General features: G+C 36.4%; 1 protein-coding gene across 1 annotated transcript; it reads right to left on the bottom strand.

The window, feature by feature from the left end:
* Nucleotides 1–52,709: 52,709 nt before the first annotated feature.
* LOC121485039 (60S ribosomal protein L31-like) lies at nucleotides 52,710–53,081 on the bottom strand. Its single transcript, XM_041745047.1, has one exon. It carries the CDS (start codon nucleotides 53,079–53,081, stop codon nucleotides 52,710–52,712), a length of 372 nt encoding a protein of 123 aa, XP_041600981.1.
* Nucleotides 53,082–72,089: the final 19,008 nt, after the last annotated feature.

Here is a 72,089-nt window from a genome sequence, read left to right as displayed (position 1 = left end):
CTGACTTTGCTGGAGATTCTCCTTCTTCCTCTCACTCTTTTTCTCACCTCCCTTCCTCAAATAAATAAGATAAATAGAATCTTTTAAAGAAATTATCAATAGAGTTGACAATATTTCTTTTAAGTAATCACTTATCCAGCAGATATTTAAAATTTCCCTGTTACTTCTCACTTTAAAATAACTTTTTGAGTAAATGAAGTTGATATATCTTAGTTGATCTGCTTAAGTCTCTTTTTATTTTTTAAATTATTATTTTTTTAAAAGATTTTCTTTAGGGGTCCCTGGGTGGCTCAGTGGTTTGGCGCCTGCCTTCGGCCTGGAGCGTGATCCTGAAGACCCAGGATTGAGTCCCATGTCGGGCTCCCTGCATGGAGCCTACTTCTCCCTCTGCCTGGGTCTCTGCCTCTCTCTCTCTCTCTCTTTCTCTCTCTCTCTGTGTCTCTCATGAATAAATAAATAAAATCTTTAAAAAAAAGTTTATAAAAAAATAAAAATAAAAGATTTTCTTTATTTAAGCAATCTCTACACCCAACCTGGGGCTCAAACTCAACCTAGAGATCAAGAGTCACATGCTGCATTGACTGAGCCAGCCAGGTGCCTCTTAAGTCTCTTAATCAATAATTTCCTGCCCTTTATCTTCCTTTTATTTCTTTTTCTTCATTTCTCTACTTCCTTGCAAATTATTTGTGGCAGCGGCTGGCTGTTTGTCCTGTAAGAGATTCCTACAAACAGGATTTTGCTGGTTGTATCACGCATTTGACATGTCCATTCATACCGTATATTTTCTCTGTACTGATTACTAGAACTATATCCAATGTATTTATTCATTTATTTGCAAGATAAGACTATAGGAGGTGTTACTTAACTGAGATCTTCTGGGAACCTATCAACATGGTCAAAAAATTTTTGTGTAATTTATCTTGCCACCAGCAGGAAATATTTTTAAGGAAAAACATACTGTATGGAAGTATGTTTAAAAAAATCATTCTAAATAAATAAAAAAAAATTAAAAAAAAATATTTAAAAAAAAAGGGATCCCTGGGTGGCGCAGCAGTTTGGCACCTGCCTTTGGCCCAGGGCGCGATCCTGGAGACCCGGGATCGAATCCCACGTCAGGCTCCCGGTGCATGGAGCCTGCTTCTCCCTCTGCCTATGTCTCTGCCTCTCTCTCTCTCTGTGTGACTATCATAAATAAATTAAAAAAAAAATTAAAAAAATATTTAAAAAAAAATCATTCAACTTGCAAGATAAATACATTGATCTCAAAGTGGATAACAGCCTGGGGGTCCCTGACTGGCTCAGTTAGTAGAACATGTGGGTCTTGATCCTGGAGTAGTGAGTTTGAGTGTAGAGATTACTTAAAAATAAAATCTTTTAAAAAAAAGTAGATAACAGCTTGCTCAGGTGGATCTTGAAATTTTTCTTTGTGTTTAATTATTTTGTTTCTATTCTAGAGCTTTGCTCTTGATATTATCCTCTTCTAAAAAAACTATGTAATAAACATAAAAGAAAATACATATAGTATATAATAAACCCTAGAGAAGGATAATAAAGCAAGCACCCATCTGCTTATCTTCCAGGTAGAAAACAAGAGTATTGCCTGGTCTTGTGTTTCCCTCCCTAGACTCATCCCTTTTTTTCTCTTAGAGGTGTCCGTTATTCCCTTGTTTTTCTTCATCATTTTACCATCTCGATATGAGTTTCTAAATAATAGATTTCAAATTCTGCCTATTTACTGAGGTTCTATGTAAATGATATTATAAATATGATATGAAAGCTTCTGTGACTTGCTGGACTTTTTTGCTCAGGGTGTCTTTGTTGTTCATCTAGGTCTGAGTTTCTCAGCGCTGTTGACATTTTGGGTTGGATAATTATGTGTTATGAGGGGCTGCCCTGCGTTTCCTAAGGTATTTAGCATCATCCCGGGTCCCTACCCATGCCTCCCAGTCAGGATATTAACTAATGTCTCCAGACATTGCCAGATGCTCCCTGGTGGACAAAATTGCCTCCAGTTGAGAACTATTTGTCTATGTTATGTGCAAAGCTGACGTGTATTCATTTTCACTGATATAGGTGATTTCATTGCCTGAATATGCTACTATTGATTTATCCATTCTTCTGTTGATGAAATTTGCATTTTCCCAAGTTTTTGCTATTACAGACCATGCTACTATGAATATATTTGTGTATGGCCCCTGGTATATATGTGCCATAATTATTCTAGGAGTAGATATATAAGAGTTGAAACACTGGCTCATGAGGTTTGCACATCTTCAATTTCAAAATCAAGGCCAAAATATTTTCCATCTTTCTCCTTTTTCTTTTTACAGACATGTACACACACCAACATCCCTAACATCTCATTTCTTAAGTATTATAATACAGGACAGTAGCATGGATGTAGCTAGTGGAAAAAACATAATGATAAAGTCAATGTTTCTTTTCTCAGGTGCAAGAAAGTAACTAGTTGTGTGTAATGTTTTTATTTTTTTATTTTTATTTTTAACTTTTTTTTTTTTAAAGATTTTATTTATTTATTCATGAGAGACAGGGAGGCAGAGACCCAAGCAGAGGGAGAAGCAGGCTCCATGCAGGGAGCCTGACGTGGGACTCGATCCCGGGTCTCCAGGATCACACCCTGGGCTGAAGGCAGCGCTAAACCACCGAGCCACCCAGGCTGCCTGTGTGTAATGTTTTTAGAATTGAAAGTCATTCCTCCATTTTCCCACAAACCCTGTGTCTTGAGAAAGAATCTCAAGGATGGAGAAAAACAAAATTGTAAGCCTCTGAAATTTTCCCTTTTATCCAGTACATATTTGTTGAGACTATACTATATTTGTGGCACCCTTAGTCATCAAGATGAATAAAACACCATCCCTTCCCCCAAGAACCTTATGTTAGCCAGGTAGAAATTCAACAATTAACTTCAAAATGCTATAATATGATAGATGCCAAAGTAAAGATAAATAAAAAGTGCTGGAAAAGCAAAAAGGAAGAAATGTCTAACCCAGCTAAAAGTGTAAGGAAAAACTTCACAGAAGAATGACATTAAAAAAAAAAAGTTTATTTATTTAAGTGATCTCTATACCCAGTATGGGACACAAAATCACCACCCAGAGATCAAGAGTCACATGCTCTTCTCACTGAGCCAGCCATGTGCCCCAAGAATGACATTTTTTAATCCATTAATTCAAACTGACTATGTTCTTATTATGCTCCTGGCACTGTTTTGGGACTGAGACTGTACCACCAGGCAACAAACCAGTCATACTCTCCTAGCTGACATTCTAGTGGAGGGTGAGAGACACAAACAAAAACAGACTATATTGATTGGTTGCAATAAGGCAGGATAGGAGGATATAGAGGTTCATGGAGAAATAGGTAGGGGCAGGGGAAGGACTTTTTGATGAGATATTTTGAAGAGATCCATGAATAAGGTGAGGGTCATGTGGATGTCTAGAGGCAAAGTATATTAGTCACAGAACAGGATGTGCAGAAGCCTGAGGTAGGAGCCACTTGCATGTTTGGGGAACAGCAAGAGTGATGGACCAGTTGGGCTTTGAAGGGTCTGTAATAATTTTTGAGGTTGTAGGGAATATTGGCAGCACGAGTATCTTGTGGAAGCACAAGGTTTTAAAGAGCAGAAAAATAGTGAATTGTCCTATGTGTAGCATCTAGGGTATATAGAAAGGGACAAATTGCAAGGTGGGTTTTCTGGGAGAAAGAATGGGATTGGGAGACTAGATTGAGTACAGATTGATTTTTATTATAATAACATTCAGAAAGACAACAAAATGAGAGGGAATACTATAGTGAACCCCTATATATTTTCATCACCTAGATTTTACAGTTGTCTAGAATTGGCCACACATTCTTTTTTCTATTCCCCTTCCTTCTCCTTCTTCCTTTTTTTTCTAAAGTATTTTTTTTCTAAAGTATTTTAAAGCAAATCTCGGACATCATATCATTTCTTCTATATAATTCAGAATATATTTTAAAATACATAAATTTTTGAAAATATTAAACTACAATGTCATTATCACATTAAAAAAATTTAAAAAAAAAAAAAAAAAAAAAAAAATTTAATAACATTTTCTTGGCACTGTCCAATGGTCAACCCATATTCAAATTTCAGATTGTCTACATTTTTAACTAATTGATTTATTAAAATGAACATGCAAATGAGGTCTACCTATCACATTTGGCTGTTATGCCTATAATCTTTTTAAAATTTATTTTGCCACTGAACTGAAGAAAGTGGATCTATTGTCCTGTGAATATCCCATATTTTAAGTTTATCTTATTTGTCATTCAAATTACTACTCTAACCCTGGCATTTACTGTAAACTGGAAGTTAGCACTCAAGTCTTGATTAAGTTTAGGTTGTTGGAGGGAAAACTTTACAAGTGGTAGTGGATGCTTTGTAAGTTTCATATCAGGAAGCATATATTTTCTGGTTGTCCAGCTCTAGTGATTTGTCACTGAATGGTCTGGATTTAGGGATGATTACCTACAAGTTAGGATGCTGCTTTCATAAATGCTAATACGGTATTGAAGAAATTGGTCATCTGTCTCTCCCTCTCCTTTCCTCCTCCCTCCATGCTCTCTCAAATAAATCTTCTTAAAAAATAAAATAAAATATTGAAATAATTTCAGACTTTATAATAGGACAAAGAATACCCATGTACCTTTCACTCAAATTTCCCAAATATTTGCATCTAAACATACTTGCTTTAGTGTATTCTGTGTGTGTACATGATTTTTTTCTTAAACTCTTGACAGTAAATTGTGTCCCATATATCCCTATGCTGTTAAATAATTCAGTATTTCCTAAAAACAAGGATATTCTCTTTTTTAAAAATTTAAATTCAATTAATTAACATATAGTGTGTAATTAGTTTCAGAGGTAGAGTTCAGTGCTTCATCAGTCTTATATAACCCAGTGCTTACTATTTCATGTACCTTCTTTAACATCCATCACCCAGTTACCCCATCCCCTCCTCACCCCCTCCATCTAGCAAGTCTCAGTTTGTTTTCTATGATTAAGAATCTAGGGCACCTGGGTGGCTCTGGGTGGCTCAGTCAGTTAAGCATCTGCCTTCAGCTCAGGTCATGATCTCAGGGTCCTGGGATGGAGCCCGACATCAGGCTCCTTGCTCGTTGGGAGTCTGCTTCTCCCTCTTTTCCCTGCTTGTGCTCTCTCTCACTCAAATAAATAAATAAAATCTTTAAAAAAATGTCTATTATGATTTCTCTCCCTCTCTGATTGTGTCATGTTTTATTTTTCCCTCCCTTTCCCCATGATCCTGTTTTGTTTCTTAAATTCCATATACGAGTGAGTGAGAGCGTATGCTAATTATCTTTAATTATCTTTCTGTGATTGACTTATTTCATTTAGCATAATACCCTCTAGTTCCATCCACATCATTGCAAATGGCAAGATTTTCTTTCCTTTCCTTTCCTTTCCTTTCCTTTCCTTTCCTTTCCTTTCCTTTCCTTTCCTTTTTCCTTTCCTTTTTCCTTTCCTTTCCTTTCCTTTCCTTTCTTTTCTTTTCTTTTCTTTTTCTTTCTTTCTTTTTTCTTCCTTCCTTCCTTCCTTCCTTCCTTCCTTCCTTCCTTCCTTCCTTCCTTCCTTTCTTCCTTCCTTCTTTTTCTGTAAAGATTTTATTTATTTATTCATGAGAGACCCAGAGAGAGGCAGAGATGTAGGCAGAGGGAAAAGCAGACTCCCCACTGAGAAGGGAATCCAATGCAGCACTCAATCCCAGGACCCTGGGATCAAGATCTGAGCTAAAGGCAGACACTCAACCACTGAGCACCCAGGTGCCCCAAGATTTCTTTTCTTTTCTTTTTTTTTTTTTTTTTTTTGGTGGTTGAGTTGTATTCCATTGTATATCCATCTTTATCCACATCTTCTTTATCCACTTATCTGTTGTGGGCATCTAGACTCTTTCTATAGTTTGGCTATTTGTGGACATTGCTGCTATAAACATTGGGGTGCAGGTGTCCCTTCACATTGCTACATTTGTATCTTTGAGGTAAATACCCAGAAGTGCAATTGCAGGGTCATAGGGTAGATCTATTTTCAACTTTTTGAAGAACCTCCATACTCTTTTCCAGAGTGGCTGTACCAGTTCACATTTTCACCAACAGTGCAAGAGGGTTCCCCTTTTACCACATCCTCTCCAACATTTGTTGTTTCCTGACTTGTTAATTTTAGCCATTCTGACTGGTGTGAGGTGGTATCTCATTGTGGTTTTGATTTTTATTTCCCTGATGCCAAGTGATGTTGAGCATTTTTTCTTGTGTCTGTTGGCCATTTGTATGTCTTCTGCCCATTTTTTGATTGTATTATTTGTTTTTTGGGTGTCGAGTTTGATAAGTTCTTTATAGATTTTGGATATCAGCCCTTTATCTGATAAGACGTTTGCAAATATCTTCTCCCATTCTGTTGGTATTTCCTTTGGTTTTGTTGACTATTTCCTTTGCTGTGCAAAAGCTTTCTATCTTGATGAAGTCCCAGTAGTTTATTTTTGCCTTTGTTTCCCTTGCTTCTGGAGACATGTCTAGCGAGAAGTTGCCGCAGCTGAGGTCACAGAGGTTGCTGCCTTTAATCCTTTAGGATTTTGATGGATCTAAAAACAAGGACATCCTTTCATAAAACTATATTACAGTACTCCCCCTTATCCACAGGGAGTATGATCCAAGACTCTCAGTGGAAGCCTAAAACTGTAGATGGTACTGTACCCTTTATATACTATGTTTCTTTTTCCATTGCAATAAAGGAATAAAATTATTCCTTTAAAATTTAAAATTAAATAAAGTTTAATTTATAAATTAATTTGTAATAATAAAGTTTATTTATAAATTAAATAATTTGTAAATATTTATAAAATTTTATTTAAAAATTAAATACTTTATAAATATTTATAATGCTTAATTTATAAATTAAACCATAATAAAGTTTAATAATAAACTTTTAAACTTTATTATTACACTTTATTACTGTTTAATTTATAAATTAAACTTAGTAAGGGATTAACAACATCGATAAAATGTTTATAGCAGCAATGTCCACAAATAGCTAAACTATAGAAAGAGTCTAGATGCCCACAACAGATAAGTGGATAAAGAAGATGTGGATAAAGATGGATATACAATGGAATACAATTCAATTACAGTAATCTGCTGTAGTAAAAGTTATGTGGATGTAATTTGTCTCTCAAAATATCTTACTGTATTCACCTTTTTTTTAAACTGCATTTATTATTTTTATTGAAAGTATAGTTGACACACAATGTTATGTTAGCTTCTGGTGTACAACACAGTGATTTGACAAATCTATTTCACCCTTCTTCTTGTGATGATGCCAGATGATAAAAAGCTTATGTGAGGGATGCCTGGGTGGCTCAGTATTGCGTTCAGCTCAGGGGTGATCCCGGGTCTGGGGATCGAGTCCCCCATCTGGCTCCCTGTGAGGAGCCTGCTTCTCTCTCTGCTGATGTCTCTGCCTCTCTCTCTGTGTATCTCTCATGAATGAATAAATAAAATCTTTAAAAAATAAATAAAATGCCTGTGTGATGAGATGAAGTGAGATGAATGATGTAGGCATTGTGTTGTAGCTTCCGGCTACTCTTGACCTTCTGACAATATATCAGAAGGAGGATCATCTGTTTCCAGACCTTGTCTGACCCCGGGGAACTGAAACTGCAAAAAGTGAAGCCAGAGATAAAAGGAGTCTACTGTATTTCGATTATTTCAAAATAGGGTTGTTAATGCTGATGAAATAGTATCCTTTTGTATCCTTTAACTTGGAATAGTTCTACAGTCATTCTTTGTCTTTCATGGTCTTAAATTTTATTTTATTTTTTTATTATTTTTTTTTCATGGTCTTAAATTTTAAAGGATCATAAGCTAGCTGTTTTGTAAAACATCTCTCAATTTGGGTTTGTTTGATATTTTCTTGCATTAGATTCAGGCTATGGGTTTTTGACAGGAATACATCAGATGTTCTCAGTGCACCATGTCAGGAGGCACGTGTTGTTGACTTGTTCCATTATTGGCAATATTAGGGGTTAAAGTTAAGGTTAATATAGAATTAAGGTTAGGGTTAGGGTTAGTAAGGTGGTTTTCTTTACTCTGAAGTTACTGTTGTTGCTTTGTGATTAATAAATATGTTATTGAGAGATATTGTGAGATCGAGTTAATATCCTATTTCCTATATTCATGATTTTTAGCATCCCTAAATGATTCTTTCCTGAAAATTGTTACTGCAGTGGTTGCCAAATGGAATTTTTTTTCTATTATGATCATCCCTTTACATTTATTAGTTGCAATTCTGCGTAAAGAGGAGTTTGTCCTTTCTTATTTATTTATACCAATGTCAAGTCATAGATTCTTATTTTATTCTGTGGGTTATAATCTGAGATTTTCATTTATTCATGGCTTGTGTTAGCTCAGATTCAGTCAGAGGGAGCCTTTTAAACTGGCTCATTGGTTTTTTTTTGACATATCCCCATTTTATTTTTTATTTTTTACTTTTTTGGGAGCCATGACTCCTTTTTTCTTTCTTTAGCCATAACTCTTGATACCAGAGTTGGATTAAAGTTTCTTTAAATTGTTAAAGTTGGCTGAAGGAATTATGAACTTGTGCAAATTGGAACAAACATTCTTGTTACTGATTTTCACCTTGTATTTAAGGCAGACATTGGGAGAAAGTTTCTTTTGGCCAAGGGCAGCTGCTTTTCATTCTGCAACTTCAAACTCAATATGCTTCCTCTTAATTTTTAAGTCTTATGCTCTGAGTCATTCAATCTCTTCCTGTCTGAAAGGATGAAAGATCCAGTGTCTCTGCTTCCTCTCATCCTCTACATCCAGTCTTTCAGAAATTCCTATAAGTTTTGCCACCAAAATATCTATTGAATTTATCTACTTCTCCCATTTCCTCTGGCACCATCTACATCCAATTGAATGTGCTCTCTTATCAGAACTTCTGGAATAATCTCCCAACAGGCCTCTCTGCTTCCATTATGGTTCATTTCCAGTCCATTTCCAAAAAACATAGTGATCAAAATTTTCATGTGCGTGTATTTATATATTTATGTATGTGAATATGGTTATGTCATTTTTCAACTTAAAACTTTTTCAATAGGTTTACTTTGTACTTGGAAAAACATTCTAAATTCCTTATAACCAACTACAAACTCACTACTTCTTCAATCTCTATCTCCTCTTTATTTGACACTTTATGTCCCATCAGCTTGGAAATTTTAATGTTTCAGACATGTTATATTCTACATTAGGGGCATCCATTTGTACAGTCTCTTCTGTTTTTCTGAAGCTCTTTTACATTCATTTTCTTTTTTAAAAAATAGATATTTATTTGTTTACTTATTTATTGAGCATGTGCACAAGTGAGGGGAGGGGCAGAGGGAGAAGGAAAGAGAGAATTTTAAATAGACTCTGCTAGAGCACAGAGTCCAGCATTGGGCTTAATCTTACTACCCTGAAATCACCACCTGAGCAGAAATCAAGAGTTGACACTTAACTGACTGAGCCACCCAGGCACCCCACATCCATTATCAATGTTAACTCCTTCTCATCCTTCCAGTTTCAATTCAGGTTATACCTTATTATCATGGTCTTCCAATACTCTCATCTGTAGAAAGTCTCATTTTTCTGTCACTGCACCCTGTGATTTTTTCCCATGGAGACTTTTACAACTTGAAATTTTATATTTATTAGTTTTCATGATTATTCTTTGTCTTTCTCACTGGTTTGTAAACTTTCAAAAGAGGGTACCATGTTTATTTTATTCACAGGATAATCAATATTTGGCACAGTGCTTTGCATGCAATAATTATTCAAGAGGGGCCCCTGGATAACTTAGTTGGTTCAGTGTCTGACTCTTGGTTTCAGCTTGGGTCGTGATCTCAGGGTCCTGGGATCGAGTCTCACACCCGGCTCTAGGCTCAGCAAGAAGTCTGCTTGAGGATTTCCCCTCTCCTCCTGCCCCCACCCTTGCTTGCATACATGTGCGTGCACTCTGTCTCTCTTCAAGAAATAAATAAATAAATCTTTAAAAATTATTATTCAAGAAATATTTGTTGAAAAAATTAAATATAGAATATATATTTGGATAACTGGTAAAACATTTTTTAGGACTTAATTTTTGTGTGGGTTGAGAACTGCAATGTTCAAGTAGGGTGTGTTGCTATCTGGAAGAGTGAGAAACTAATTTAAAGGCATACCATGTAGTTCAAGGTGCTTTTTAATTAAATATTAGATGCTACAACTAGTTTCACTTTGGTAGAAAACAAAATAAGGAGTAAGAGTTTGTTTTCAATTCAAATATCACAAGTGGCATTTTGATTAAAATTTGAGAAAGTTAGGGATGCCTGGGTGGCTCAATGGCTGAGCCTCTGCCATCAGCTCAGAGTGTGATCCCGGGGTCTTGGGATAGAGTCCCACATCAGGCTCCCTACATGGAGCCTGCTTCTCCTTCTGCTTGTGTCTCTGCCTCTGTCTGTGTCTCTCATGAATAAATAAATAAAATCTTTAAAAATTTTTTTGAGAAAGCATTTAATGTTAAACCAAAACTAATGATATTCAAGATGCTTATAAGAAAATCAAAGCAAATAAGTAACGTAAACAGACAAGAAACAAAAGCAAACCCCCAAACTCTCTATTAACCAAAGAATATAGTGGTAGCGGGGGTTGAGGGGAAGAATTCTATTCCTCTAAAAGCATGTTTGCTAAAGATTTTTTATTACTTATGTTAAGGATTTGATAATATTGAGAAAGAATGGCAAATGTGTTTATTTTGTTTTGGTCTCCTGATCATTTTAGTAGGGGGGACCTACTCAGAGAGGCAGAGTCCTGGGTGCCACTGGTTTTCAATAGAAACAGATTGTGTATGGAGGGAAAAACTTTACTATGGCTTAAGTCAAACTACAGTAAGAAAATCCCAGTTTATAAAGCTAAAAATAAGGACAGTGGCGCAATAAGAGTTGAATTTCTGATAAAAAGAAAGCTATTTCAGGAGTGAAATATAGAGAAAGTTGAATTTATTCTTTAATGAATGTGAAATATAATGCATATTAAAATTGTTAAATATAATGCTAAATTTTAAAGTTCAAAGACTGTATAATATTTTTGTGTGTTTCTTCATTCAGTGGTATAATTATTTACTAAACATACTGAAATTCTTATGGAAGTATTTATTTCTAATTAATAATGCATTAGTCCATTCATTTTATCACATGAGTTCTTACAGTTTTAATTAAACTATTTTTGATATATTTGAATTAACAATAGCACAGTGAATGTCAAGGAAATGAATAACTTTCAATCACTAAATAGAGAAAGAGGCAACAAATTCAGTATTCCAATCCTTTGACATGGTGATTTTTTTCAGTATTTTCTAAAGATGGTAGTGTTAAGGGGCCATATGCTAATTGTTGGAAAGTACCCTTCAGCCAAGGACTGCTCAACCACAAAGGGCAAAGACCTAAGTTTAGTAGGCTTGGGGTCATTATACTGCCAGGGGACTGGGATTGGAGGGGGAAGGTGTTAAGACAATAATGACTTCAAATAAATGCTTAGACCAGAGTAGAGGGACCCATGTCTAACTAAGGTCAGGCCAAGAGGCTGAATTAATAGAGAGATCAGCTATTTGAATGAAGAAGAGGTAATAAATACAGTAAGAATTTAAATGAGGGCTTAAGGGAATATTCTTTCAAATGGGTGCTCTGATTTCCAAGGAAGTTTTAAAATCTGACAAAGACTGATTTTATTTTCTGTATGTATTTGTACAGCTTAAACTTGCTGTAAGTCTGAATAAGTGAAATTAAACTAGGCACTGAACCTTGTAGTTTTGACATGGAATGAAGAATTCTCATTCATTGCATTTGACTGAGTTCAATCTATTTTACCAGTACATGTGAAACTCATAATGAATTTAAGTCCCACTTTTTTTTTCACTAGCTGAGGAATCTTGGATCTCTCTTGGCTGTTTCCCTATATGCAAGATGGAGTACTGGAGGAGAAGAGAGAGGAAATTTGGATCTAAAGAATAAATTAATCATTTTAGAGCTCTAAAACCTTGTGACTGTATAAATAGAAAACAGATTTGCTCCTTGCATCAATTCTTACTTAGTTTGAGTGGTTATTGGGCAAACCAACATTTCCCATTTGTTAATTGGAACAGTATCTATTTGCGCTATACATGTTGGCATCTATGTAATGTACATCAAGGTCTTAATTCTGCACCTAGCAAATAGTATGTACTAAAAATTATGGCTATGATTATTCACATTTTATTATCATTACCAATGTGGGGAACCTTGGATCTTCAGAGGACTATAAAAATATTTGCATTTGGCAAATTATGTAGCAGTAATGAAAGCAGTTGTCTTTTGAGAAAACCATCTCCATGGCATATAAAATAATCAGACACGTGTCTCCGAGATTCATTTGGGTGAATATTCACAAGGCCCTTTCACACAAACATATAGATATTTAACAATCCCATAAAAGTATACTAAATCAAAATTTAGAAAAATCATATCTAAGCTATATGTATGTGCACACACACCACATACACAGTATATTCAGCATTTACACTGCATATTGTCTGTCCTGGAGTTTGCAAAGTACTATTCAAATCTGACCTCTACTTCTTTTTTGTAAATAAAATTTTGCTGGAGCACAACCAGGATTTTTTGTGTATGTTTTATTGGTGGTTGCTTTTGCACTACAATAGCAGAATTGAGTACATGGAGTAGAGACTGGTTGGCTCTCAAATTCTAAACTATTTACCATGTAGCCCTTTACAGAAAAGTTTGCAGACCATTGATATACTATAGTTATATGTTATATGTGTGTGTGTATATATATATATATATATGTATATGACTTTATTTTTCATGTCTATAGGTGTATAAAAGTATATAGATACATATTTTATTTCATTTATTTTTGGGAGACAGAGAGCACACACAGGGGTGGGATGGGCAGAGGGAGAAGGAGAGAGTGTCTTAAGCAGACTGTGCTGAGCCCAGAGCCCGATGGGATTTTGTATGTGTGAAGACTGCATCTAGTCAAAAGCAAAATTGCCTGTGAAGCTCATGTTGGGAATCATAAGTGCCATATTTATTGCTTTCCAAGGCCTAACATTTATATGTAGATACACTACCTGTCACAAAACCATATTTGATATTCAAATGTTCACTTTATATCCTCCACTCACCCCTAGGACTATTCCTAATATCATGACAGCCTTTCTATGTAGTTTATGTTTTTGTTTTTAATGCCACTAGTCTCAAATATACTTTAACAGTGGTAAATAATCATTGCTGGGGGTAGTTCTTAATGGTCTTAGAAAGATCATAATTTAAAAAATATTTTCGAAGGGTTATATCCAGATTTTAGTATGTTTCAAACTTCAATTTCAGAAAGGATAAAGGAAGATCAAACAGAAGAAAGAAAAGGCAGCTCAGTAATGGTGAGCTGTTGAACATTTGGGTGATATAAATTTATGTGAATCTTAAACGGATGAGAAAAAACAACCCCGCTCTCCATGGTTGAATAAATAAGATCAGAACTGCCTCTTCCCAAACTGTATTTTAATCTTTTTCAATTTTTCTGCTGTCTCTTCATATAATTAGTGGTCGATAGTTATTAATTTATTTGGCATTTATCATGCCAGTGCTAATTCATGCATATCTAATATACCTTAATTAGAATTGGGAGAAAATTTCCTGATATGATGGGCTAATTCTAATGTAATATTTATTGAGAGAAAATAAATATTATCACATGAATCCCACTGCAGTTTACTAATTAATATACTCTTACTCCAGGATATACAGAGTTACATTGGAGTTTATACTAAGTGAAATAACAGCAGTTTGAAAATTGGTCAATATTTATGTTGATACTTAATGCATCCCTCTTAGAAGCTATATACAAGAACAAATTACCCAGCGACCAGGCTGTCTTATGAGCTGCATTTCTATTTTGTACTTTGTGTATTGGAAACCTTACCAATCCAGCTAGACTTCTGTTGGTGGGGAGATGATGGCTGAAATGAACATAATTTCTCATGGTCATTGTTTCCAGAACTCTCTACTCTTTTTTTTTTTTTTTTTAGATTTTATTTATTTGACAGAGACAGTGAGTGAGCAACAGAGCACAAGCACGGGGGAGCAGCAGAAGGGGAGGGAGAAGCAGGCTCCCCGCTGAACAAGGAGCCTGATGTGGGGCTCCATCCTAGGACCCTGGGATCATGACCTGAGCTGAAGGCAGGTGCTTACCTGACTGAGCCACCCAGGCACCACTGTGCTCCTCTTTGAGTCCATCTTCCTTCAGCTTCTCCCTGCCTCTTGCTTCTCTTTCCTGTTTGAATCTGTGTTTGGCCTCTTCTCTGTTTACAATTTACAGGAGGGTCTAGAGTTGGGTTTTGGAGAGTCAGGTTATGGAAACTGAGTTGTAATGAAACTAGAGCCCACATTTTTCCATGATTGTCTTATAAGTCTTGCTAAAATTGATGTTTTTTATTTCTTTTGCTACACATAATTATTCTCTGATTTCTATGAGTTGACTACATCTTTAGTGCATAAGAAGAATTGTTTAAACTTATGTTTCCATGGCCATGTTCCTAGGCTGGATTATGTATTTTTATCTCTACTAATATTAGTGAAGCTTCTTATTCTATTTGTTCTTTTAAAAAGAGCATTTTGGAGATCCCTGGGTGGCTCAGCAGTTTAGCGCCTGCCTTCAACCCAGGGCGTGAGCCTGGGGGTCTCGGGATTCAGTCCTACATTGGGCTCCCTGCATGGAGCCTGCTTCTCTCTCTGTCTCTGTCTCTGTGTCTCTCATGAATAAATAAATAAATAAATAATCTTAAAAAAATAAAATAAAAAGAGTATTTTGTATGGAGTGAAGAGTCAATTTAAAATAAAAAAGTCATACTCTGAATAAGATGGACCTATATTTTATAATCCAGCTCTTTGTTATTCAGCAACAACAGAAATATTTATAGACTTCCTGAATTTTATTTTATCTTATTTTATTTTTTAAAAGATTTTATTTATGTATTCATGAGAAACATACAGAGAGGCAAGACACAGGCAGAGGGAGAAGAAGCAGGCTCCATGCTGGGAGCCCAATGTGGGACTCGATCCCAGGACACCAGGATCACACCCTGAGCCAAAGGTAGACACTTAACTGCTGAGCCACCCAGGCATCTCAGACTGCCTGAATTTTATTTTTTTTTTATTTTTTATTTTTTTTTTTTTTAAGAATTTTATTTTATTTTTTTATATTTATTTATGATAGTCAGAGAGAGAGAGAGAGAGAGAGGCAGAGACACAGGCAGAGGGAGAAGCAGGCTCCATGCACCGGGAGCCCGACGTGGGATTCGATCCCGGGTCTCCAGGATCGCGCCCTGGGCCAAAGGCAGGCGCCAAACCGCTGCGCCACCCAGGGATCCCACTGCCTGAATTTTAAAAAACAAATTTGTTAAACCTCATATTAATATGTGAAATTGTAAATTTCTTGGTAAATATGCTATCAGATTATAAACATTTTGAGAGTTGAGACTGTCTTTCACATTTGCTTTGGCTAAACCTTCACATAGCAAGCACTCAGTAAATTTTTTAAAGGAAATAAATAACTTTCAATTTGTCAGAGTAAAACATATATACATATGCGATCAATTTTCAACATATGCCCTAATTTCCTCAGTTGAGGACTTTGGATTTTCTCTGATTTCAAAACATTTAAAAATAACAAAACTCCCTTCAGAATTTTACATAACACTGCTTGTTAAACGGCTTTAGTTTAAGAGCGAAACACCAAGCAAATGTACTATTTTAACATGGAAGTGGACTTATCCAATTATCTCAAACCAGAAACTTTTTTTCTGGGCATTAGTAAAAAATCGATTACATATTGCATAAGAGGTTGAGTAGCTATTATGTTTCCCTTTTAAGTCAACTAAGAAGTGACTCCATAATGTTAAGTGCTTCCCAAGGTTGTATTAAGAGGCAAATACCTTCTTATCAAGATTTTTTAGATTTCAATCACTACCTTTATCGTGAAGAAGACTGCATTTATCCTTACAAAACAAGATCCTTTTTATTACTTGGAAAATGTTATTCCTAATTTTTGCTGTTCATTTCGAACTAGAAGTTAAGTCCAAAGACAGAGACCAAATCAGATTAATCTTTCTAAAGAACTTGAGTAAACTGCTGTGGGCAAGTTTATGCCTTTCTCTCCAGCCCAACATGGTGGACTTAGGCCCAGTGCTGGCCTCCCAGAATAAGATGTTTATTTCCCTAAAGTAGTGAAGTTTATGGTAATAGTAGCTACCATTTACTGAGTAGTTATTAGTGCTGGAAACTTTACTGAGTATTTTCAAATATTAGCTCCCCCTCAGCGCCTCCCTCTACCCTTCCTTTGTGTGACGAGGAGTAAGTCTAAAAGATTTACTAAATCTAATTCAATCTGAAGGCTTTTTTGAAGCCTTCTGTCAGCCACAAAGTTTAATGATATTGGAAATTGGGGGTGGAAAAAAAAGCAACCAATTGAGCTATCAGTATGAAGCTGACGATTAGACTTATAATCAAAATGCAAATGTCAATATTTAAATACTTTTTGCTACAGCACAGAAGAGAGAAACAGTTCAATAGTGTACACTGCAGAAAATGAGTGACACAATACCTTTTCAATATTCTGGAAGTTGCATAAGAGTAAAACACTCCAGTAAATTAGGCTTTTATGATAACATATTTGGTTTTTCATTTAGGAAGGGAAAAAGAAGATCAAACTCCAAATCTCTTCCCATTTCATCCATTCTGACAGCTTTAAATGAAGCAAAGTAGTTTTCTGATTATTACCTTTCGTCACGATAATACTTGTCTCCTACTTCTCTGGCATGTGTGACATACCCTTTGCTGTTGTCAATGTGTCACAGCATTTTCCCTCCGTATTTAACTTGCTTTGTTCTAAACCAACTGTATCAAGTAGATATAATTTTGTGATGATACCTTTCTAGCACCACCACCTGCCATGTGAGTGGAAATGCCAGGTAAACCGAATTTAATTTTCTGAAGTGTTTTTTCTTAGGCTTTGTGGAAATTCAGATTTGCATTTCCTTTCATTTTCTACTGAGTTCTGTGCTCACAAGATAAGTGATCCTTTCTAGGAACTGAAGTTTATCTAGACCATAGAAGCACCCCAGTTTATGAAAACTGATATAAGAAAAATCTACATGCAAAAAAGCAGTTGAAGGATTTTTTCCACAAGTGATCTTTAGTTTATTGCACGGATTTGCCAAGGGGTTGCTTCCAAAAGCCTGCTCTAAAAGTACATCTGCCTACTTTACACATCATTCATTATTTGTCAAAGAAAACAGGGCAGAGAAAATTAAAGAATTGGGAATCCACTGCCAATTATAGAGCAATTAAAGATGAGGGCACATTTATTTGAAATTATAGTGGAAATTAACCTGAAAACATGATTGCCATGCCAAATGGTAAAGAAGTCAGCTGGAGAACATGATATCCTTTTTTCCTTTTTCTTTCTTTTTTTTTAAGAAGTTGTGATTTTTTAAAAAAGATTTATTTATTTATGAGCAAGTGGGGGTGGGGGGAGAGGAAGGGAGAGAATTCTTAAGCAAGGTCCCCACTAAATAAGTGTGGAGCCCTACTTGGGGCTCGGTCCCAGGACCCTGGGATCATGACCTGAGCCGAAGGCAGATGCTTAATCTACTGAGCCACCCAGGGGCCCCTAGAACATGATATTCTTGATATCCATTGAATCACCAGCTCTCCTGGGCTGAGCTCTGTTCAAAAGCCACAGAAGTTGTTATAGTTTAAATAAGATCTTTGTTCTCAAGGGATTTATAAGGATTGAGAAGGATCAAATTTATGAATTCTGACTCCTTCCCATAGTAGGGAGTGTACTGTCCTGGAAATGAGATTCAATAGTATACGTAGTGATTCTTGGTTAACCAGAAAAATCTGTGAGAAAAAAGCTTTTGATTTGTAGCCTGTTGAAGGGAAACATATCCAATCTACGGAGCAAACCAACAATTTAGTGAGGTAGGATGCAGTTTGGCATCTGGAAATTTGATTGGGCTCTTAAGTAGGCATGTGACCTGGCAGAAGATAGTTAACATCTATGAGCTTTTGTTTTCTCATCCTGAAACAAGACTGATGATCTTCATCTATGTCATGGCACTGCTGGGGAGCCAAATGAGATATGGTTAGAAACGGCAGAGCACAGTATGCATTACAATGTCCCAAACTGAGAATTTGACTATCTTTTCAATTTGTACCCATAAAGGTGTCAAGCCTCCTAGGTCCACATCTATTTCTGAGCAGGAGCACCTGGCCCAGGTTAGTGGAAAATCAGCCTGCAGTGGGGAGGCAGACACTGGAGAGGCTGGGAAGAGAGCCTTCCAGAACATGACTGACACCAAAAAAGAGTGGTCTGTGTGTTGGGGTTGCTCAGCTTAGGGACAGTAACTCTGCAAGACTGGAAATGTGAACAACTTTAGTAACAAATGAGGGGAGGGGGAAGGGGGAAAAAAAAAGATTAACATGAGAAAGGACCTAAATGGAGAAAGAGGGAACTCCTTCAATGAGTGATCATTTTCTTGAGAACAGAGCTCAATGTTCTGCAATTTAAAAATTGGCTTGTAATTATTTAATGGAGGTAGACTGAGAAATCCCTGTTTTCTGTGTACCAGCAGTGGGGTTTTCTGCACGGATGTGTCCAGACACAGATGTGATGCCAAGATGGGTTAGGAATAGGTATTGAGTGTGATTTCCCTGTGCTTGTCAGTGCCTACTCTGACTTTAAAGAAGAGATGACAGCCTTTTTGAAATCTGGGCTGCTAATGCTTGGAACTTAATTTTTCCTTCGATCCAGCCAGAGAGGACTAGAAAACCAGAAGGCTGATGGCTAATGCAGTGTTGGAGAAAATCAGAAGGCCAGGGGTTAATGCAGTGTTAAAGAAAACCAGAAGGCCAATGGTTAGTGCAGTGTTAGAGAAAACCAGAGGCCTATGGTTAGTGCAGTGTTAGAAAAAAACAGAAGGCCAATGGTTAGTGCAGTGTTAAAAAAAACCAGAAGGCCAATGGTTAGTACAGTGTTGGAAAAAAACAGAAGGCCAATGGTTAGTGCAGTATTAGAGAAAATGGGAGGCCTATGGTTAATGCAGTGTAGAAAAAAACAGAAGGCCTATGGTTAGCACAGTGTTAGAGAAAACCAGAAGGCAGTGTCAGAGAGGACAGGAGAAAGATCTTGGAACGTGATTCTCCCAGCTGTGGCTGGAAGGTGTCTGTGGGATGGCTTGGGAGTGAGAAAACTCAGCACCGTGCAGGAGATACCCCTTCCTCTTCCCTAGTGATAAGAAGGTAATAGAGAGGTCCAAAAGCAAGATAATTGATGCAATATTTTTTCCCATTTCTGGATTCCTGTGAGAAAACTAGGATGTTATCAGGAATTCCCCTGCTTCAAAACTTCTCCCTGCTTTCTGGTTAGGCTCTTAGCTAAGGTATCCAATTAACAAGGCAGCTCTGAGACATCCTGGTGCTCTCCCCTTGGTTATGACAAGCTTTCTTTTTCAAATTTCTATCTATCTATCGGTCTATCTATCTATCTATCTATCTATCTACCTACCTACCTACCTACTTATTTACTTACTTAAGTGCCCAACAACCTGTCAGATAGGTATATCCTTGAATTCATTTTTGAGAAGACACCTGTTACGTAGAATCAGAAAATGGTAGGGCTGAAGGGCAAAGTGCAAGGTCGCCTGCTTTATCCCTCTGTCTCTGTGCAGTCCGGGGAGTGACCCAAATGCAGTATTCATGTTAATTACACTGATTCTGCTGAGCTTGATGGTTTGCCATTTCCTGCCCCGGTCCCTCAGCTGCAAATTCTATAGGGCAACATTTGTTTCATTGATAATGCTAACTGCTGCCCTAATGTTATCTATTAAAACATGATCTGATTTTGTGATTGAAATGGCAGATGCTACTGTCATCTGATTTCTTTCTAAAGATACATTTGGCCTCTAGCTAATCCTCTCTTCTTTGGTTTTGCTAACATCCTGAGGTGGACTTGCAACCCAAGAGTGAGTGTATCCCATCAGTGTACAAAGGAGGTTCAGAGACTGGGGAGGAACAGAGATTCAGGACTTCTGGAGCTCTTGGCCTCCTTTTTGGCAACTTTCCATGACATATGCTTTTGATAATACTTTTTCCATTGGAGAAAAACAAAGATGGAATTAAGAGTCATCTGCAGTGTTTCTTTCTCAGGAAAGGCTCACCAGATCCCAGTTTCCTGTATTACAGAGAGGGTAAGCTGACAACCCAGGCCCCTCTAGCATCTCTGCAACCTCCATTGAGGTCACAGAAGGCCAGCTCTCTTTGCCTCTGACACTTAGACAACTCACACAGTTTTCAATATGCTATAGTCTAGCTGCAAATAGGCAGCACATGGCAATGCTTTTGTTGATCAAGTATAAGACTCTCCCACAGCTCCAGAAGATCCTACATCCTAATATATATAAATAGAAAATAAGTTTATTTATATACATTAAATTTAATATATTTAATTAAAATATAAAATATAAGTATATACATAAAATCCTTATATATAGATATATATACACATTTTAACAAAATTTTAGAAATATATTTTTATAAAATCATTGTTGTTTTTTAAGTCAGTGGACTAACCACAAATAGCATAGCACAGATGCATTCAGGAAGCAGACAGGCTGTTACTGAGATTCTCTTATCTAATCTTTCCAAGAGTTTAGATTTAGCCTATATGTACCCGTGTTTATATGTGTGTGTGTGAGAGAGAGAGAGAGACAGGGAGAGGCAGAGGGAGAGAGAGATTAATTTCGCATACTCTATAATTTAATAATTAGTTAGCTTCTTCCTGGTGATGGAATGGAGAGATTGCTCATTAAGCCTGCAGATGGGACTATGCTGGGCAAGCTAACAAGAGATAAAGTTAGTTAATTTTGGAGCTGCACAAAGCAATGGAGAAGTAGATGAGACTGTCACTAAGTGTGGAAATCAGGTTAGGTCACGAATGTGAAATAGAAGCACATGGTTTTGCAGGGGGAAAGTTAGGAAATTTTAAATGATGAAATGGAATCAGTTTTCAGAAATAGAGATTTTAGGAAAATACACCAGTGAAAATTGAGAAGAGGAGCAAAGAAAACCTTTATCCTTTTATTTTTTTTTATTTTTTTTTTTCCTTTATCCTTTTAGATGATAAGGCTGCAGTAAAACTGCTAAAGAAATATTAAGAATGTCTAAATAATAAAAGATCAACTGAAAACAAATGACTGGATCACATCTTGTGGTGGGAAGATAGAAGGCAACTATATCAGGAGATAATGTAATTAATTTGCCTGCAAAAAATAGATTAATTTATTTTTAGAGATACACTTTGCCTACTATATGGCCCCCCTCTAAAATATTTCTCATATTGTAAACAAAGTAATCTTTTGTTTTTTTTTAAGGTTTTTATTTTGAATTAAATTGAGATTTACAAAACGATTTGAAAATAAAAATGGTCCATATAACATTCACTTAGATTTCCCTGATTTTAGCATTTTACTACATTTAGTTTTCTCTTTTCCTCCATTCCTCCCTCCTTCCCTGCCTCTCCCCTCCCTCCTCCCTTCCTTCCTTCCTTCCTTCCTTCCTTCCTTCCTCTTTTTCTCTCTTTTTATTTTTATACATTTTCAGGGTACTTTCTTTTTTAAGATTCATTTATTTGAGAGAAAGAGAGAGAGAGAGCACTGAGCAGGGAAAGGGTCAAAGGGAGAGGGAGAGAATCTCAAGCAGACTCCCTGCTGGGTGCAGAGCCAGGCTCAATTCCATAACCCTGAGATCATGACCTGAGCTGGAATTAAGAGTTGAATGTTTAACCTACTGAGCCACCCAGGCATCCCTCTGAGGGAACTTTTTGAGAGTAAATTGCAAACATTGTACATATTTACCTCTAAACACCTCAGTGTGTATTTCTTGAAAATGATAAATCATTTTATATAACCGCAGTATGATGATTAAAATCAGATCCAAAAATAGAATACTATCATTTATAGACTGATCAAAATTTCCAGTTTGCCGTTAATATCTTGTAGTACAATATTTCCCCCCCCTCTGGTTCAGAATCCAGTCTCTGATCACAAATGACATTTAACTATCATCAGAGTAAACTTTTTGAAAATCAAATGTTAGTATCACTACCTGGCTAAACATCCTATGATGATTTTGTACTTAAGATAAAAATAAGACATTCATGGCTAATGCCCATATTTAGCAATTATGCATCCCTAAGGCCATATTGATTTGTTAATGGCTTTGTGATTCTCTTGAATTTTTTCAAGTTGCATAGTGTCCATGCTAGAAGGTTGCTAATATTTGCAATATTATTTCTGTTCTCCCTTCCAGAGTCGTTTTGCCATTCACTCCCAAGTTGTCTTTGCTTCACTCACACTTGCTATGAAATGTTAAAGGGGCTTAAGTTTTACGCTACTAGAAAGCTAACAATGTCATCTGCCACAGTTTCATGGATGCCGGCAGAAGACACAAGATTCCTGGGTCAGAGACAGAGGATGTTATTGTGCACAGCACAGCAGTCAGATTCTTGTTCATCTTGGTTCTTCCTGATTCCAAGTCCCATGAAGGTAATGTGAGTGTAGGCCTAGGTAGATGCCTTTTACATGATGGGTCTAAATCACTGATGAACCATGTGCTTAGGAAAGCCTCGATCTTATAAATAGGCTACTATCAACGTTGTCCAGTCTTTGACCTGATGGAAGATATTTTTATTATTCTGGTCAGGAAACAAATACGGTCTTTTACCTCAGAGAGAGGCACTATCCTGTCTTCCATGGTTGTTGCTATACACACATCCTTGAAAAGATAGTCCAGTACAACAGGTGATACAGAATGTCTGTAAATACCATGAAGAATTGTCTCTTGACCACACTGGGCATCTTTCACTTTCTCTAATGGACTGTGCTACTTCCAAGTGCCATTGCATGTGTCATTTTTCTTTTGGAAGCATTTTCCCCTCCTTCTTCTGCCTCATCTAATTAATGTCTCATCATTATTTGAATCTCTTATACTCATGATTTTTCTTCTGTCTCCCAGATGAAGTTCAGTTCTCCTACAGATCACTGTACATTTCATCAAGAGGATTTTTCATACTCTGTGGTTTATGTTACTGTAAATATTTTATTAGTGTCTCTGTCTCATATTAGACATAATTCCATAAATGTCAGGGACTGTGGTGTGTTGCTTGACTTGCTTGAATCTCCAAGCTCTAGCACAGTAACTGACACATGGGAGATAACCAATAAATATTTGCAGAGTGAAAGAAAAGTATGTCAGGATGTAGTATTTAAATTACTAAAGCCTGTGGTTACAGTCTTTTATACAGCAGTTATTCCAGAGTTTTATAAGTATTTGATTCTGTGATATCACCTGTAATTAATGAGAATTTGGTCTATTTATTTTTTTTTAAGATTTTATTTATTTATTCATGAGAGACACAGAGAGAAAGAGGCAGAGACACAGGCAGAGGGAGAAGCAGGCTCCATGCAGGGAGTCCAATGTGGGACCCAGGATCCTGGTATCACGACCTGAGCCAAAGGCAGACACTTAACCGCTGAACCACTGAGATGTCCCCCTCTTCAGTTACATTTTTAATACTCAGAGAATCTATGTGTATCTTTGAATCATTAATATCTAAATTTTCTTTTATAAAGATATATATAGCACTATAATCTTATAATCTAGGCATCTTAAGGGTAGTATGATACATTGCATGATTATGTTAAGTTCTAGATAAATTTATTTTTTTGCATCTGTTAAATATGTATTAACATGTAGCTTTTTTTTTGTATTAACATGTAGCTTATTTATAAGTTGAAATTATATCCATTGAAATTTAAAGTATATGAATTTATGAGTTAATTTTTAAGAGCACTTTTTATGATGAGTTTGGATATACAAATCACAATGTTAATGATGCATTTTGAACATTTAATTTATAATTTATAAACATTTATAAATATTGTACTTGAAAGTAAAAATAGTTTTTTCCCCTTACGTTGAATAACTGTTATTTTGAATCACAAATTCAACATATCTCTTTGGATACTATCCCAAAAGTATACTGAAAAACTAGTCTTTAGGGGTATCTGGGTGGCTCAGTCAGTTAAGTGTCTACTTTTGGCTCAGGTCATGATCCCAGGGTTTTGGGATTGAGCCCTGCCTTGGGCTCCTGCTCAGAAAGGAGTCTGCTTCTTTCTCTCCCTCTCCTTCTGCCCACCCCCCCCCCCACATTGTATGCTCCCTCTCAAATAAATATAATCTTTAAAAAAAATAATAACATGGTAAAAATAAAGAATTAAGGGATACTTGAATGATAAGGATAATAAAAATCTAAAGTATAAATTATGAAAATCATCTTTAAGAATTTTGGGTAAGGTTTAATAAATGCTAATGAATGTCCTTGAACCATACCTGTAGATATAATTAAATTTAACATTACTTAAGCCTATATGGTCCTGTGAAATCTGGTATTTTTGCCTCTGGTTCTATGAAGGTTTATATAATCTGAATGGCTTTCACATTACAATAAAATTACTTGTTAGATATCAAAAAAATCACTTAGGTAAGATATGAAAATAAACCAAAAAGTTTTAGAAATTACATTTTTTTAAAAGTAGGCTCCATGTGGTGCCCAAAGCAGCACTTGAACTCATGACCTTGAGATCAAGATTGGAGCTGACATCAAGAATCAGACACTTAACCAACTGAACCATCCAGGTGCCCCCAGAAATGACAATGTCTAATGGTCTAATTAAAAGTATGAATTAAATAGCAAATGACACGTACATGAATTAAAAAATAGTGAACAAGAGGATAGTTTTGACAAAATTACATAATAAAACACAGAGACAAGGAGATAGAAAATATGAAAGAGAGGCTAAAAGATATTGAAGATAGAATGACTAGCTGTATTATAACTGAGGAAAAGAGATGAGAGAATGTAAAAGAATATCAAAGAAATAATCGCTGACGATTTTCTGAAAATAATCAAAGAAATGAATTCACAAATACAAAAGGTTCAAAGTATACCAAAAAAGATAAAAAAATCCATCCCTGGAATATTGTAGTGACCTTTCTTTCTTTTTCTTTCTTTCTTTCTTTCTCTTTCTTTCTTTTCTTTTTTCTTTCTTTTTTAAAAGATTTATTTATTTATTCATGAGAGACACATAGAGAGAGGCAGAGACACAGGCAGAAGGAGAAGCAGGCTCCCCCACAGGGAGCCCAGTGCAGTACTTGATCCCAGATCCTGGGATCAGACCCTGAGCAGAAGGCAGATGCTCAACCACGGAGCCACCCAGGCATCCCTTGTAGTGACTTTTCAAAACACTACAGAGAAACTGAAAATCTCAAACAGTGTAGGGAAAGGACAGATTATCTACTGAGGAATGATAATTAAACTAGCACCTGATTGTTTTTAAAACAACAATGGGAACTTGTAGACAGAAGAATAATAACTTTAAAAACACCGAGGGAGAATAATTGTCAAATTACTTTTTTGTCCTTATTGAATTTAACCTTCAAGAATGAGGCTGGGGGTAAAAAATAAAAAAGAATGAGGCTGAAAAACATTTAAAAAAAAATCTGAGAGAATTTAGCAGCACAGATTCACTCTGGAAACTTCTATAATATGAACTTCGAGAAGAAAAGTGAACCCAGAAAAAAGGCTGATATGCAACAAGGAATAATGGGCAAAGAAACCGGCAAACAGGTAGATGAATGTAAAGTAACATTCCTCTAGAAGGTAATGATGATGTGCCAGCCATGAAAGTGCAATTTGCAGGTCTCCTGTATCAGGGAGCATGAGTAGTCAAGAGTTCTTATTCTGCACTTTGAAATCCATTTGCAGATTTGCCCCAAGGTCTCTATTTTCAAGTGCTCTTCCCAACCAATGACTGAGTTTACTGAAACATGAAGATAGGTCTATTCATGAGAAATACAGACTTCCTTTGATGGAGCTCTTTGGCTTGCAGACTCTTATGTCACTTTGAATGGTACACCTTAGCTGTCCTTCCTTTTCTCCTTCACTCAGAATGAAATTTGCTTCATGGTCTGACAGCTTTCCCAAATTCTCTTTCACTTTTTCTAACAGAGGCTTCCCCTAATAAAATCTTTTCTCATTTAATCTATTGTTTTCTCATTTAATCTATCCTTCTTGAGGACTCGGACCAACATAACACCATCATCTACTTTGTGAGGTTAACAACGTCAGTTAAGGAGAAACTAAGAAAAAAAGCAGACACAAGTCCTATAGAAAACAAATAGCAAAATGGTAGACATAAATTTAAACTTATTTATAATTGAACCAAAAGTAAGTGGGCTACAGTTTCCATCAAAAAGCAAAGATTACCTAACGGGATAAAAAAGAAAAATCCTAATTACATGCTTTCTGTAAGAGACAGATTAAAAGATATACCAATGTAGAAAATAAAATGATGAAAAACATATATGACATAAACAATAGAGAACTAGAATGATTGTATTAATATTATAAATAAAATACAATTTAAGTAAGAAATATTACTAGAGACAAAGAAGGAAGGACATTTCATTATGCTAAAAGAGTCACTACATCAGAAAGATAACATTATGAATGTATATGCACCTTGCAACACAGCCCCTAACACATGAAGCCAAAATTGACAGAGTTGAAAGAATGAGGTAATAATTCAACAGTTATATGTATACCTGTCATGATAATTGTGAAATATAAAAGGTTTTATTTTATTATATATTATTATTTTATTATATATTATTATATATTATTTCACTCAGATTTTAAATATAAAAGAACTATACTGTTATTGATAAATTTAAATCCCCCTTCTCCAATCCCAATGCCTTTTTCCCCCTCCTCAGAGACAATCTCTATGATGAATTTAGTGTATATCCTTTCAGCTTATTGTTTTCCTACCTGTGTCTATAGCCTAAAACCTTAGCTTCCTTGTTTTTAAATAATGCATGTAGATATCATACTATACACATCTGTTTGCATCCATTCATTTTACTTAGATCTGTCCCCATGCTGATACATATAGATCAATTTGATTCATATAAATATTTTGAATAAATGTACATTTTATTTGTCGGCTGATGAAAAATAATCCTTATTTAGTCAGTGTTACGTAGTAGTAGAGAAGTTTTAACAAAATAATAGGTACTTATGTTTTATAGGAAAGGCACCCTAATCCCATTTTAAACATATTGTCAAGGATATCTTTTAACTAAACTTTTGAAGGGATGCCTGGGTGGCTCAGTGGTAGAGCATCTGTCTTTGGCTCAGGTTATGATCCTGGGGTCTGGGGATTGAGTCCCTTTGAGCACCCAGAGGGAGCCTGCTTCTCCCTCTGCCTATGTCTCTGCCTTACTCTCTCTCTGTCTCTCATGAATAAATAAATAAAACCTTAAAATAAATAAATAAATAAATAAATAAATAACCAACCAACCCTTTGAAGATTACTGATCTATAATGGTGAATTTTTCTTCTGGATCGCTGCTGTCATGAGATCTACCTGAATGTCAGAAGGCTCCTTTTCCCCTGAAAACCCAAGAAAATTCTTGGAGGACTTTTTTTAGTAAGTACCTGTATACTGAAGAAACTCTATGATTTTGATATTAAGGGAATATTAGGATGTGATATTTACCGAGCTCCTGGATGGTAAATATTTACCCCCTTCCCTTCCTCCAAATAAATTCTTTTTTTGGAAAAAGATTTTGTTTGTTTGTTTATTTAGTGTGTGTGTGTGTGTGTGTGTGTGTGTGTATACACACACACACACACACACAGGGGGAACGTACGAGCACGGGCACAAGGGGTGGAGAGGGCCAGAGGGTAGAGGGAGAAGCAGACTCCCCTATAGCAGGGAGCCTGACTGGGGGGGCTCTACCTAGGACCCTGAGATTATGACCTGAGCCAAAGGCCAACAGTTAACTGACTGAGCCACCCAGGTACCCCTCCTGCAATGAAAATCTGAGTAAATTACCAAGTTTTATTTAAAATTCTAAATCTATGGCCCTATTTGTCATAACACTGTTCTCTAAAGAATCAATATTTAAGTGTTTTGGACTTTTTTTTGCCGAATTAAAACATATCTTCCCAAAGGAATGGTGGTGGTAAAATATAAGTCCTATGTTAAGAGCACTGGACTTTCATCGGGCAATTTGTGGCATGAGTTTTTATAAACGATACAAAATAAGACCCGATGTATTCACAAATATGCAGATCTTTACTTAGAACTGTTTGGGAAACTATTCTATCACAAAATTTATTTGTATTAAATGTATTTTAAAGGGAATAAAATGGTTTTAAAGCTGTAAAAAAAAAAAAAAAGAATTGATGTTACATTTTCAGTGTAAAATACCAAGAGTTTATAAAAATGATACATCGTACATATTTATATGTTTCTTTGGGCAGAGTTTCTGTGAAAAGTTTCTATAGAAAAATACTTAGACATTGAATTATTGGGTCATATAGGGTTTAAGTATTTTGGATTTTTCTAGATGCTGCCAAATTGCTGTTCTAGAGTAGCTGTTCTAATGTCCTGCTCTCTGGATGAGCTCCCTTTTCCTACCAGTCTTGCCAGCAGTTGATATTGCCAGATGTATAATCTGGTTAGTGAAAGTGGTATCTCCTTGTTTTCACTTACAGTTACGTGATTATTTGCGACATTGTTCTCCGCTCTGTTTTACTGATCTATTTGTCTTGTCTTATGCAAGTAACACACTACTTTAATTCCTGTAACTTTATAATAAGTTTTTTAAAATTTTTAAAAAAGATTTTATTTATTTATTCATGAGACACAGAGAGAGAGAGAGAGAGAGAGAGAGAGGCAGAGACACAGGCAGAGGGCAAAACAGGCTCTACGCAGGGAACCTGATGTGGGACTTGATCCCAGGACCCCGGGATCACGCCCTGGGCCAGATGCTCAACTGCTGAGCCACTCAGGATCCCCTATAATAAATTTTTATATTAGTAGAAGCTTACCATCTTTCTGTCATGTGACACTAGCTCAACATCCTCTTTTTTTCCTTCTACTTAGCTCTTTCCAGTATCTTATCTTTGTAAAATTGTATAAGCTTCTAGAGGTTAAGTAAAGAATGTTTATTAGGCACCATTTGTATTTATAAATGGGTTAATTTGTTTTGTCTTTATTAGCGCTTACTCTATTGTGATACATATAGCAGGTAAATGAGTCAATAAATGAGGTACAGATCTCTGCCTCAAACTGTCAATGGGTGAGTGAAAGATCTCCTTAGGTAGTGGCCTTTCTTGATGCATTAATTCATTCCATCTTATTGCACTGGTACCTGGCACCTGTTTTCTGGGTCCTCTCCTAGTTTTATCAGAGTTCCTAGAAGGAGTGCTATGAAAGCTGGTCCCTTCCTTTGGCTTCTGGAACATCATTCCACTGAATCTTCTCTGCCCCAGAGTTGAGGGAGTATTATGGGTGGATTAGGATGGCAACGGACAATCTCTAGGATCACACAAAGCGCTGGGTGTGTGCTTCTGCACGTCACCTAATGCACACAATTTAAGATGATGAATAATGATGGTAATAGGAACTTAGAGAAAGCTGGACACAACAATTATAATAGCAATATCATTTTATATTTACTTTAATCTTTTTTTAGTAGGGGCTTTAATCTTTTAGCATTGAGTATTTCTTTCCTTTTTTTAATTTTAACTGCTAGAATGATTTATACAAATGAAACAGTAACTCAATTTTACTGCAACTCAGAAGATCTGCGTTTGAATCCTGATCCCCACAGTTTCTCCAATGTAAATCCCAATTGGAAAGGTGTGATGTGTTTCAAATAGCTAATTTAAATAATGTTAAATAACCCTGAATTTGACACATTGATTTCTACATCATCTTATTAATCAGGATGGCCCATCTGGCATCACCACAACTTTCAAAATACTGCAGGGACTCAATAGATTAAACCTAGGCAATTCTAGAAGTTTATAGTTCTGTGTTGTATGTTTTCCTCTTTTTCCAAAGTCTGTTTTGTGGGAAAAGGCAATACTGGCTGGATTTACTTCTTACTTTAGTATCTATCTTGGGTGAGCTGGAGGCACTGAGGTGTTCTGACCTGATCAAATAATTCTAGTTTAAAGGATTTTGTAGCTGTAAGGGCTTTTATTAAAAACAGAGCAAGGCAGATATTGCAATAAAATTTTTCTTCCTGCCCTAAGCAGTTATCTCTTGGAAATAGAGAATTTTGTATCATTGAGCCAAACTACTGGGAAGGGACTCATAACTATCCTAGGCTAGGTGGATCCCTGGTAGTGGAGGAATGACTTTTATTCAAAACAGTGAGAAAACAAAAGTAGGATCCAAGGAGAGTCCAGGGGAAATGTCATTCTGGATTTCTGAGCTGCGGCATGAAGTGGTTAGACAGTGCAATTTCCAGAGGTACCCCTGATGTCTCTGTGAGGTGGATTTGCAGAGAAACTTCCTTACCCTCTGTGAATAGCAAGATACTGTATATGATCGGATACAAGAATTATTTTTTTTTAAATGTTACAAAAAAACTTCCTGGAAGGCAGCAAAGATAGCGAAGGGGTGTAGATGAAATACCCCAAAATGTACCACACTGGCATAAAGATTATTTCAAGATGAAAGTATGAAAACCTAGCAGATGTAGGAGTAACTCTGCCTCCCCTCAAACTGCCTAAATTTACATTGGAAAGGAGAGCCTGGAACAGGAACAGTTATTCAGACTCCTCTTTACCAAAGGAACTTATCTGCATAACGGAGCACCTTGTTTTTCCCTAAACACCCCTCTTCAGCTTCTTGCTGTTGAGTTTTTTCCCTCTGGTATCCCCAGATCCCCACCTCTCTCCTTAGCTCATATAAGCTTCCTGTTGCCTCATTGTCTCTGGAATCCATATCTGTGTGGATTCCCTGTACCATATATGCTTTTTAAATTTTATTTTTACCCTGTGATCTGCCTCACGTCAGTTTGATTCTAAGTCCAGCTAGAAGGACAATAGGGCAGAGGAAGATCTTCTTCCCCAACCCCAGGAATATCACCCAGAGAATGAAAAAATCTTCTCACTGCATTTTCCTATCCAAAGAGCAGTGAGAAGTTTGAATTATCACTTTTCCTGAAATCATCTCAAACTCACAGGCACCCTACTTGTTGAGATTTCAATGATTCTGGATTTCTATTAAGCTCTGGTCAAAGGAAGTTAAAAAATAAAAAAAAAAAAAGAAAAGAAAGAGAAAGAAAGATATCCCCCTGTATCAAGATTCATTCTTGTACAAATGACCTTAATTACACTAATAACTCAAGACTCTTAGACCAGTAACAATTAGTTAATAATTGCCTCAATTTACTAAACATTTAAATGTGCCCCTATACATAAGTTTTACAAAGTATACAAGCACTGTAATTTATGAGGTTAAGTATTATTTAACAGGCTGATTAGTGTAATTTGTTTTCCAGTATCAACATCCCAATAGAACACGTTCTACAATGCACTCCAAGGATCATTGATACCCAGTACTTCATCATTCCTAAAAGGCTTATATTCTGAGCATGCTGGTGTCTAGAATATACTGTTTGGGGGAGGAAAAAACCCTCCACTTAACAGGGATGTTATCCCGTGTTTTAATTTTAGTTATCACTCTGGAATTCATAAGGCACCTAACATACATCATTTTCATGAAATCCTTTCACTGATTCAATTTTTGGGGTTTACGAAATCTTTTACATAGAAGAACTTTTCCCGAGGTCACAGGGTCAGAAAGTAGAGGGTTTAGGATTCAGGGAGGAAGCAAAACACATTTCCTGGCTCCTGATTTTTCCAAAATGTATTATTTTTGGTAAAGCTTCTACAATTCCTGTACAGTGGTTCAGCAGGAAAGGACATTTTTTGGGAAATATTTCCTTCATTTCCTCAATCTCTTTTGAGTATTAAAGCTTCAGGAGGCATGCCCTGACTTACAGATAAGAAGGCATAACTTTAAAAGAACTTAATTGATTTTAAGAAGTGCAGATTGATCTTTGTGATAGAAAAGAACGTTTGCAAAGTAAACAATCAACATTTTTTCTGTTTAGCTCCGAAACTGAAATGAAGACTCAGATTATTTGGCCAGAAAGTATGCCTGAAACTCAGCTGCAGGGCATATCACAGGCAAGAGCACATTTCACATCTCAAAATTATCCTATTTGCCACTGCTGGAAACTAAAAATACTCAAAGAAAATCCTTTGTTTGTAACACTGCAGCCGTCATTATTAACAGACGTGGTGCGCACTTTTGTGTATTGTGCTGCCTGCCATGAAAATGGAAACAAAGGAATTTAAGAAGTGATCTTGTGTTCATTTCCTATTGTTGTATAACAAATTACCATGAACTTAAAATACCGCCAAGCTGCCTTACAGTTTCTGTACATCAGAATTCCCTGCACCATATAACTGGTGTTGGCTAGTGCTGTGGTCTGATTTGTAGCTTGACAGAGCTCTTTCTGGCTCATTTTGGCAAGTGAAGGGCAAGATTCAGTTCCTTGGGTTATAAAATGATCAAGACCCTAATTTTCATTAGGCAATTTTCATTAGTTAGTGGTTGGCAAGGGCTACTGTCTGCCCTTAGAGGCCACTTCCGGGTCTTTGGTAACGCACAAGGCCCTATCCAAAAGACAGTTCATGTTTTTCTAGCCCAAGAACTTTCTGATGCTTCTAGTCTCTTTTAAAGTCCCCATCTGATTAGGTCAACTCTACCCAGGATAACTCCCTCTTGATTCACTTAAAGTCAATTGATCAGGGACTTTTTTTTTTTTTTTAAGACTTTATTTATTCATGAGAGACAGAGAGAGAGGCAGAGACATAGGCAGAGGGAGAAGCAGGCTTCCTGCCGGGAGTCCAATGTGGGACTCGATCCCAGGACCCCAGGATCACACCCTGAGCAGAAGGCAGATGTTCAACCACTAAGCCACCCAGTTGTCCCCTGATTAGGGACTTTTAATTATATCTGAAAAATCCTTTTTGCCATATAATGCATTCATGATCATGGGGGTGATATTCCGTTATATTCACCAGTTCTGATGTTTCTTTCAAAAGGAGGGGTTAGGGATCCCTGGGTGGCGCAGCGGTTTGGCGCCTGCCTTTGGCCCAGGGCGCGATCCTGGAGACCCGGGATCGAATCCCACGTCGGGCTCCCGGTGCATGGAGCCTGCTTCTCCCTCTGCCTGTGTCTCTGCCTCTCTCTCTCTCTCTCTCTCTCTGTGACTATCATTAAAAAAAAAAAAAAAAAAAAAAGGAGGGGTTAACACAAGGTGGGTGTTCCAGGGAGTAGTACTTCATTGGCCATTTTAGAAACCTCCCTGTTTAAAGACCTCTTGGTCAGGAATACCCACTGGAGAAAATATTGCCCTCTATTTTAAATTTTCATTCTTGAAAAATGACGCTGTTCTCTGGCAATAGCATTTTGAGTTTTCTTTGGGATTTTTCTCTTTTCTTATCCTTACCCTATATCAATCCTACTGTGTTATTCCCTTCCTCCCTAACTACGTGTTGTAAAAAGTGACTCATTTCTGGTCAAACAGCATATTCTATCCTCCCGATAGTGATTTATTTAGTTATAGGTGCATGACAGCAGACCATTAGAGTGGTTTCTGGAAACTTGTTGGAATTACTGAGAATTAGAGGCTCTCTATTGCCACTGGGAGTTGTTAGATGTAGGATGAAACAGTGCTGGAATTGCATGGGAACTACCATATTAGAGAATGTTTGAGAGTAAATTCTCCACTGAAAAAGCCAAAGTCAAGGATGGCTCAGGAGTCTTGATGATATTTTGGAAGCCTTTTAGGTTTGAAGTCAAGTCCGCTTTCTATTTTTTACTTATGTGAACCACTATTATAATTATGACTGCTGCTACTACCACTACCATTATCACTGTCATTGTCTGAATTAAGGCTGTTTCTTTAATTGCAACTCAGTAATTATAAAATTTAATATCTCTAAAATTCTCTTGATAATGGAAAATCAAGTCTAAGACTGCAATGTATGTGGAGATCCAGAAACAGTATGTTTCAAGCAACATTATGAATTGAAATTGGGAATTACTGAGCAGAGTTTATTTAATGCATCTTCTAGAACTTTCTCAACTATTCTAAATGAAGAATTGTATTTACTCAGCAACCCGAAATAAAGCATTTATGAGAGTGTTAAGAGAATTTTATTAGTCAGGGTTCTCTAGAGAAGCAGAATTCATGTATGTATGAATGAGAGAAAAGATTTATTTTTAGGTAGTGGTTTATGCTATTGTGGAGGCTGGCTAATCTGAAATTTGTAGGGCAGGCCAGCAAGGTGGAAATTCAGGCACAAATTCAGGTTTCCATGTTGCAGTTTTGAGAATTCTTTCTACCTTGGGAATCTTGCTGTAAAGAGTGGGTGAGGCTTACCTGCATTATGAGAGTCATCTCTTTTACTTAAAGTCTACCGAATTAAATAATCACATCTAAAAACACATTCACAGCAACATCTACATGGATGTTTGCAAACAATTATGTACCGTAGCTTAGCCAAATTGGCACATAAAATTAACCATCCAAAAATTAGAGACTGATAGTGTTTTCTCTTTGCTCATCCAATAAAAGAGTAAGAATGTTGCATAACTGAGCAGTTTTAATTTTCTCACTAATCTTAGATTTTTTAAAAGATTTTATTTAATTATTCATGAGAGACACAGAGAATAGGCAGGCATAGGTGGAGGGAGAAGCAGGTTCCTGGCAAGGAGCCCAATGTGGGACTCTATCCTGGGATTCCAGGATCACACCCTGAGCCAAAGGCAGACGCTTAACCACTGAGCCACCCTGGCGCCCCTAATGTTAGATTATTGATGCCATATTTGCTGAGGATATTTAGATTAGTAATCTTATTCCTATTGTTTTCATGATAAAAACCTTTTCTCTTTTTCATCTTCTCTAATACAATTTGATTATCTTTCCAAAGCAAACTTGATAGCTCCAGATTCAATGATATTCCTAGAATTTACAAACTCTGAGATACTTCACTTAATTCTATTTTTTTTTTAATTTTTTATTCATTTTTGATAGTCACAGAGAGAGAGAGAGGGGCAGAGACACAGGCGGAAGGAGAAGCAGGCTCCATGCACCGGGAGCCTGATGTGGGATTCGATCCCGGGTCTCCAGGATCGCGCCCTGGGCCAAAGGCAGGCGCCAAACCGCTGCGCCACCCAGGGATCCCACTTCACTTAATTCTAATTGCACAGTGAACCACAGTGATGCATGTGTAATTCAGGAAAAATAGTCCTGAAAGAACTCGAGTTTTTCCTCCAGTGTTCTTTTTTTTTTTTTTTTAAAGATTTTATTTTATTTGTTATTATTTTTTTAAGATTTATTTATTTATTTATTCACAGAGAGAGAGAGAGAGAGGCGCAGAGACACAGGCAGAGGGAGAAGCAGGTTCCATGCTGGGAGCCCGACGCGGGACTCGATCCCGGGTCTCCAGGATCATGCCCTGGATGGAAGGCGGTGCTAAACCGCTGAGGCACCTGGGCTGCCCCCTCCAGTGTTCTTATCTTATAGATGAGGAAACTGGAAACTGGAGTCCAGAGAATTACATAATTGATCCAGGGTTACCCAACTTTAAGTGGTTGAATTGGGACTAGTAGTAAGTGCATCTGACCTCAACTGTATTTTTCTTAACACAATAAATAGTTTCCATTTTCTATTCTAATATGTAGTTTTTTTCTTTATTTTTTAAAAAGATTTTATTTATTTGAGAGAGAGGGAGCACAAGTTGGGAGGGACTGTGGGAGAGGGAGAAGCAGACTCCCCGCTGAGCAGGGAGCCCATCATGGGACTCTGATCCCAGGACCCCGAAATCATGACTTGAGCTGAAGTCAGATGCTCAACCAGCTGAGCCAGCCAGGAGCCTCTCTTAATTTAATTTTTAAATGGATTTTATCTTTCCAGAGGTGATATTCATTCATTCTGGATATTTTAGTTTTAATTCAGAGGTTTATCATAGTCTAGTAAACATATAGTTTAAATGTGTAACAGTTCAACAAACTGCTAGAGTTCCCACCGAAAAATGATAAACAAGGCTCTCAACCATCAGTTGTCATTCAATTCACCAATCACTTTTAGGACAAGGAGGTATTCTCCATTGTGGACACTGAATAGCAGGCCATCTTTGCAATGACGTTACTCCTCAGTCCCCATATAGTCTCTAAGGACACTCTTACTTCTCCATCATATGCTTCTTTAATTGAAAGGTCTTGACCTTTTATTAAGTTCTGGACACTGGGATGGGAAGTAGAAGTACAGTGGTGAACAAGATACAGTAGTGTCTTCAACTGGAATTCTAATGTTGGAGAAAGATCGTAATGGCTGTTACTATGCATAGTAAAAATTTTCATGGGAGTATGGATGGGCATGATAAAAATTTTTTAGATGTAAGCTTTGAATTAGGCATCATATATACCCCATGAGGTAGGTATTCAAAATATTTGTTTGGTTGAAAAATATATTTTGATACAAATGCTCCATGCTAACCCTACTGCTATTTTCCCAGAACTTTACTGGGAGCAGAGTAACAGCAGAATTTATTGCTCTCCCAGTCGTCTGTTTTTATATTCATTAGAGCCTTTAATCAAATTGTGGTGACATTTTCTCTTCAGGATCTCTTTCTCATATTAAATTTTGGGTCTGTGTGCTCTTTAAAGGATCCTTATCTGTCTTCAAAAACTGTGTTAAAAAAAAGAAAAGAAATATTTGTTTTTCTAGTATTTAGGATCTGACACTGAGTAAGTGTTCAATACATGGTTATGGAAGGAAGAAGAAGGGGGACAGGGAGGGGAGGATTCTTAGACACTCATTATAGAACTTAGGTATGTTTTCACAAAAATTGTATCATACTGCCCCATATTTGATTGTTTTTTTTTTTAAATTATTTTTTCTATTGTAAATTATGCCTAACATAAAATTGACTCATTTAACCATTTTTTAAGTATACATTTCAGTGACATTTTTAAAATTATTTATTCATGAGAGACACAGAGAGGGAGAGAGAGGCAGAGACACAGGCAGAGGGAGAAGCAGGCTCCTTGCAGGAAGCTTGATGTGGGACCGGATCCCGGGACTCTGGGATCACGCCCTGGGCTGAAGGGAAGCGCTCAACCACTAGCCACCCAGGTGTCCCCATTTCAGTGGTATTAAGTACATTCATATTTCTGTATAACCATCACTGCTATCCATCTCCAGAATTTTTTCATCATCCCACAGTGAAATTTTATATCCATCCATCAAATAATAAATCCCCAGTACCCACTCCCTCTAGCTCCTTGTTACCATTGGTCTGCTTTCTGTCTCTACTAATTTGATTATTCTAGGTACTTCATATGCACAGAATAATGTTAGTATTTATTCTTTTGTGTGTGGCTCACTTCACTTAGAGTAATGTCTTCTAGGCTTATCTATGTTATAGAGTATATCCAAATTTTACTCCTTTTTATGGCTGAGTAATATTCCAACATATATACATACATACCACATGGGTTTAGACATCTGTCGATGGTCATTTGTGATGTTTCCACCTTTTGGTTATTGTGCATAATCCTGTTTTAAGTTCTTTTATGTGTGTATCCAGAAGTGGAATTGCTGGATCGTATGTTAAATTATTTAGAAAACATTATACTGTTTTCTCTAGCAGCTGCATCATCTTACCTTCCCATCGACAATACACAAGTGTTCCAATTTTTCTACATCCTTGTAAACATTTGTTGTTTTCTGTTTTGTTTGGGTTTTATTTTTTATATTAACCATTCTAATGGATGTACAGTGGCATCATTTTTGTTTTATATTTTATTCACTTTGTAATATGTCAAACTTTGTAATAACACCATTAAATATCCTTAAATGAGACAATTTTCATTTTTGGCATAATATTCCATCATACAGTTAAGCATCACATATTTAGTCATTTATTGCTTGATACATATGTTGTGCATATTCTAGATCATATTTTGATTTTTTTCCCAATCTGAAATCTGATTTTGTAAGGAAGCCCACTGTTCTGTTCTTTTTTGTTCCAAGGAATGAGTGGTATGTTTGTGTGGGTATGTCTGTGAGTTGTGAGTCTATGTGTTTGTATCGTTGACAGGTGTGGGGTGGGTGGTGGTGGTAACAATTTTAGCCACTTGCTTCAGTCTTCTTTAAAATATTCAGGGATTTAAAATACACATTTTATGATGAAAGTATTCATTATCTTTCATACAACATTTCCATTGTCTTTCCTTTTAAGTTATAAATGTTTAGGTTAGCCTTTTCTTGGATTGGGTTCCTTGGGAAACAGACTCAGAGATGTGAAGACAGGACAGTAATCTCTCCACCCAACGTGAGGCTCGAACTCATGACCCTGAGCTCAAGAGTAGCATGCCCTTCCAACTGGGCCAGCCACGCACTCCTGATATTTCTCAGTCACCTAACGTAGGCCATCACTTTCTTCATGCTTCCAACATCCTCTGAGCAGCCTATTAGTATTGTGTCCTGAAGTCCTTGTAGAATGTTTAGTCCTGTCTCACAGGGGAATGCTCCCATAGTGATAGATCCTTTCTTACCCAACTTAATGTTTCATGCCCCCTTGTTCTAGCACCCTTAGATCCAGTTCTACATGTGCTCTCCCAGCCTCTGCCAGTGGAGGAGTTCTGTGATCCAAATGCCAGGTAGCCCAGTTCAAGAATTCTTTGGTCCTGAAGGGGATCTGAGTGATATACCACAGCACCTTCTATAGGCCCCCTTTTATGGAAATGTCATCTTTTCTTTTCTCCATAATGGAGCACATTTATAAAATAATAATTATGATAGAAATAACTGCCATTTATTGAGCACCTACTGTATGCCACACAAGATGTCCATCAATTTATGAAATCCTAAGTTTTATACCTTTGCCTCAAGATATTGTTATGATTTTACAAATACAGTAACTAAAGTTTAGTGAATTTAAGTCATTTAATAATGGTCGTATACATCGCTAGTATTTATTTTTATTATTATTAATTTTTTTTAGAGAGGGAGAGAGGGAGGGAGAAGGGGTAGAAGGACAGGAGGAGAGAAAGAGAGAGAGAGAGAGAGAGAGAGAGAGAGAGAATCTTAAGCAGGCTCCATGCTCAGTGCAGAGCCTGACACAAGGCTCCATCTCACAACCTTGAGGTCATGACCTGAGCCAAAATCAAGAGCCGGACACTTAACTGACTGAACCACCCAGGCATCCTTTTTAGGTTAGTATTTAAACTGAGCTCAGAACAACCTTAAAACTTATGCCACACATTGCTTGAATTAAAGAACTTCAACGTTTTAAAAAACAATTATTGTGGATCTAGTTTTCAACTACCAGGGGAGTAAGGAATTTAATAGTGATCTTGATTTGGGGCTCCTTCTTCTTACGGTTCGCTAAGACTTGAGTTGTGGCAAGTAGATGTGACTAAGTGGAATAGTCTCTGGATACAAAGATATGTATCTTGTAGAACTGTACTGGACCAGCTCTTCCCCATTGGCCCACAGAGGCCTTTAATACTGCTCTCAAGACCTAGGCCCTTAGAGACCAACCTTAGATATCCCTCTCTGACCCCTATCTGGGGAAGTATGTGTAGCTGGGACACAGGGCTCCTCCACTTGCCAAAAATTCAACCCCATCTAGCCAAGATCTCAGAGGTGCTTATCCTCTCATTTCTCCCAGACTACTTTCTCCTTTATCTCACTGGAAGGACTAAGGTGGAAAGTATGTATCTATATCTAGCTATCCATCTATCATTATAAATTATTTTAATGAAATTGTTCTAGCTATTGGCAATCTACTTCTTTCTCTGTTACTGAAGTCACCATAGGCAAAGTAGAAGTGATTGATAAAAATTACAAGCTCTTGTTCTCAAAATTATTTTCAAAATCAACCAAAGCTACCACATCAAAAAGAATAATGTCAAGGTTAGGAGTGATATGTATTGCCCTCTTCTCCTGCTTGTTTATTTGTTTGTTTGTTTTTGCAATGGCTCTTTGGATAATTTCTGCTTCTAGGAGGGAAGGATGGATTATGAAAAGAAAAAGTACTAAAAAGTTTATTGAGAACACATGTTTCTATATATATTGTATATAAGTTGCCTGGCACAGTGCAGGAACTCAATAAACATTTGTTTAACTTCTGGGCTTCCCAGAGACTGTGGAGGAGGAAACATGAATAGGTGGTAAAAGCAAGACTCTAGTTCTTTGGCTTCATAGTTTTCCAGAAATGTATTTTTAACATTTTAAAAAAGAACTCGGAGGACCCCCACATGATAGAAACTTTAGAGGAATAGCAATAATAACAACAACAAAAAATTCTTGAGATTCAGCGGATTGAGACTTTGACTTTTTATTGGGTCTTGTCATTTACATTCCTCCTTGCTCCTCTATTTCTTTGCCTGGAATGTGGTTTGCTGTCACCTTGGTAGAGACTGCGTAAAGACAATGTCATGTTTCTAAAGCAGCCTCTACTGCCTATTGAGTTTTCTCCCATAATTTACTGCTTCTACAAGTGATTAAAGTCCAAGGCTGGTCACAGGGATTCTTCAAGGTTACTGAGATGTCATTCACTCAGCTGGGGAGGTCTTTGTGTCCCTCTGACTTAGGCTGTTTATGTCACTCCATTGTTGGGAGCATGTCTTATTCTATCCATTAGCATAAAGGTGTTCAGAGTTAATGATGAGTAAACAATATACGTTTTATGTGTTTTACAGGTAATTACCTTTCTTTTGCATCTTAGGTGGAACAACCTGACTGTGCTCACAACTGTTATTTCAACACATTTTAAAAATTGCTTTGGTCATTATTTCAGGCACTTGTAAAGTTTCCCCCTAAGAATCCTGCTAAATGCCTATGCATTTAGATTCATGGTAGTGCTTCTGGGCATTCTTCTGTTTGAGAAGAACATAAATACCTGCCAAGGTGCAATGAGCAGTTTTGGAAAAGTAATGATCACTCTGTTCCTATCAATCTTATAGAAGTCCACTGTCGAATTCTCTGGTCCAAAGCAATCACATATAGAAGACACAGACAGTCCCTTTGTGTGAAACACTAATTCCTAGGTAAGTTGCCCCATTCAGTAGATACCATTTGCATGAAAAGACTGAGGTCCCTGGATTTCTCTGTATTATATGTATTGCTCTATTAGGAAAGTAGTACAGCAGTAGTACAGGTTAAGAGCAGTGATTTTGACCTTACACAAGGCTGGGTCAGATCTCGACTTTCCCATCTTTATTATGTGGTATCAGTCCAATCCTTAAGCTCTTCAGAGTTTCAGCTTCTTTATCTCTATAATCCTTAACTTAGTGTCCTCTTACAAGTTAAATGACCAGCAGTTTAACACAGATGGCTACACAGTAAACTCTTATATGGCCTGATTATTAAAACAAATTTTTAATTTTTTTTCTGCAAAATTGTTTTATGGTTTCATGAGTATTAAAACACCTTACAAGCACCATACTAGAATGTAAATCCCCATAATTTGAGTAGATGACCATTCAAATGTGTCCCCCACATGGGAAAGTTGATGCAAAGCATGCATGAAGTAAACTGGGTGTGCTGTGCTATAATTGCTCCTTCGCATTAGTTGTGAAGGGTAATGCTCAGGCACCCATATTCTCTTACCAGCTTGCTGCTGCAATTAAGGGCATGTATTTGGAGGAGTGCTGGTTTGAGATAGGAGTACTGATTGTAGTTATAGAATTGGATTTTTCATTCCATGAAGCCAATTTGTCCATGAAGCCAGTTGGTTGAACCTAAGGTCCTTTTCTCATAAGCTCCACATTCTGGTTACTGATTGAAGCATTGCTTTCTGAAAGCTGTTGCTTTTGTTACAAGTTGAACTGCACAAAAAAGATCAGAGCCAGAAAAGTGATTAGAGCTCATGAGGTCAGGGAGGCCACAAAAGGATTTTTATCCAGCTCTCTTTACTATTTGTGATGAGCTGCTGAGTTCCAGAGCCTTGGGATATTATGTGGTTTCTCAGGCTGGGTAAAACTGGATGAATTGTAACTTTAAATTAGCCAGATGGGAGGATTAAAAATGTCCTTTTTTGATATTTTATTTTCATTTTTCTATTTCTAGATGAAATTCTTTAATCATCTGGAAGAACTTGAAATTTTTTTAATACAAGGAAAATGTAAGGATCCAAAACCAAAAACCACAAACAAAGATATTCTCTTATATCTTGTTCTAACCAAAAAGCCAAAAAGCCAAAAAGCCAAAAAAAAAAAAAAAAAAAAAAAAAACCCGAAACTTAAATAACCAATAAATACTGGTAGTTGTTAAATTACTATTCTCTTAGATTAAAAGCCAATGGGCTCTTGACAAAATAGGCTTCTTAATTCATTGCCAAGATGTTTCAATTTCTCAAGCACATTAATGGGTCTCATCCATGAGATCTTGCTTGTTTTACATAAATGACTTATAGTAGCAGTTTGCACATAATGGGTGATCAGTAACTGTTAGCTATTGTTGTTGCTTGTACTCTTATTAAGTCCTGGCCTTGCAGTACAAGGTGGGTACTATTAACTCTGTTTAACACCATGAGTACTGAGACTTGGAGATGTTAAATGACATATCTGCCTAAGGATTATTCTCTGAGTAAATGGGTCTGCTGAAAATAATGCCAGTTCTTTACTGTGGCAAAGTGCATCCCTTGCCTCTTCCACTGTACAGATTCACAAATCTGCCTTTAGATTAGTGAATTTGTCCTAGTCCAGGATCTGGCCCTCAGTCCAGTACACCCAGAAATACTGTTGAGGCACCTGGGTGGCTCAGTTGGTTAAGCGTCCAACTCTTGATTGCAGCTCAGGTTATGATCTTAGGGTTCTGGGATGGAGTCTGTATCAGACTTTGCATTGGATGGGGAGCCTGCTTGAGAGTCTCTCTGACCCTTCTCCTGCTCTTTCTCACTCTAAAAAAAAAAAAAAAATACTGTCTGTCAGGGGTGCCTGGGTGGCTCAGTCAGTTGTGTCCAACTCGTGATCTCAGCTCTGGTCTTGATGTCAGCATTGTGAGTTCAAGCCCTGTGTTGGGATCCACACTGGCATGGAGCCTACTTAAAATATATATATATATATATATATATATATATAAATTGTTGGTACACTAAGGGTAGGCTTACTAGGCTTACTAACTCCATCCCAGAACCAATACACAAGCCAGAGAATGTAGGTTTCAATTTATTTTTATTTTTAAGAGAGAGAGAGTGACAGGGGAGAGAGAGAGAATCTTAAGTAGGCTCCCTGTCCAGTGCAGAGCCCAACGTAGGGCTTGATCTCCTGACCCTGAGATCATGACCCTAGCTGAAGTCAAGAGTTGGCTGTTTAACCAACTGAGCCTCCCAGGTGCCCCAGTAGGTTTTAATTTGATATTTGCATGGGTCAGATCTTTTTCTAAGGAAAGTTATGGAGTTACAAAGCCATTAATGCAGGCTAGCTTATGCAAAACAAAGATAACAATTGCTGGCTTCCATAATTGAAAAGAGCAGTGCTATCTTTAGAGACAGCTGGATTCAGATATTTAGATTAAGTAGCATAGATACTAACCTGTCTCTTGGCATTTTTTCCCTCTGCATTGGCTTTATTCCACGGCAAGTAAAGATGGCAAAGTTGGCTATAGAACTTACTGGCTTACATTCTAACAGTTTAGCAACTCTAGCAGAAGGAGGATGTCTTATTCCAAAAATTTGCAAATGATTCTAGCAAAAGTCCTCACGCCGATTCTCACCGATCTAGACTTGCTTACGTACCATCACTAAACCAATCATAGTAACTTTGATTTATTTAGGCCTCAGTCATGTTCCTAGTCCTGTATCTGGAATGTTGAATCCTTCTACAAACATGAGTTGAAGGAAATAAAACCATTTTTATTAATTGAAGGCTGAGTGAATGCCAAGTAGACAAAAAGAACAGGTGTCCATACAGTCTGTCTCACAGTCTGAAGTACTTAGCATGAGGAAAGGATATTTCCCCAGAGGAGGGTTGTACATGGAAATCTAAATTAAAACCAGAGGTTGGTGAATAGTGAGTATATAATTGGAACCCAGGTCCACAGATAATTTTGAAGTTGTGTTGAACTGTGATGGCTGAAAAATCTCTATAATTAAGTCACACGTAGAAGGGATTTCAGGAAGATGGAGTCTGTGAACCAGGGAAGAACTAACGCCTCACTCCCATTATTGCTGGGACTATTTGCCAAATTATGCCTCTTTGTTCTACCAATTTCTGTGCTCAATGCTAGCTGTATTAGAGTCCAGTGAAACAAAACAAGTAGGAAATATGAACATGTAAATAGATAAGGAGTTGGCTCATACAGTTATGAAGTTCAAACAAGTTGCCTTGTTTTTAATCAGTAAGTTTTTAATCAATATGCATGAGCATATTGAGTTAGGGAGGCTGATAAGTCCCAAGACTTGCAGGGTGAGATGGCAAGCTTGGGACCCAGGAGAGCCAATGATCTTGTTCCAGTCTGAGTCTGAAGGCCTGGGAAGCAGGAGAATCTATCATCATGCAATTCCAGTCTGAAGGCTGACAGGCTCAGGACCCAGGGTTCAAGTCCAAAGGCAGAAAAAAGCTGATGTCTCAGTTTGAAAGAGGTGGAGCAGGAGAACGTGCTTCCTATTTAGGAGAGGGTCAGCTGTTTTCTTCTATTTAAACCCTCAGATTGCCCTCCCATTTACATTAGGGAGGGCAATCTGCTTTACTCATTCTACTAATCTCAAAGGTTTTTTTTTTGTTGTTTGTTTGTTTGTTTGTTTGTTTTAAAGATTTTATTTATTTATGAGAGACATGGAGAGAGAGACAAAGACACAGGCAGAGGGAGAAGCAGGCTCCCTGGAGAGAGCCTGATGCGAGACTTGATTCCAGGACCCCGGGATCATGCCCTGAGCCAAAGGCAGATGCTCAACCACTGAGCCACCCAGGTGTCCCCAAATCTCATTTTCTAAGACTAAAAACAAGGCAGTTTGTTTGAAATTTTGAACTGTCTGCTCTTTTTAAATTATTTTTAAGTTTTTAAAAGTTTTTTTTTTTTTTTAATTTAATGTATTTATTTATTTGAGAGAGTGAGGGAGAGCATGAGCAAGGAGGAGAGGCAGAGGGAGGAGCAGACTCCCCAGTGAGCAGGGAGCCAGATGCAGGGCTCAGTCTCAGAACCCTGAGAACATGACCTGAGTCGAAGGCAGTTGCTCAACCAACTGAGCCACCCAGGTGCCCACTGTCTGCTCTTTTTTTTTTTTTTTTAAGATTTTATTTATTTATTCATGAGAGACACACAGAGAGAGGCAGAGACTTAGGCAGAGGGAGAAACAGGCTCCCCATTGAGTGCGACTTGATCCCAGGACCCCAGGATCACAACTCAAGCCAAATGTACATGCCCAACTGACTGAGCCACTCAGGTACCCCCTGTCTGCTCTTTAATAAAAAAATTTTTATGAATGAGCTCTTGGTTTGCCTCCATATTAAGTCTCTGGAATCTCTAATACTTAATTCATAGGGTAAATTACTTATTTCCAAGATTCGGTGCACTCTCAGTAAAAATCATAATTTGTGCTAAATTGTATTATAAGTGTTGGTGGTGATGGACACTGTAGAACTCTGAGTACTTGTATTCAAGGACTTTAAATCCAGTTAGTAGATAAGATGGCTTCAAATGAAATTATTGGTAAATACAATAACATAGCATCTAATCATATGATTAAAATTCTCAGTGGTAGTAGGTAATTTAATGATTATGTAAATACCTAAGTTCTTTTTAGGGGTGCCTGGGTGGCTTGGTTGGCTAAGCATCTGACTCTTGATTTAGGCTCAGGTCATGATCTCTGTGAGATTGAGCCCTATGTGGTTATGGTTCTCACTCTCCCTCTCCCTGTGCCCCAGCCCCCCAAAAGTTCTTTTAAAATTTTACTTGTAAAAAGTGTTATATTGAAAAATATTTTTAATATGTAACTATTTTTCATTTCTTTAGACCTGAAATGTTCCCATATTATTATTGCTATTATTATTATTATTTTAAGACTTATCTTTTATTTATTTGAGGGAAGGAGAGCCTGTGTGTGAACATGGGGGGAGGGGCAGAGAAAAAAATCCCAAATAGACTTTCTGTTGAGTGCAGAGCCTCACTCAGGGCTCCTTCCTATGACCCTAAGCTCATGACCTGAGCCAAAACCCAAGAGTCATCTGCTTAACTGACTGAACCACCCAGGCACCCCTCCCATATTATTTTTTAAGGAATATAATAAAATTCTTATCTGTTTATTTTTATGCAGGAAAATAATAGTAGATACCTCTTGGGGGAGGGAGGGTTAGGGTTTTGAGGGGCAGAACTTGGATGGGCCTCAGAGATGTTTATTTTTACACTTCATATATGTAGTATAACTCATAAAACTATGCCATACATAGTTTTATACTAAAATTAGAGACTTTAAAACAGTTTTATTGAGTTATAATTGATTAATAATAAACTGTGCACTTTTAGCATTTTGATAAGTGTTGACACACACACACACATATATACACACACATATATAAACATGCACATCTAGTAAAAACACAGCCACAAGAAAGGTAATGAACATATCATTACCCCAATAGTTTCCATCTGACCCTTTCAGCCTCCCTTCTCTTTCTCTGTCCCTTATGTCCTCAGCCGTTGATTTGCTTTCTGTCACTATAGATTGCATTTTCTAGACTTCTCTATAGACAGAATCATACAAACATAAGTATTTTCACTCTCTCTTTTGATAAGGAGGTCTGATTTTCTTCATTCAGAATTATTGTTTTGAAATTCTTCTATGTTACATGTATCAGTAGTTCATTCCTCTCTATTGCTCAGTAGTATTCTGTTATCCGGATATAGAACAACTGGTTTATCCATTCACCTGTTAATGTGTATTTAGGTTGTTTCCAGTTTTGGCTACTATAAATAAAGCTGATGTGCACAAATGTTATGGAAATATGTTTATATTTCGCTTGAATAAATACTAAGGAATGGAATAACTGGCTCCAGGAATATGCTTCACTTTTTAAAGAAACTGCTATACTGTTTCCGTAGAGGCTGTATCGTTTTTCATTCCCACCAGCAATGTATGAGACTTCCAGTTGCTCTACATGCTCACAAAAACTTGGTAATATGTGTCTTTTTAATTTGAGACACTCTAATAAAGAGATGTGGAATTTCATTGTGTTTTAAAGCACATTTTCCTAATTGTTGAGCACCTTTTCATATGTTTATATGACATCCACATACGCATTTCTTTGTTCTGTTCAAATCTTTTGTACATTTTAAACATTGATTTTGTGTTTTTTTGAGAGTGCATTACATATTCTTAGCTAGGAGTCCTTCATCAGATAGAGGACTTGCAAATATCTTTTCCTAGTCCAAGATTTGCCTTTTAATTTTCTTAACAGTGCCAAAGGAGCAGAAGTTCTTAATTTTTATGGAGTCTACTTTATCAAATTTTTCTTTTATGGATCATAGTCTTGGTATGGACCTAACAAACTTTTACCTAATCCAAAGATTTTCTCTTATGCATTCTTTTCTTTTCTTTTTTTTTTTTTTTTTTTTTTAAGGATTATATTTATTTCTTTTTTTAAAGTAGGCTGTATGCCCAGTGTGGGGCTCAAACTCACAACCCTAAGATCAAGAGTCATATGTTTTGTGGACTGAGCCAGCCTGGCTAACTTATGTTATCTAACAGAATATTTATAATTCTATTTTTTTTTAATTTTTTTTTATTTATTTATGATAGTCACATACCGAGAGAGAGAGAGAGGCAGAGACACAGGCAGAGGGAGAAGCAGGCTCCATGCACCAGGAGCCCGACATGGGATTCGATCCCGGGTCTCCAAGATCATGCCCTGGGCCAAAGGCAGGCGCCAAACCGCTGCGCCACCCAAGGATCCCTAGAATTCTATTTTTTAATTTTTATTTATTCAATTTTTTAAAATAGGCTCCAGCCCTACATGGAGATTGAACCTGAGATCAAGAGTTGCATGCTCTACCGACTAAGCCAGCCAGTTGCCAGTGAATTTTTATAATTCTAGATATTTTTAAAGGATTTTTTAAAAAGATTTTTATTTATTTGAGAGAAAGAGAGAGCACAAGATGGGGAGCGGCAGAGGGAGAGGGAGAGGGAAAAGCAGGCTCTCTGCTCAGGAGCTCAGTCCCAGTACCCCAAGGTGTTCGTTCCCAGTACCCCAAGATCATGACCTGAGCCAAAGGCAGATGCTTAATCGACTGTGCTACCCAGTCGCCCCTATAATTCTAGATTTTACATTTAGGTCTATGATTAATTTTTTTAAAGATTATTTATTTATTTATTCATGAGAGACACAGAGAGGCAGAGACACAGGCAGAGGGAGCGCGTTGCGGGACTTGATCCCAGGACCCCGGGATCAGGACCTGAGCTGAAGGCAGATGCTCAACCACTGAGCCACCCAGGTGCCCCAGTCTATGATTAATTTTGAGTTAACTGTTGCATTTAATTTGCATATATATGTGTGTGTACAAGTACATACATAGACATACATACACATATATATATATATATAGATAATTAATCCAGCAATTTTTTTTGGTACAGAATGCTTTTTCTCTCAATTTCCTTTGCAACTTTTTTCAAAATTAATTGACTATCTGATTGAAATCTTTTCTGGACTGTATTCTGTTAAATTAGATTGTTTATCTTCATATCATTAACACAGTGTCTTGATTAAATGTAGCTTTATAATGTGTCCTAAAGTTGTTTAATGTAAATCTTCCAACTTTGTTCTGCTTTTTCAGAATTGTTTTGGCTCAGGGCAGCCCGGGTGGCTCAGTGGTTTAGCACCGCCTTTAACCCAGGGCCTGATCCTAGAGACCGGGGTCGAGTCCCACATCAGGCTCCCTGCATGGAGCCTGCTTCTCCCTCTGCCTGTGTCTCTGCCCCTCTCTCTGTCTCTCATGAATAAATAAATAGAATCTTTAAAAAAATTGTTTTGGCTTTTCTAGGTTCTTTGCATTTGCAAGTGTATTTATGATTCAGCTTACCAATTTTTTTTACAAATATAGACTGCTGAGATTTTGATTGGGATTACATTATATTTGAACACTAACTGGGGAGAAATTGACATCTGATACATGAACATAGTTCATTATTCCATTGATTTAGGTCTTTAATTTCTGTCAGCAATATTTTGAAGTTTTGGTGTACATATTTTACTTCTTTATTACTAATATGGCTGTATTTTATTTATGTTTCTTATATAGCACCATGTAGAACTAGTATATTTTTTAATTGCTTTATTGAGATATAATTGACAAAAAAAGCTGTCCTTGTTTAATGTATATAACTTGATGTGTTTAGAGATAATGCCCACAAAATTATCATCATTATCAGTGTCACAAATTTATTTATCACCTCCAAGTTTCCTCCTCACCACCTTCATTGCTTTTTTTACTTTTTGTGATAAGAGCACTTAACATAAAATCCACCACCTTTGCATGTTTTCATTTTCTTTATTTTATTTTAAAAATATATTTATTTATTTATTTGGGGGTTGTACAAGTGGAGGAGGGGCAGAAGGAAGGGAGAAGCAGATTCCCTGCTGAGCAGGGAGCCTGATTCTGGGACCTCTATCCCAGGACCCTGAGGTCATGACCTGAGCTGAAATCAAGAGTCAGATGCTTAACTGAGTGAGCCACCCAGGCGTCCCAGCACATTTTTAAATATACAATACAATCTTATTAATTATTAGATTTATATTGTATAGCTGTACTCCAAACTTATCATTTTTTATAACTGAAATTTTATCCATTTCACCATCCTCTCCCTATTTCCCCGAACCTCTAGCCCCTGAAGACCACCATTCTACCCTCTGCTTCTATGGGTTTGATTTTTTTTTTAGATTCTTATTTTTTTTTAAGAGTTTATTTATTCATTCATGAGAGACACATAGAGAGAGAGGCAGAGACACAGGCAGAGGGAGAAGCAGGCTCCCTGCAGGGAGCCCGATGTGGGACTCGATCCCAGGATCCTGGGATCACACCCTGGGTTGAAGGTGGTGCTAAACCACTGAGCCACCCAGGCGGCCCTGTTTTTTTTAGATTCTATATGTAAGTGAGATAATTCAATATTTATTTTTCTGTGTCTGGGTTATTCCACTTAGTGTAGTGTCCTCCAGGCCCATATATGTTGTCACCAATAGCAGGATTTCCTTCCTTTTAAGGATAGAATATATATATATATATATATATATATATATATATATATATATATATATATATTCATTCCCAATCTTCTTTATCTGTTTATCCATTGATGGACATTTAGGTTGTGTCTGTACCTTAGCTATTGTGAATAGTGCTACAATAAACATGGAAAGGAGATCTCTTTTTGAGATCCAGATCCTTTAGATACATATTCACAAGTGGGATTGCTGGGTCATATAGTAGTTCTATTTTTAATTTTTTGAAGAACCTTTAAACTGTTTTCCATAGTAGTTATACCAGATTACATTCCCTCCAGTACAAGTGTTCACCCCTGCCCCCCACCCCCGCTCTTCTTTTTCCTGATAAGAGCCATCCTTATCAGGTGTAAGGTGATATCTCATTATGGTTTTATTTTCTTTCTTTCTTTTTTTCCTCATTGTGTTTTTGATTTGCATTGCACTGACAATTAGTGATGTTGAGCACATTTTCATACCTGTTGGGAATTGTATATATTCTTTGGAGGAATATCTATTCAAGTCCTTTGTCCATTTTTTTAATTAAGTTATTATTTTTCCCTCTTAAGTTGCATGAGTTCATTATGTATTTTAGATATTAACTCCTTATCAAATATATGATTTGCAAATATTTCCCCCCATTCTGTAGGTTGCCATCTCATTTTGTCAATTGGTTTGGGTTTGGGTTTGGGTTTGGGTTTGCTGTGCAGAAGCTTTCTAGTTTGGTGTAGTCCTATTTGTCTATTTATGCTTCTGTTGCCTGTGCTTTTGTTTTCATATCCAAGAAATCACTGCCCAGTTTAATGTCTTGAAGCTTTTTCCTATGTATTATCCTAAGAGTTTTATTATTTCAGATCTTATATTTAAGTCTTTAATCTATTTTTAGCTGATTGTGGTAAACAGAGTGAAATAACAGTCCAGTTTCATTCTATCGAGTATAGAGGTCCAATTTTCCATACAACATTTATTGAAAAGATTATCTTTTCCCTGTTGTATATTCTTGGCACAATTGTCAAAGATTAGTTGGCTGTGTCTGTGTGGGTTTATTTCTTGGGTCTCTAGTTTGTCACATTGGTTCTTATTTTTGTTTTTATGCCAGTACCATACTGTTTTTATTACTGTATCTTTGTAATATGTGTTGAAATCAGAGTGTGATACCTTTAGCTTTGTTTATCTTGCTGAGAAATGCTTCAGCTATTTGGGTCTTTTATAATTCTGAATGAATTTTAACTTTTTTTTTTTTCCTGTAAAAAATGCCATTGGGATGAGTCAGGGTGGATGTGAGTCTATAAGGGTACATGGCTGCTTTTGATTCTGTACCCAGGTTCTTGGTTGATGGGCCTACTATCAGGGGTGGATCAGCTTTCTCAAAGTGACTTTTCTTGGTCTTGGGCTCCACAAGTTTGTTTCCGTTTCCTATATGGCTCCTGAAGCCTCTGTGAAGGCACTTTTTTCCATAAGTTGTCGCCAAATTAGTGTTTCTGCAGGAAGGGTGAGATCTGGAGACCTTCCATTCTGCCATTTTGCTTATATCACTCTCCATTACAATGTTGAGTAAAAGTGGTGAGAGCAGATATCTCTCTATTTTTCCTGAACTTATAAGAACAGTATTAATTCTTCCACTTTCCTTTATCAGATTGAGAATGCTCTCTTCTATTTCTAATTTGTTGAAAATTTACTTGAGATGGTTGTTAGATTTTATCAGGGGTTTCGTTTTGAGATTTTTTTCTTTTAAAAAAAATAAAAGAATTTTTCATTCCTGAAATAAACTCTTCTTTGTCATGTTATATTATCTTTTTTATATTGTTCGATTCAACTTGCTAAATTCTTAATTTTTTGAGTTTAAGTATCATTTACATATAGTATTATATTAATTTCAGATATACAATAAAATGATTCAGTAGTTCTGTACATTATCCACTGCTTATCATGATAAGTGTACTCTTAATCCTCTTTATCTATTTCATCCATTACTCCTCCTTTCTCCCTTCTGGCAGCCACCAGTTGGTCTCTTAAGAGTCTTTTTTTTTTTTTTTTTTTTAAGATTTATTTATTTATTTATGAGAGACACACAGAGAGAGGCAGAGGCAGAGGCATAGGCAGAGGGAGAAGAAGACTCCTCACCAGAAGCCCGATGTGGGACTTGATCCCAGGACTCCAAGACCACACCCTGAGCCGAAGATAGATGCTCAACCACTGAGCCACCCAGGCGTCCTGCTTAAAGGACTTTCTTTAGCAGTGCCTGTATGACTCAGTAGGTTAAGTGTACAACTTTTTTAATTTCTGTTTTATACCTTTATTTGGTAATCATTGATTAGTTCTCATCCACATTAACTGTGTGTAGATTTTCCAAAGTGGTGACAGGTACATAGGTAACCAATGTATAGAACTTGTTTGGTGACTTTCCATCCTCATTACATTTTCTGGACAACCCCACATGGATATGGTATGGAACATTCCTTATTCTTTGGGTCCAGACAGCTTTGTTGAGCCTGGTGTCAATGTGCACATCTGGAGTTCCCACTTCCTTCATGGGAAATTTCCAGATTTCTTTGTGTGCCTGAGGGGCATGCTTCATGAAACCCACTCTGTGGATGCGCTTGTGAATGCTGATGGTATATTCTCTGGTCACTGACTGGTTGATGGCAGAGCAGCCCTTCTTGCCACCCTTCTTTGTGGGAGCCATTCTGCTGGGCCTTGGTTGGAAAGGAAGGCCAACTCTTGGTTTCAGCTCAGGTCATGATCTCAGGGTTATGAGATGGAGCCTTGCATTGAGCCCCTCCTCAGGATCCACACTCAGTGTGGAGTCAGCTTGAGATTGTCTTCCTCTCCCTCCTTCTTTCCCCATTCCTCCGCTCTCTTAAATAAATTTAAAATATTAAATAAAAAAACTATCTTTCATGTTTCTTGTAATGCATGTCTGAATTCTTTTTGGTTTTGCGAATAATTTTATTTTGCTTTTATTTTCTAAAAATATTTTCACTGGATAAAGAATTACGGATTGACAAGTTTTGTTTTTTCTTTTAATGCTCTTAGGATGTTGCTCTGCTGACTTCTTGTTAATATTATTTCCAGTGTGATATATCTGTCATTTAAAAATGTTGTCAACAGAAGTCATGTGCCTATGTGCCAAACCTGTCTATTTTCTCTTGCTGTTTTAAATATTTTTCCCTTATCAGTATTTTGGAGGAATTTGATTATGATGTATTTTCATGTAGTTTTCCTCATTTTTCTTGTGCTTTGGGTTGGTTGAGTTTTTTGGATCTATGAGTTTATAGTTTCTCTCCTCTTTTGTCCTCTTCTTTTGGGACTCTGATTCCATCTATTTTAGATTGCTTGAAAATGTACCACAGCTCATCAATTCCCAGTATTTTTTTTTTCAGTACATTTTCTCTTACAGTTTTATAAGAGGTATTTTCATTTACCATGTATTCTAGCTCAGTAATCATCTCCTGCAAAGTTTCATATGCCATAATCACATCCAATGCAATTTTCTCTTAGATGTCTTTTTTTTATCTCTAGAAGTTTGATTTGTGTCTTTTTTTTTTTTTTTATTTCTTGGTCTTTGTATTCATCTACTTAGCATATTCAGTCTTTCCTATAGGTTCTTGAATATATGAAGTGCAACTAACATGGCTTCAAATTCTTTGTTTACTAAAATTCTTTCATCTGTGTCATTGCTGGGGTACTTTTAGCTGATTCCTCTCTTCACCTTGGTTCCTGTTTGTCTTCTTTGTTTGCCTGGTAATTTTTAAATCTTTTTTTTTTTCTTTTTCTCCAGCATGGAGCCAAATATGGGGCTTGAACTCACGACCCTGATATCAAGACCTGAGCTGAGATCGAGTCGACTGCTTAAGCAGCTGAGTCACCCAGGCTCCCCTGCCTGGTAATTCTTTATTGAAATTCCAGACATTTAAATTTTTACCTTGCTGTGTACTTGAATACTCTATTGATCTTTGTTTTGGGTTTTGGTTAAGTTACTTAGAAACAGTTTGATCCATTTATGTCTTGCCTTTAAGTTAGTTCCATTCGGCTGATCCAGAGAAGTTTGAAGTATATGACTAATTTTTTTTCTAGGACTAAGACGAAACTGCTCTCAATACTTAACCCGATGCTCTGTAAGTTATGAGCTTTTGCTTTGTAGCTTGTGTGAACTGGCTATTTCTGCCCTATACAAGCTCCTAGCAGTACCAGAATTAGGGTGAGGTGAGGAAAGTATCAAGGGTGCAAAATGTAATATGGTACTCACTTTAAGGAAGTTCAGGATCTGCACCTGAGAATACATGCCTCCTAAAAGTTTGTGTACTAGGCACTATGCTTGCCTTATAGCAGTGTCTGTCCTGGTTTGTAGGATTGGTGGTTGTAATTTAGAGGTCAGTAGACTTTTTCTTTAGGGGCCAGATAGTAAAGATTTTAAGCTTGTGAGACCTACAGGTTCTTTTGTAACTACTCAACTCTGCTATTACTGCATGAAGGTAGTCATAGGTAATATGTGAATGATAGGTGTGACTGTGTTCCAGTACAGATATTTACTAAAACAGCCCACTGGCTATGGTTTGCTGATTCCTTCTCTAATCCCTTGGGTGTTTCTTTCCCAGGCCTACTAGCCTACGTATTAGTGTGTAAGTACTTCACTGATTGAGACTGTGCAGATTTGTAGGATTTTTTACGTGTTCTCTTTTCTTCAGGATTTGCCCTTGTAAACTCCAGTTACATTGGTTTCCTTTTCTCCAGCCTTATCTCTTCAACTGAGGGCGACTACCTGGCTCTGCATTTGCTTGTGTCAGGGCTCCTTCATCGATTGACATTCAATGTTTTAGTTGCTTTTTGTGTCGCAATTTATATACAATTTTTAAAGTTATTTCAGGTTAGAAGGTAAATCCAATCCTTGTTACTTCATGGCACAAAATGGGAATTTCTAATATTATGTTTTTAAGTTAAATTGTACCATTTCTTATAAATAGAAATGAAATAAATTATTTGTACAGAATCAACATTTAGAATTCAGAGTTTAACTAACTTTTTGGACTTATCAATTATTATAGACTTCCAGAATCTCAATTTCTTCATTTATTATAGAGAGGATAATAAAATATCTTTCTCTTAGGGTTGTTGGGAAGTTTAAATGAATAGTGAGGCAGTACCTAGCATTGTGTATGTCTTGCAGTAAGCAGAAAGATGTTTAATTCACTTTCCCAGGTTTGATATATTGATTAATTAAAAACTGTAAGTTTTTAAGGCTAGATGCTAGGGTTGGAAGGGTACTGAGGGTTGTAAGTAAGCATAAATTATACTACTTCTATTTTAGCTGTACTGCCATTGTTTTTGATTTGGATAGTGGTGGTAAGCACCCTGTATTTCACTTTCCTCCTTATGTCCCATTAAGAGGAATTTAATTAAAGTATTATTATATTTTCCATTTATAGAATCTCTTTGGTTAAGGTCTCTTTGTGTCTTTTGCCCATTTTTTAATTGGATTTTTTTAACTGATGAGTTTTGAGAATTCTTTATATTCTAGATTTAATTCTGTAGCTTGTCTTTTCATCCTCTTATCAGGGACTTTTCAGAGAGCAAAAGTTTTTTTACTTTGATGAAGTCCAATTCATCAAAGTTTACCTTTTGTGGATCATATTTTTTTTTGTGTCCTGAGGACTCTTTACCAGGCCTTAGGTCCTGAAAATTTTCTCCTATGTTATCTTCTACATTTTTTATAGTTTTATATTTTACATGTAATATATGACCTTTTAGATTTTTGTATAAGTATATGAGGTTTAGATCAAGGGTCATTCTTTTGCATATGGATCTCCAGTTGATCCAGCACTATTTATTAAAAATATTATACAATCTCCATTGAATTGCTTTTGCACCTTTGTAGCAAACCAATTTGCTATACTTCTGGGGTCTATTTCTGGGTTCTCTGTGATGTTACATTGATCTATGTGTCTAATTTATCATCACTACCACATAGACTTGATTATTCTTGCCAAATAACAAACTTATAAAACAGATAGAATAATTCTTATTTTATTATTTTTCTGAATCAGATATCCAAGTACTATAGTCTTTCCACATATTTTAGAATAGTCTTATATTTAAATAATATATTCATAAATTTTCATATAATTTTAAATAATTCATATTTATATGATTATATAAATAATATAAATATCACATAATATTTATAATATAATTATAATTAATTTATAATTTGTAAAATTTTAAAAATATAATTTATATATAGATTTTTTAAATATAAAAAAATTTTGATAGTAATCATGGTAAACTTTATCAATTTATGTATCTTCAGTATGTTGTCTTCAATATATGACACAGTATATCTCCCCAAATATTTAGATCTTTCATCAGCATTTTGTAATTTTCAACATACACATCCTGTGTTTTGTTGCACATGTAAGCATTTCTCTTCCTTAAAATAAATTGTATAAGTATTCTATTTTTAATTTTGGTGTCCATGTGTTTGTTCATTGAATACAACTGATTTTTGTATGTTGACTTTATATCCTGTGACCTTCCTGAACTCTCTTACTAGTTTAATAAATTTCTTTGATTGATTAATTAATTACATATTTTCTTTATTTTGTTTTACTTCTTTTTTCTTTCTGATTTGTATGCCTTTTCCTCCCTTTACTTGCCTTACTTAATGTACTAGCTAACACTTTCAGAACTATGCTGAGTAAAAGTGATGGGAACAGACATTATTTTAGGGGAAAATGTTCACTTTTTGTTTAAGGTTTTATTTATTTATTTATGAGAGACACAGAGAGGCAGAGACATAGGCAGAGAGAGGAACAGGCTCCCTAAGGGGAGCCAGATGCAGGACTTGACCCAGGACCCTGGGTTCACGATCTGAGCCAAAGGCAAACATTCAACCCCCAAGTCTTTCACCATTAAATAAAGATATGAGCTAGAGGCTTTTCATAGATGTTCTTTATCAAGTGGAGAAAATTTTCCTCTATGCCTAGTTTTCTGAAAGTTTGATGAGTAACAAATATTGTCAAACATTTTTTCTGTATCAATTAACATGGTCATGAAATTTTCCTTTTTAGCCTATTAACAATGATTTTCTAATATTGAACCTGCTTTGCCTTTAAAAACATTTTTTTTTAATTTTTACAAGGTTTTATTTATTTACTTATTTGAGAGAAAGAAAGCACAACTGGAGTGGGGGAAGGAGGGGCAGAGGGAGAGGGAGAAGTAGGCCCTCCATTGATCACGAAGCTCGATCCAGGACTTGATCCTAGGACCCTGAGATCATCACCTGAGCCAAAGGCAGCTGCTTAAAATACTAAGTCACCCAGGTACCCCCAGGCTTGCCTTTTAGAATAAGCATATCTTATTGTGGTATATGCTTCTTTTTGTGTATTTCTGAAAGTCTATTTGCTAATATTTTGTTAAAGTTTTTTTTGTGTGGCTATACTATATGAGGAATATTGGTTTATAGTTTTCACTTTCTCTACTGTCTTTGGAATTAGAATAATACTGGATTCATAAAATGATTGTGACACATTGCCTTCTCACTTATTTTCTATAAGAAGTTGTATAAAATTGTTAACTTTTCCTCTAGCATTTTTTTTTTAAAGATTTTATTTATTTATTCATGAGAGACGCAGAGACATAGTCAGAGAGAGAAGCAGGATCCTCAAGGGAAGCCCAATGTGGGACTCAACTCCAGGACTCCAGGACCACATCCTGGGCCAGACACAGATGTTCAACCCCTGAGCCACCCAGGCATCCTGTCCTTTAGCGTTTAGTAGAATTCTGCATCGAAACCATAAGAGCCTGTTCTTTGCCAGTTATGGAATTGTTAAAATTAATTGATTTTATTTTGAGTTGTGGTAGATTGTATTTTTTTAAGGATTTGATTCATTTCATCTAAATTTTCAGATTTACATTGGATAGTTGTTCATAGTATTCCCAATTATTCTTTGGATATTTGCAGTGTCTATGGTAATATCTTCTGTTTCCTTCCTGATATTACTAATTTATGTCTTCTCTCTTTTTCTGGACATTCTTGTTAGATATTATTATTTAAAAAAATATTTACAAAGAACCAGCTTTTAGTTTTACTGATTTTTCTCAGCTGTTTTTCTGTTTTTAGTTTCATTTATTTTTGGTATTATCTTTATTTTATTCCTTCCTTTTGCTTCTTTTAGGTTTATTTTACTCTTTTTTGCTTCTTAAGGCAGAAAATTATATTATTGATTTGAGAACTTTCCTCTTTTTAATATAAACACTTAGTATTACAAATTTCTCTCCCAGCATTACTTTAGTTGTGTTCTACAAATTTTAATATGTTGTATTTTCACTTATATTTAATTCAATGTATTTTTAAATTTTCTTTGAGACTTACCCTTTGACCCTCGGATTACTTCAATGCATGTCGCTGGCTTTTTAAATGTTTAGTTTTCTTATCACCCTTCAGTTATTGGTTTCTATTTTTTAAGTTTTATTTATTTATTTTAGAGAGACAGAGAGAACGAGGGGTGGGGTAGAGAAAGAATATCTTCAAGTGTACACACCCCAGCCCCCTTTCTGCCTGAGTGTGGAGCCCGGTGCTAATGCTGGGATTGATCCCCCCACCCATGAAATCATGACCTGAGCTGAAACCAAGAGTTAGATACTTAACTCACTGAGCCATCCAGGTGCCCCATTATTATTACTTTTTTTTTTTTTAACATGATTTCCTTCCCCAAGGCACTCAAAGAGTCTTTCATTGTCTTACTCTGTTTTCCCTTGGGTTTATTTTTTATTTTTATTTTTTATATATTTTAAAGTAAGTCCTACTCCCAATGTGGGACTTAAACTCATGACTTCAAGATCAAGAGTCACATCTCTACTGAGTCAATCTGATGCCCCAGTTGGTTTCTGTTTTTATTCCATTGTTGTCAGTGGACACATCCTGATTTTAATTCCTTAATACTTGAGATTTGTTTATGACCCAACATATCGTTTCTTTTTGTATGTGCACTGTGGACAGTTGAAAAGACTGTATTCTGCTGTTGTCTCATGGATTGTTCTATGCATGTTGATTAGATTCTATTGGTTGATGACATTGTTAAGTTCTGTATTCTTAGCCAAGTTTCTGTCTAGTAATTAATTCTATCATTCTATCATCCTGAAGTATAATTGTGGATTTGTCTATTTCTCTTCTCAGTTCCATCAGTCTGTACTTTATGTATTTTGAGCTCTGTTGTCTGGTGAATACACAATTAGCATTTCTGTCTTCGTGGTGGATTTACTCTTTTATCATTATGCAATATTTTTCTCTATCCTAGGTAATTTTCTTTTATCTGAAGTTCAGTTTACCTGATATTTAAATAGCCATTCCTGCTTTCTTTTAATTAGTCTGTGCATGGTATATTGTCACTTATATTGTTAAGCTTGAAGTTTTCTTGTAGTCAGCATAGTCAGGTAGTTGCAATCCCTGCCTTTTGATTTGTATATTTAGACCACTTACATTTAATGTAATTATTTATAATTTAAAGCTTATGGCTGCCCTTTGTGTGTGTGAGTGTTATGTTTGTTCTGTTTCTCATTGCTCCATTCCTCCTTTATTTAGATTACTTAGACATATTTTAAAACCCATTTTGACTTATCTATTTTTTTTAGTATAGCTTTTTGTACAGCTTTTTAAGTGGTTTCTCAAGATACTACATTATATGTACATAACTTATCACAATCTGCTGATGTCTATTGATGTTCAAGTGAGCTGTAGAAATTTTACCTCTCCTTATGTCCCTTTACTCTCATCCTTGTAGACTATAATTGTCTTATATATTTCCTAAAACATTTAGGAAGCTTTATAGTACACTAACAGTGTTACAATTTTTGCTTCAACTGTCAAATGTAATTTAGAAAATTCAAAAGAATGAGAAAAGTCTATCTTATTTACCCATAATTTTTCTTTTCTATTATTCATTTATGTGTTCTTTCTAACTTTGCAGATTTCTTATTTATCAGTTCTTTTCCATTCAGAGAATTTTATTTAGCCAGTCTTTTAGGGTGGTTTTGCTGATGACAAATTCTCTTAGTTTTCCTTTATCTAAGAATGCTTTTCTCCTTCATTTCTGAAGGATATTTTTGCTGGATAAAGAACTCTGGTTTGAAGTCCTTTTATTTCAGCACTTAATAAATGTTGTACCACTTCCTTCAGGCCGTCATAGCTTCTAATGAGAAATTGGGTGGTATGTGAATTATTTTTCCCCTAGAGGTAAGGTGTCATTTCTTCTTCCTTGCTTCAAAGATTTCTTCCTTGTCCTCAGTTTTCAGAGTTTGATTATAATATGCTGTAGGTGTAGATTTCTTTGGGTTTATTATTATTATTTTTTTTTTTTTTGGCATTTGTTCAACTTCTTGAATTTGTAATCTTCTGTTTCTTGATGAATTTGAAAAATTTCCAGCCATTATTTCTTTGAATTTTTTTAGCTATACCATCTTCTTTCCTTTTAAGATTCCTATGACAAGAATGTTAGAACTTCTATTAAGGTTTCTCAAGTCCTTATTAATTTTTTCTCTGATGTTCAGATTTTTTAATTTCTATTGTTTTTTATTTTATTTTATTTTATTTTATTTTATTTTTACATATATATTTTTTAATTTTTATTTATGATAGTCACAGAGAGAGAGAGAGAGAGAGAGAGGCAGAGACACAGGCAGAGGGAGAAGCAGGCTCCATGCACCGGGAGCCCGATGTGGGATTCGATCCTGGGTCTCCAGGATCGCGCCCTGGGCCAAAGGCAGGTGCCAAACTGCTGCGCCACCCAGGGATCCCTATAAATTTATTTTTTATTGGTGTTCAATTTGCCAACATATAGAATAACACCCAGTGCTCATCCCATCAAGTGCCCCGCTCAGTGCCCGTCACCCAGTCACCCCCAACCCCTGCCCACCTCCCCTTCCACCACCCCTAGTTCGTTTCCCAGAGTTAGGAGTCTCTCATGTTCGGTCTCCCTCCCTGATATTTCCCACTCATTTTTTCTCCTTTCCCCTTTATTCCCTTTCACTATTTTTTATATTCCCCAAATGAATGACCATATAATGTTTGTTCTTCTCCGATTGACTTATTTCACTCAGCATAATACCCTCCAGTTCCATTGTTTTGTTTTTTAGTTCACAGGTTCTTTCCTCTGTCCTCTCCATTTTGCTGTTAAGCCTATTCATTGAGTTTTAGAATTACAGTTATTTTTTTAAAAAGTGCATTAGACCTCCTTTATATCTTCTCTTTCTTGACTGATAATTTATATTTTGTAATTTGTTTCAAACATATTCATAATTGTTGAGGTATTTTGTTATGGATCCATTAAAATTCTTTTTTTTTAAGATTTTATTTATTTATTCATGAGAGACACAGAGAGAGAGAGAGGCAGAGACACAGGCAGAGGGAGAAGCAGGCTCCACGCAGGGAGCCCAATGTGGGACTCGATCCTGGGACTCCGGGATCACGCCCTGGGCTGACGGCAGGCACTAAACCGCTGAGCCACCCAGGGATCCATCCTTTAAAATTCTTATTAGATAATTCTAGCATCTGTGTCTTGTCTTTGGCATTTGTCAATTGTTTTATCTCATTCTAGTTGAGAATTTTGTAATTTTTGTAAGTGTGTGATTTATTGAATCTGAATATTTTGGTTATTATGTTGTGAGACTTTTGATCATATCTAAGTTTGTGGTATAGCAGGCATCCTCTGACACCACTCCATTGAGGAAAGAGGGAAGTCACCTTACTCATGTATGATGGGAGTAAAAAGTCCAGGTTGCCCATTTGATGTCCATTGTTGATGGAGGGAGGGAGTGATTCTTTGTTACTGTTGAGTGAGGATGGGAGATTGGGCTCTTCAGTATGCATCCATTAATACCACTCTGATTGGGGATAGAAGAGATGCCTCATTACGCCTCCCAGTGAGGCCTCCATGATACTTGTTGGGGATGTGGAGGGGGCGGGTGCCTTGTTACTGTTGGGTGTTGGCAAAAGATGTGACTGTTCACTAGACCTTATCTGATACTAACTCAGCAGGAAAGGAGAGGGGTATCTTAGTACTTTTGGACCTGGGTTGAAGACCAGGTTTCCCATGTGGTCTTCACTGATCCCACAGGAGGGAATCTTGTTATCATTCAGTAGGGATAAAAGTCCCATATTTCTTAGCCTTCATTGACACCTCCCTGACAGAGGAATTGAGGTGACTTGTTACACCTAGGTGAGAGTAGAATTCTAGTTGTCTCATTTTACTTTTGATGGCAGAGATATGGTTGGGGTCATAGTTTTTCTGTAGTGTTTGGCTAGAGTAGAGTTATTGTCTAATTTTAGAGGAACAAAATCTTAACAAGTTGCCCCTTTTCTGTGTCTTTGGCTGGATTAGGAAGGCTTTTCTTGAGAGCATATTGGTCTGTGCTTATTTGTGTTTCCAGGTTGCTTGCTGCTTTAGCACTCGGTTTGGAATATATGAGGCAAAAAGAAAACCCGGGAAATCATTGCTCAAAAGTTGCCTCCAGTTGCTGAAATGTTTCTTTGGTTCTTATGTGTAAATTGACTTGCTTTTGTGCTTTTTCTTTCCTAGGGGCTTAGGTTTTAGCATTCTCAGGTTTTCTAGGTCACTTGCCATTTTTCCATTTGCTTTTCAGTTTTTCAGAATTTTCTATTTAGTATCTCTTCACCTATTATTTTGTCCTTATAGATTTATTTCTAAAAATTATTTCATTTTATTTTATTTAGGTTTTCTCATGAAGGATATGCACTTTATTTTTAAGGATCTATTTCAGAGAGTAATTCTTCAGAAGTATTTCCTTTGAGGTTTTTATTTAAAATATTTTAGATCTACTCTCTCCATGCTAGGGGTTCCATGGCATTGTATTATTCAAGGATCATTAGGAGATAGGAACCATACAAATTACTTTATAGTAGGGAACTCAGTGTAGAGAATTGTTGATTAGATGTTTAGAACTGAAAAAAAAGGACATTTCCTTTGTGGTATGGAAATAGCAATTGGAAATGTATGTATCATTTCTAGATTTATGAGAAGAAAGGAATGAAGGTAGACTTAGAACTCAAATGATTACAGAAAGAACTATGTAAAGCTGAAATCCTGGCCTGAGAATTGGAAGTGCTTATCAGATGGTACTGATGTCTCTAAGTTCAGAGGAGAGATCTGGGAGGCTAGGACTTGGCCCTCTGAAAAGGGAAGTGATGGCTGGCTCTTGAAATCTCTGATAAGTTTTCTCTAATAAAATAGATCTGGAAATGTTGAAAACACTGCAAAACTGATTCAGTTGAGGCTAGCAGAAAAATCACTGTTGCTTGGCCGAAGAAGCAAGGTTGAGGTGAGGCTGACAGAAACAAGATACACATGGGAAGCCAAACATTGCAAATGGGTAAGGGTAGGCCCCTTCTTTCTCCGTCACCATTGAGGTCTTCCTCTAACATCACTTATCTGCATAACTTACTAGAAGTATGATTTGTAGAGTTCTCACCCTGAATTGAAGAAGCAGAATATAGAAGTTGGATTTGGACCTTAGAGACAATAACCTAAGGATTAATAATTGTCTTTAGTTTTATCTTACAATATTTGCATTCCTGAATTATTCAGATACTTACTTGTGTTTTCTAGTTTGGTTTACGATAAGATGGTATCTTACTTCCTTTTCACAATTCATTTATGGTATACAAGAGGCAATATATTTCTTATTTTACTTATGTGAAACTGGAGCCACAGTGAAATTAAATCAGTTATTCAAACCCACATAGCTGAGGCAACAATCTGGTCCTCTGGATCCTATAAAAGTATATTCAATACTTTTTTGGATGAATTAATCTAATCTTACAGCTTATATGTTGATGTCAGCAGTTTGGGTCCGAGGACCCAAAAAGGGGGTCCCACAGGACTAGCCCCAAGAGGGTCCTTGGCTTCACATACAATAGATACAAACATGACCAGAAGGAAATGAAAGCAGAGTTTATTGAAGATATAGAGAAAGCAGATACAGAATGGAGGTCCAGAAGAGAAGGAAAAGAGCAAGAGTCTTGTCTTTGTTCAGGGCCTGGGGTTTTTATTGAGGATTGTGGTCTGGGGTACATGTCCTCTTAGGCATAGTGGAACTGATTAGAACAAAGACAAAGGCCCCAATGTTATTCTTTGTAGCTAGGGGGTCTTGGTAGCGAGATGTCTAGTGCCAGTGGTCTGAAAAACACATATGATACCTTTGTCTGGTCATTCTCACCTGGTCCTTTCTAAATGTTGTCTATCTTATTTTTAATTTTTTTAAAAAGACATTATTTATTCATGAGAGACACAGAGAGAGAGAGAGAGAGAGGCAGAGACATAGGCAGAGAGAGAAGCAGCCTCTCTGCAGAGAGCCTGATATGGGACTTGATTCCAGGACCCTGGGATCACAACCTGAGCTGGAGGCAGATGCTCAACCACTGAGCCACCCAGATATTTGTCTATCCTAAAGAAATCTTTAACTCCTTGTCCCTTACAAGGAGGATATACACTATTTGCACTCTGAAGCTTGTGTAAAGTAGGGGTGCTGCTCCTACTTTCTACTTTTATAGAGTCCTTCAGTTTCCCTGTTTCAATATCTTCTCTTTCATAAATGTATTCTCTCAAATGTGTATTCCAACTCCAGAGTTTTCCCTAATTTCAGACCATTATCCAAATGTCTGTGTCACATCTTTACTTGGTCACAGGCATCTCATTTTAAATATCCAAAAAAAGAGCTCAGAACTTTGCACCTTGCAAGCCATTCTTCCTGCAATCTTTCCCACTTTAAGTAATGGCAACCGTACTCTTATTCTCAGTTTTCAAGACAAAGACAGTGGAGTAATCCTTGACTCGTCTTTCTCATCTTCCAGTCAACCAGCAAATCTTGAAAAATATAATTAGATTTCAGTGTTTTCTCATGACCTCCACTTCTGTTTCTCCCAGGTAAGCCATCTCCACTTCTTGCATGGATTATTTCACTTACCTTCTATTAGGAGTCCTGGTTTCCTCTTTAGTCCCTCTTCTGTCTATTCCTAAGGGAATAAATAAGCAGCCAGTGTAATCCCACTAAATTTTAAGTCACAAAATTTTGCTGTACTGCTCAAAATCTTCCAGTGTCTTTTCATTTTACTCAGAGTAAAAGCCAAATTCAGTGAGGGACCCCACCAAGTCCTATGTCATGCAGCCCACTTGGAGGTTTCATGAGCAACTCCAGAGAGCGTCATCTATATAGAATACGATGTGTCACATCATATGCTCACCACTTCCACCTTTTATCTCTTTGGCTTTTCCTCCTACTATTTTCCTTTTTATTCATTCTGTTTCAATCCCCTTGGCCTATTTGCTATTATTCAAACATGCCAAATATATCTCAGAGCCATTGCCCTATTGTTCTCTATCTTGCCCTTCAGAGATAGGTTTCTCCCATGCATTCTACAGGTTTTTACATAAAAATATCATTTCATAATTCTTACTCTGGCCTATTGAAAAATGAAACTTGTTCCTGTAGACCTTATCTCTTTTCCCTGCTTTATTTTTCTTATGGCACTTAATTCTCTACAACACACTATATATTAAATGTTACTTACTTTTTCTCTGCTCCCCCCACCAACTATAATGTCTCAAAGAGTTTCTGTTTAGTTAAAGGTAGTGTGCTCCGATACCTATGGCTGAGCATTACATGTGGTTGGTGCTTTATATATATTTGAATATTTGACTGTATGATATAGTAATCTCATATTATTATCACCATAACCTATGAAGATTTGACCTTACTATCAATGAAAAAGAGTTTGTCACTTTAAATTTTGAAAAAAGAATGGGAATCTGTACTGAGCAGATTTCATGTTGTAAGGCATAGAAATGTACGAGACAGAAGTTAAATTGAATTGAAAAAAATATATGTGTGTGATAGTAAATCTGTATCATATTGCCAAATTTGAATAATATTTAAAAATCCAATGGAAGATTTCTATACCTACCATCCATCACAATTTAAAGCTATCATGATTATTTAGTCAATGTGAATCCATTGAAACACTTTCAATAAAAAAGCAAAAGTATTGCCCTCTTGAAATGTTTTCTGGGAGACTAATTTTTGCATCTTAAAGAAAGTGTACCTGCACATAATTTTATAATACATTAGTAAAGAAAAGAAATTAAGAAAGAAAAGTATTGGGGGCCCAAAATATATATGCCCCTGGGAAATTGAGCATATTGACAAAACTCTGGTTTGGCATTGACTTTAATTTTTGGTCTTTAAGGATTACTAATAGAATGAAGTAAAAAGTTGCATTGCTCTCCACTGACAAAAACACACATTTAAATAGAATGACAAAATGCAATGCAAACTTCAAGGTGAACTTTAGAATTACAGGATGTTACCATGAATTGATGCGCCAAGCTTGTTAGTATTCCCAGCCCAATCTCTACATAAACAATGTTACCTCTTGTCTTGTGATTCTGGAATTATTTAATTGAAACTGTGTGGGCTGTCTTGAATGGATTATAAAAAATAAAGGAAACAATGACCTACAGAATGCATTATCATTACTCTGTTGATAGAATCAAGCATATAAAACCACCCCAAACAGAAAATATATAAAAATCTTTCTTTTGGGGTCAGAAATAGGGAAAAATATAATAAGCAATTCAGTGTGCTCAGGACATCACGGATAAGGCATCATAAAGCATCCAGCATGCTTAGGCGTGGCACTATGACAGGACCTGTGCTAGCAATTTATGTCAAGCAAAAAATTAACACTGGAAAATAAATTCCTCTGGACACTATCTTTGTAACTGCACTCGCTGTGTAACTTGTATTTCTCAAACTGTTATTCATTTGATAAGGTTAATTTAATCAGAGAGGAATCCACCAGAAATAAATGTGTAATAACTGAAAAATGAGATTATTCATGTTTGGGGGAAGGTAGGAAAATGGGTAAAATTACTGCTGAGAGGGTCAGTCAGCCTCAGTGGTTTTGTGTGTGTGTGTGTGTGTGTGTTTTACAGTGTTGTTTGCAGATGTGGGTAGTGATGAGTGTGCTAATCATGTCAGTTTTCACTGATATGGCTTAAGTATCACAATGTAAGAGCTTTACCTTGTTAAGATAGAGATGCTGTAGCATTTAGGAAAATCAGGGATTTCATCTGACCATAGAAAAGGCACAGTCTGCTTGTCTTTCTCATGTTTTTGAGAGGCTTTAGAAAAGGGTTTGGCAGGGCCAAACGAGAGGGGGGAAGAATCATTTGCAGACACCTTTTCTTTGTTCAGTTTTGTGATGAATATTACACTTGTTGCACATGGTTGCTTCTCAGAAATGTATTAGCATTAAGTGTTGATAATCAGTAGAAGTTCTGTATCCTAGCATCTTTTAAAAATTCATACTCAATTTAATGGCAGATAAAATTAGTCTTTCTCTTCAATTTTAATTCATCTTAATTTTTTTTTTTTTTTGGTAGCAGTAGCTTAAGTCCCATGATTTAAAACAAAAGTAAGAATCTATTTTTCTATAAATTAATTTTTACATTTCACTTTCTGGATGGGGAAATACATATAGTTCTTCCTCTCTAGGTCATAGTTTCCTGTGTATGACTTTTTGTGAGGAATCAGAAATGGGAGTGGGTGAAGATTACAACTGGGACAGAGAAACCAGCTCGGAGATGGTGTTAGGGATTAAGGGGGGAGGAGGAGTTAATTGTCCAGGTAAGGTGCCAAAGGGCAGGGAGGAACTGAAAATCGAAAAGGATGAACCCATGATTCAGGCTATCTTGGGAATAGAGTTGATTCCAGAGTAGGAGTCAAGAAATAAAAGTGAGTCAAATCCAGGGGCCCATCCAGAGCCACCACACAGCAAGGGTGTGTCCAGGGAGATTGGTTAGGGATGCGTACTGTAAATCTACTTGGTCCTGCTGTTGCAGGAGCAGACCTGGAGAGCCGTAAACATACCCATGTCTTCTTGACATGGTCACTTCTTGAAGTCCACTAGGCAAGTAACTGGGACTCTAGCCCCACCTTCCAAGTCCCCCATCCACACTGTTCCCTATGTGTGTGTGTGTGGGGGGGGGTGTACATGGTCAGGTCCCTTTTGTGTTTTTCTGGGCCACGTGTGTGATCTGTGTGACCACTTGGAGGTTTCTTTTAGCAGAAGCTGCTTCACATGCATTCCCTCAATGCCTGCTGCTCTGTCCAGTTCCCTCCATTCCCATCTCCAGTTACTATGCCTCATCTCTGTCCTTCCTGAGTTAGAGCATGTTTCTACCCTGACCTGTGATAATGAGCTAATTGATAGGTCTTGCAAGGATGGCCTGGCTCTTAAATTTCAATACCTTCTGGCTCCTATCAGACCTATATTCTGAAGTTTATATATGTGAATTGGTTTGATAAATTACTTAAAAATCCTGTGTGGTTTCTGTGGAAATTTCTTGGCTAAAACTAGGATAAGTCAAGTGATGCAAACAAGGCATTAATTTCAAGAGCAAAATAATCAAGTTAAGTAATATTTCAGAAATAAAATGTTAATACAAAAAGTACCCTGAATGAGAAAATATCAACATTGTTCATGAACACCGGATCAGGAATAGTGCCAATGCCAAGCTTTATTGGAGGTAGAGGCAAAATGGAAAATCAAGACTGATCCTGTTTTTTTATTTTTCATTGAAAAATTTTATACTTAGTTATAATAATCACTTTTTGAATTAGTTTTGATTTTTTAAAAATATTGCATTAAAACATTACTTATATTGATTACTGAGGGTTATTTTGTATCCTTTTAAACTCTGCAGCCTTCATCAAAGTTCTCACATGCTTCACTGCCCTCACTCCGGTGCTGGTCTTGGGAGTTACAATGCCTTTTATTTAGCTTTATTTATTTATTTATTTAATTTTATTTAGGACAAATTGATAACTTTAGTGATTTTGAATTTCTCAGTCACAGATATGGTATTTATTGAGTGCTTTTTGTATGCTAACAATAGGTACTTTATGTTTCTTCCATGAAGGTCTTGCATCATTTGAAAAATTATTCCTCGTACTTTATGAAATTATTTATTCTTTTAAATGTTTTTTGGGGGGTTATATTTAAAAATGGTTATTTTTACAGCTCATGCCTGTATCTGTGCATCTATTCCTTCTTTTTCTTCCAATAATTCATATTGATAACATTTATGTGTCTGACATTGTTCTAAGTTCTTTGTATAACCATAAACAAAACTTAGTGAGAGAAGACCAAAAATAATCAAATAAGTCAATGAGAAGAAGAGGTCAGGCAATAGAAAGGGTAATGAAAAAACTAAAATGGGATGGATTGACATAAAATGACTAGGGGTGGGTCTAAGACCAGACCAGTAAGTTACATATCCTTTGAGACTGAATGTCAAGGACACACATATTTGGAGACCTGAGAAACATGAACTAAGTTCCAGAGGACAACTGAATAATATCAGGATGGAAACTAGACATCCTGCCCCTTTACTTCCTTAGGTTTACTGCCTTCTCTAAAACTCAAAGATGCTTTCTTATTCTGTTTTTTTCCTCATTTTACTTATTCATTCATTTATTCACTAAACCAAAAATACTTATTGACATTTTACTGTTCACCCTTCTCATTTTTAGCACTAAAGCATCTTTGAAAATTAAATTGTTGATACACTAGTAATTAAGAAATTTTAAAAATATTATTGCACCTTAAAATGAAATATTTAGGTATAAATCTTATGACATATGTTCAAGATCTGTATGCTGAGAACAAGAAAATACTGATGGAAAAACTCAAAGACAGATATGTCATATTCATGAACTGAAAGAACCAATTTGATTCAGATCGTAATTCTTCTAACTTGATATATGTAGTCAATACAATGACATTCAAAATCTCTGTAGTACTTTTTACATAAAATTAGCAAGGTTATTCTAGAATTTATATGGAAAAACAAAGACACTAGAATAGACAAAGAATTTTGAAAAAGAAGAACAAAGTTTGAAGACTCAGAAAGATGCTTGACATTGTTATTAGTAGGAAAATACAAATTACAGCCACAATGAGATCTCACTATACATTTATTAGAATAGCAAAGATTAAAAACAAACAAAAACAACTGACAATATTAGGTCTTGGTGAGGATATTGCTGGTGAGAATATAAAATGATATAACTGTTTTTGAAAAACAGTTGGGGAGTTTCTTACATAGTTGATTGAACATACCCTTACTATACGATTCAGTAATTCCATTCCTGGGCACTCATACAAAAACGTATTTGTGAAAGTTTATAACAGTTCTTTTCATAATTGCCCCAAACTGGAAACAACTGAAATGCTTTTTAACTGGGGACTAGTTAAACTATGGTATATCCATACGATGGAATATTCCTTCAGCAATAAAAAGGAAAAAAACTACACAAAACAAAATAGATGAATCTCAATATCATTATACTAAGGGAATGAAGCCAGACTCAAATGGCTACATACTGTATGATTCCACTTATATAACATTCTGGAAAAGGTAAAACTATAGGGACAGAAAGCGTTATCAGTGGCTGCCTGGGGCTGAGTATGGAGGTGGGTTTATTACAAGGATGAGGGGGAGCATATATTTTTGGGATGAATAATCTATTCTTTATCCTGAATATAGTGCCTGATATAAGACTATATGTTTGTCAAACTTGCAGGATCAGTTTTCCTATATGTAAATTATACCTTAATTTAAAACAAGAAAGAAAAATGAATTATAGAGATACTAAAACTTAGCAGTTTGTATGTGTGTTTGTTATTTTCCTACCAACTCAGCATAGTAAAATTTAGTAATCTGTCAAACTTCATTAAAGTTTTTTTTTGTTTGTTGTTTATTCATTCATACATACATTCATTAATTTATTGCTGTATGAAATCTAAAGGTCTGGAAGCCAGTGACTTAGCATGCTGCATCATCCCAAAATGTAGTTTCTAGACTAACATCAGTATCACCTGGGAACTGGATAGACATGTCAATTCTCCAGCCCCACCTACAGAATCACAAACTTTGCAGGTGGGGCTCAGCAATCTGAGCAAATCTGCCAGGTAATCCTGATGCACATTAATGTTTGAAAGCCAACATCACTATTTTTTTGTTTTGTTTTGCTTTATTTGGAATCACTATAGTATGGCCTTAGGAGTAAAACAAAGATGTTTTTGAATTCTGGATCTTTCCAATGTGTGAGGTATTTCATCTCTTAAGGTTTGATTTTTCTCACCTCTGAAATGGGGATTTTAATATCTATTTCCTAACATTGTTGTAATGCTTAAATAGAATAATGTCAGTAAAGTGCTTAACACAGAGTCTGACACATAGCAAAGCTCAATGAAGGGTAATTAGATTTAAATATCACCTGACTCACAGGGTTGAATTTTTCCTTTGTTTTTTGATGTGTGCACAATCGAATTCATCTTAAGCAGACATTTCAAACTGCTCTCTAGCTCTTGCCATTGCATTAATTTAGGCAAGGGACCCCAAAGTCCTAATTGGGTGTTTTCCTATGTATTTTATATATTTGTTCTTGCTTTTTATTAGACAAAACATTACTTGAAGAGACTCTGTTGGGTACTTTGGAAGCAGAATACATTTCCATTTTGCAGAAAGAGTGTCTCTGTTTGCATAATCGTATTTTAGTCAGCGTTGCTTGGACATTTGCAAAAATTGAATTAAAAATTAATTTAAATGAAAAATTA

This window comes from Vulpes lagopus, chromosome 1 (genome assembly GCF_018345385.1).
Source record: "Vulpes lagopus strain Blue_001 chromosome 1, ASM1834538v1, whole genome shotgun sequence".
NCBI lineage: Eukaryota > Metazoa > Chordata > Mammalia > Carnivora > Canidae > Vulpes > Vulpes lagopus.
This window is presented reverse-complemented; position numbering and strand designations above follow the sequence as displayed.

Coding starts and splice junctions, on each gene's coding strand:
- LOC121485039 (XM_041745047.1), bottom strand. CDS start 53,081: ATGGCTCCCACAAAGAAGGGTGGCAAGAAGGGCTGCTCTGCCATCAAC.